The sequence below is a fragment of the Taudactylus pleione genome, unplaced genomic scaffold (genome assembly GCF_031769625.1).
Source record: "Taudactylus pleione unplaced genomic scaffold, aTauple2 ptg000331l, whole genome shotgun sequence".
Classification (NCBI taxonomy): Eukaryota; Metazoa; Chordata; class Amphibia; order Anura; family Myobatrachidae; genus Taudactylus; species Taudactylus pleione.
Window position 1 is genome coordinate 4,089,547 of NW_028284732.1, and position 72,089 is coordinate 4,161,635.

Consider the following 72,089-nt stretch of genomic DNA (forward strand, 5'->3'; position numbering starts at 1 on the left):
ATATCACTGAAGTGTGTCACGTAGGGAATGTCACTGAGGAGTATCACATAGAGAATGTCACTGAAAACGTTAAGAAGTGAATGTCACTGGAGATTGCCACTGGTGATGGATACACAGAGAACTATTGCTGGAGATAAATATATAGATTCACCGAAGACTGTCACTAGAGATCAATGCGCCTTACTGTGGATAAATATGCAGGTTGCCACTGAAGAATGTCACTGGAGGTAATGCCCAGAGTATCACCGAGGAAATGTCACTGGAGGTTATTGCACAGAGTATCACAGAGGAAATGTCACTAGAGGTTATTGCACAGAGTACAGAAGGGTCACAAATGGTCAGAACACAGGTTAGTACTGAAGTATCACTAATGATCAGTACACAGGTTTGTACTTAGAGTATAACACTAGACATCCAGATGCAGATGGCATTGGAGTATAACACAGGAGATCCAGAAGCAGAATAACACTGGAGTACAACAGTAGAAGTTAGCACACAGATAGTACTGTAGTTAACACTGGAGATCAGCTGAACTTAATCACTGGAGATCAGCACACGGATTAGTACTGGAGAAATCACTGGAGGTTATTCAGCGTGAAGCCTGGAACAATACTAGTAGCAAGCAGCTTTTAAGTGTAGACAAGAGTTGTACAGGTAACCTCCTGTTTCCTGGAGTCCTGCTTTATGTCCTAAGGTAGCTGTGCATTGGAGGAGTCAGCTGAGAACTGACAAGGCTACCACTGGATAAGAGACCGGTCAGGTGATACAGACAACATGGCTATGCCCATGAGCACCACTGCGGGAACTCCAATATGGAGGATCACGTGGAAGTCACCTGGGCCCTGGGGAGAATACTCACCCACCGCCGCACCTGACATCTGACCGCACTTGCTAGTCAGGGGAAGCCAGCTCTGCAGTAAGTAACAGCCGATCCCAGGCTGAATCCTGACAGACAGGTGATCGGGGTGATGTTTTTACCCAATCTGATAATGCAGCTTTAATATCTCAAACCAGAGAGGACATGGTATGGTATTTGTGGTCAGTGCCCCTTGTCAGGATTCAACTCACCCCCTTAGTGAATTCATGCAAGGATAATCTCTCAGAACTGTGTGGCACAAGCGTATAAGTCCAGCAAGTAGCCGTGTGTGTGTGTGTGTGTGTGTATATATATATATATATATATATATATATATATATATATATACATTCTCTCTCTCTCTCTCGTGCAGTGTGCAGTGCCAGTAGCCATCGAGTCTGTCATTTGGTGATGGCCACTGGCACTGCACTGTGTATACGATGAGTATCTATTGGATCAATGCTGTTCAATATGCTTGTGCTCAGTCATCCTGAAAGCACACTCTTTATGGATATGATTACATTTTTATGATGTCCTTTTTGACTTTATAAAACGTTTCCTTAGTATGGATGTGTTAGCTCTGGATTTTCTTTTTACATTAATGTATATGTGCCATTGTACTCCTACTATCGTTCACAGTTGTGATGCAAGTCTGCTAATGTGCAATATATATATATATATATATATATATATATATATATATATATTTACACACACACACTTTTTTTTATATCAACCAACCTTTTACAGAGGTGGCATGTCCAAAACTAGGAAGTAGCTGTTGTTTCTCCAGTTCCTTGTCACTGTGGAGAACTTTGAATGATTCCACAACTATCATATAACAGGAAAGCTTAATAGGTACTGTTGCTTAGGGTGGGGTATGTATATACATATATATATATATATATATATAATTGTTTAGCAAGAAATTATATAGAAAATTAAGTTATTGTTTTATGCAAAAAAATGCATTTACTATTATTATTTAAAATGTTTAAAGCATAATGAATGGTAAATCGCATTTCAATGTTTAGGGGATACATCCAGTTCATCTGTATAGTTCTATCTTTCATATACTGAATAGAAAATTAGGAATGTCTCCGATCTCTCACCTACATGCTACTAAGAGGAACTTTGATGATATCACTTAGAAAAAACACTTTGAATTTGATTAGCTACGCTCATGACATCTTCCCCTCCCTTCTTCCCTCTTGGCTATTGTTTCTCAACAACAAGGGCACAGATGGAACTCCAGTTGGTCTGTCTGCTGGCCTCATATCTGCAAGCTCTTCAAGAGCGAGGAGTCTTATATTTGAAGAGCTACTCCACATTCCTATCCCTGTGCAGCGACAGAGCCTTGCTTTATACTTCGGGATTTTTCTGGCATGCACCCCTCATACATTCTTTTTGAAAGTTCATTTTAATGAGTAATATCTTTCTAATACCATCCCCTTCACAGTTCCTCTATCTCTTTGAATTTGAACTCATTGATTCCTATTTTCAACAAAACATAAAACATAAGCAAATATATAGGCAAAATTACTAATTGTCTGGGAGAAAGGAAAATTTGAAGTGGGAATTTACAAGTGGCGGTGTGGTGAATGTACATGAATAACAGGATGTCGGTAAGCCCCTGACATTTTTATAGGTTTAAATTCATTTTAGTCCTAATTATATATGTTTTTAACACTATGGGCGGTATTCAATTAGTTTTGCATCCGCGATAAAGTTCTACCTGTCGGACTTTTCGCCTACATCACGTCTTTTGGCCGCGGAAACTTATCGTGCGCGTCCCCGCTATTTGCCGTATTCAATTCCAAAAGACGCAAAAACGGCGACACATGAAGTTAGAACAGGCGGAAAGTGGTGTCAGAATCAAGGAAATCAGCCTGAACCCCCCCAAAAGATGCAAAAACATTAGGGATCAGTGTAGTAGTGCCCAATTAGTCCTAAATAAACTGTTTGGGGTACATAAGTTGGTACAATAGCCTCTAATTAGCGTCTTTGCACAAGTGGTGAAGAATGGCATAAAGTAATATTTTTTGGAGAAAATAAGTAGTCCTGGCAAATTTGGGATACCTGAAAATAGGTGTAAGCATCTTTTAATGTCTCTAAAGTGAAGTTTTAATAAAAATTAAATTCCTCTGTTATAAAAGCACCTGCAATCCCCAAAACACTTGGCCCCTTCTTAGAGCACCCCCAGAACCTTATTTCGCTAGTTTTTGAAGTTGTCCCCTCACTTGGTTCTTTTTTGCCCCCAAAATGAAAGAACTTTTTTGGGGTGTTCTTAAGGTTTTTTTTTTATTAATTTTTTTGATGCAGTTGTCCTTTGGGGGGCTGCCCTAAGGGTTCTGATGATTTCCCCACCTTTGCACCCCAAAATAAAAAAAATGCACTTCTTTTCTCCTGCTATTCAGAGGCGACTCTTCGCCTATTACATTGCATTGAGTTTCCGCGTACACGAAAAGTATTTGGAATTGAATACAGATATAAGTTTCCGACTAGCAAAAAGTCGCAATCAGCGATACTTTTTCGCAGATCTTGGCTTTTCGCGTCTAATTGAATACGGCCATTTATATTAAAATACAAAATTATAGCACTTAATATGTATATTGCAAATAATGTTAAACGTCATGTAAGATTATGGGGTCTATTTTTCATAAAATTAAGCAAAAACTGCAGTTTCTACATGTATATATAATTTTATGTATTATAGCGCTATGTACTAAGACAGAGAAACTTTATGAAGGGATACCAATGAAAAAATACAACAGATAGAAAAGAAGTTTAAACCCCTCCACAAAATGGAGGATTTTAAAAATTTAGTGGATATGAAATAGAGGAAATTATTATACAACACAAAAAAAGGAAATATCTTAGAGATCATGAGGAAAAAGAATAGTATATGTAAAATGAAAAGAGACACCTAAAACCAACCACTGATCAGACGAGAGGTCCATACTGGGAAAAGAAAAATTTCAATGAATATCAAAGACGTCAATACAGAAAAAAAGAAAAAGAACCCCTCCTCAAACAACATCCAGAAACATCAGGGGACAAAAGGAATTATAAACCTTATAATTGGAGGAATTTCTCATACAGGAAACCGAATCCATATAAATTAATAAGACGATCTTATCAACAAGGTACCCAAGCAGCGAACACTCATCAAAGAAATTGAAGAAAAATAACAAAATATAGTGAAGAAAAGAACAAATAAAAGGAACTAGTCAGAAGAAATAGAAAATTAAGCCAATTTTGAGGAGGAAGCAGATTTTTTTAGATGGGATCTGGAGCACAGGAGAACTTCTGGACCAAATATGATCCACACACAAGAGAAGAAGAAACAGTCCAACATACAAAAGAGAGGTACACGAGGAGGAAAGAAGAAAAAGAGATCACCGCCATTAGCCTATGAAAAAGAAACCGTATTCAATATAAGTAAGAAAGAACTGTCTATAGCACAGGTTCTCAAACTCGGTCCTCAGGACCCCAAACAGTGCATGTTTTCCATGTTTCCTCACAGAATTACAAGTGAAATAATTAGCTCCACATGTGGATCTTTTACAATGTGTCAGTGAGTAATGAATACACCTGTGCACCAGTTAGGTGATCTGCAAAACGTGAACTGTGTGGGGTCCTGAGGACCGAGTTTGAAAACCACTGGTCTATAGAATAACTCCCTGCTACATGCTCCTTCCTCCCCATCTACCCCATCTGTGTCAAACCAGTTTGTCTTCCCCCACCTTTTTAGAATGTAAGCTCTCACGAGCAGGGCCATCTACCCTCTTGTGCTTCTTTTACTTTAGTGTCATTTACTTCTTACTCACCACTAGGGCACCTAACACTTGGTTGCTTATGCTCTGTTGCTTATCTGGGTGATATGGTCGCTAATGTAGCAATATATATTATCCATGTCCTGTATTGTATTGTTCTGTTAGTCGCTTGTCTACAATTTGTTTATGTACTTTGCAGGGCCGCCATCAGGGGGGGACTGCTGGGGACTTTAGTCCCGGGCCCAGGTACTCGGGGGGCCCGCCGGCCTGCCTGCCACTATCCCCCTAGCCCACGTTGGAATCGACAACTGACAGGCTGGTGACAGGCTCAGCCGGGGGCCCACTCCTATCATCATGCAGCAGCCCGCGTCCAGTGCTATGGACCCGACCATGCCCCACCCTCCGCGCTGCTGCTGCCACACAATAAAATGAGTAAGTGACTAATAAGTCACTTCTCATCCAGGCACCCTCCCGCTATCACTAGCGCACGGGGGGGGGGTTTCTAAGTACACAGAAACCCCCCCTGACCTACCAAATTTAATTTTTTTCAGAGATGGAGACAGCCTTGTCTCCATCTCTGCACCATCCTCGGGCACCACCCACGATCGCCGCTGCCTGTTCAGGTGTCAGCGCTTCCACGTCAGGTGGCTTTCATACCACCTGACGCGGAAGCGCTGCCAGCTGAATCGGCAGTGTGCTATGGTCACAGCCCTCCCAGAGGGAGCTAGACAGAGGGAGACATTGCCAGAGCTGGGCTCCGGCAGTATCTCCTTCTGTCTAGCTCCCTCTGCAGGGCGGGTCAGCCTGGGAGATTGGAGGAGCAGACGGTGGCAGGCACAGGAGTGGGGATACAGGTAAGTGTTTTTGTGTGTGTGTGTCTTTGTTGTTATTTATGTAAGGGGCACTGCTGGGGGGAGGCACTACTGGGGGCACTGGCACTGCTGGGGAGGGCATTATAAAATGGGGGACAACTACTGGGGCACTGGCACTGCGGGGAGGCCACAATATAAGGGGGGACCAATACTGGGGAAACTGGCACTATATAAGGGGCACTGCATAGGGGGGACCACTACGGGGGGCACTGTCACTGCTGGGGGGGTACTATATAAGGGGGGACCACTACTGGGGGAACTGGCACTATATAAGGGAGGACCACTACTGCGGGCACTGGCACTATATAAAGGGCACTGCATAGAGAGGACCACTACTGGGGGCACTGTATAGGGGGGACTACTACTGAGGGCACTGCATAGGGTTGACTACTACTGGGGGCACAATATAAGGGGCACTGCATAGGAGGACCACCACTTGGGGCACTGTATGGGGGACTATATAAGGGGCACTGCATAGGGAGGACTACTACTGCGGGCCTCCGTCGAGCCCACCTACTTGGGGGGTGTTCTGTATTTTAACTTGCCCTGGGCTCCAAATACCTTAGTTACGCCACATATACTGTAGTGTGTGTAGACATATATAATGGAAACCCCTCCCTGAGAATCCTGCGTTTGCCTCTGCACCTCATACATTAACAACTGGCCACGTTTGCTTAATAAAGTTTTTCTTCACTCATTGAAGCTGTCGCATCACGTCATGACGTAATGTCACACCACTGAAAGAGAGGAGCTGCAGCGGGCGGGTTGTGTGAGGATGCCTGAGGAATTGTCCGGAGCAGGCAGGCCGTGAGGCCGACCATCAGAAGAATGAAGGAGCAAACAAGGTTAGGTAAATTCATTGACACACTGACTGTGTGTCCTTTCTCACATAGGAATTTAGTATGCTTCAATATGTTAGGTATGTTCTACCCTCTGTAATACAGTATAATGGTCAGTCTTTGACAAAGATTTTTTATTGTGTATAAATAAGGTAGTGGGGAAGGGGGTGAGGGAAGGGGTTTGTAGGGGGGTGAGGGAAGGGGTTTGTAGGGGGGAAGGCAAGTTGAGGGGGGCCCTGAAAATTTTGACAGTCCCGGGCCCCAAAATTTCTGATGGCAGCCCTGGTACTTTGTAAGGCGCCGCGGAACACTTGTGGCGCCATATAAATAAATTATAATAATAATAATGTGCTAAAGAAGGGCTTGAAATTTGCCCCTCAGTCAGGATTAATTCAACTTGTACATTGATACCCACAAAGTTATTAGAAAAGTGTGTTTAAAGAAATATTTCATAAAAGATCCTGTTACAAAAGAAGCAATACTGTGTTCAAAAGAATATACACATACTAACTACAAACATCAACTTTCTATCCGACATACATTAAGGGACCCCATATAACTACCTTCCACTGCCTTGTCATAGAAGAAATTTCAAAGCTTCCTGACAAATTAAAGACTCCATTCAATTTCACAAAAAAAGAAAGACAAACATAAAAGAACTTAGAGATGATAAAACAATTGTAATAAAACCAGCGGACAAAGGAGGAGTGGTTATAATGGATGTGGAAAACTATAGAAGAGAGGCAACAAACCTACTCTCTATTACAAGTACATATATCAAGTTAAAATACTTTGTAAGGCGCTGCGGAACACTTGTGGCGCCATATAAATAAATGCTAATAATAATAATAATAATAAATAGAGACCCCACCAAAGACTTTACGAAAACCTTACAAGATCAGTTAAATGAAGGCTTTGATTTGGGAATACTAACGAGAAAAGAGTACGACTTTATCAATATAGAGCACCCGCGGATCCCAACGTTCTGTCATCTGATTTACAAGCAGTTACAGAATCCTCCAGGAAGACCCATAGTGTCGGGCATTGCGTCTCTTACGTCCAATCTATCCAAGTACGTGGATTTCTTTCTACAACCTCTAGTGTCTGTACAATAGAGTTTCCTAAAAGATACTATGTATATCTTACAAATTTTATAAACATTGGAGTGGAAGAAAACATACACACTTTGTACTAGTGACATAAATCACTCTATACGGTAATCAATCATCAAGACAGATGCAATGCAACGAGACATTATCTCTCTACAGCTACGGAAATTCCGTAGCCATATAAAAGAAGTGGAAATAACATCCTACCAGTCCAAAGTAACCATCATAGAAATTGGATAAAAAACATTCCAAAAAGACAATTAAAATGAATTAAAAGAAACTACTGAAGACACAACCTTTAAAAACCAGGCAATGGAAATGAAAATAGATTTTGTACAAAGAGGATACACAGTTGGAAAGAAAATAACTAATTAAATATAAACCAAAAAAATCAAGAACATTTTGGACCCGTCTCATTTATCATACAATTCAGTGGGAATTACAAAATAGTGGAAAACATTCTAAATCGACACTGGAATATACTCCTACTAGACGAAGAAGCTAAAAAAATCTTACCAGGAAAACCACGTATCATTTCTAAGAAAGCTAGCAGTCTAAAACAACATCTAACAAGAAACTATCTCCCAAATCAAACCACCAACTGTACACTAACAAAAGGCTTCCATTTTTGCAATAACTGCGTAGGTTGTAAAAACCAAGGGCCTGATTCAGACCCACTCGCGAGCGGCTGTCCGCTCGCAAGTGGGTCGATGGTCTGCACTGAGCATGCGCACGACGGAGGGAGCTCCGTCGTGCGCATGCGCCAGACACGACGAGCGAAGGACTTTCCTTCGCTCGTTGTGTCCGATCAAAGGGGGCGTGCTGTCAATGTTGATTGACAGCACGCCCCCTTTGGTGGGCGTGCCGGGGGCGTGCCTCCCTGACGGGGGCGTTCCCACGGGAACGCCTCCCATCAGAAGCCGGCCCACTGACATCACTAGTGATGTCAGTGGGAGTGATTTTGGCTCTGATAGAGCCAAAATCACTCCGGAGCTTGCGGTTGAAAACCTCAACCGCAGGCTCCGGCTCGCAATTTCGATGGTCGCGATGGTCACGACCATCGCGGCCATCAAAATGCACGCTCGTATATGCTGTGGGTGGTGACCCACAGCTATACGAGCGTCCAGGAGGACGCTCCATGAAAATGGAGCCCGGCCCTCATGCAGAGCGTGCGCTCTGCTCAGAGCGTACGGCTCTGAATGAGGGCCCAAATCTCCAATATTAAGAGCATACAAACATTCTCTTCCCACAAGACAGGGAAGGAATATCAAAGTAAAGATTTTTTGACGTGTATTAGCGAAGGAGCTATTTATCTGCTACAGTGTTCCTATGGCATCCAGTATGTGGGACAGACTAAGAGAAAAATAAAAGTAAGAGTAGCAGAACATTTCTACAATATTAAGAAAGGTCTTACAACCCACAGTCCTTCGGCTCATTTTTTAAACCACCATAATAAAAATCCAGGATGTTTAAATTTTCTAGGCATCCAAAAAATTACACCAAATTGGAGAGGAGAAGATATAGTAAATTTGCTGAAGAGAAACGAAACAAAATGGATCTTTCTTTTAGAAACACTAGAACCTCATGGTCTCAACATAGATATTGAGCTAAAAGCTTTTTTATAAACTTTATTTTTATACATGACATTTTAACATTCTAATAAATTATCTTTAATCCCATACATGATACTTCAAATTAAAGCATAATAATCATCAAATTAACTAATTTTAATACAAAAAATCCAGAACATGTGCTTGGTGCCAAACTCCGGTCCACTTCCGGTCCAGGATATCCGGTTTTTAAATGTATTTTCTTAATAAAGTATACTATATAAAGCCCCCAGGGAACACTACCCACCATCCTTGAAAAAGGACCAATTAGGTCCGAAACGCGTTGGTGAGTGGAAGAGAAGTGACTTGCTTGCTAAGAAGATCCACCGTTAAGTCCATGGAAACAGCCGGCATCTGACGTCATTGCACAGTGCCGGCACTCACCCGATGCTATCCGGAACTCACCAGGCTGAGGAAGAGAAGGCTTCCCAGGAAGCCACTGCCGTATGAGGTAGGGTAAGTTAGGGAGAGTGAATTTGTTCCATGGACTATTGACACCTGTGGTTTCCATTAGGGTATCACCGCTGCAACCACTATTCCTACTTGGTCAAAAAAGACAATAAACATTGAATTTATTGTATGATTATTATGCTATTAAAATTACATTTACAAGCGCTCATGCCTCACACATTTTAGTCAAATGCAGGTGTTAGCGCTTTGTCAATGGGTACTACGAGCTGACTCCTATGTTCCAGACTTTGGTTTAAGCCATACTCTGATGGTGTAACTCTCTTTATGCCTATGGAGGCATATTCACAGGAGAGGGATCTTCCGGTCATTCTCCCGCAGCCTCCAGCCAGCTCCAGAATATGACACTCTGCTCATGTGCAGTGTCAGATTCCCACGGAGGAGTCCTCCAAAACTCTGGGTATGTAACTTACAGAGACAGCAGTTATCACTACCACTGTCCCCGTGAGTTACACTTACTGTAAAATATATTTTCATACAACTGAGAAGATTAACATCCAAAGTACAGAGAAAGAAAATGGTGCGCCTATCAACCAGTCAATACAAAAAATCTTCCAAACTAGCAGCTCCAAACAAGCAGGATCTGCTACCTGCTAAATGAGAAAATCTGAATAAAATGGAGTAGGAGCGCTTGTTTGTGAAGAACACAAATAATACTATAAAATATATTTATTAAACAGATCGATAAATATAGATCAATAAAAAAAATAGATACAATAAATATCAATGACAGTGCTTTGAGATAAAACTTTCCAGCTCTTTATGTCAATACAAGATGTTGTCTTTCTGTGCACTAAGACAGTATTTGGTAACTGTATCAGTGCAGATAGTCCAAATATAGAAGGACGTCCTGTTAATTCCCAAATGTAAGTGAATAAGGGTATCTTCCACTGTGCAAATGTTAAATGGTTTGCCAAAGAGGTAAATTAGTTACCCTTGTAGGGAGCCGTATGATAAAGAGGCAAAATGCCTATGTAATTTACACACTTACCCCAGACACTATCTCTCGTGTGATCTGTGGGGTATAGCGCTCCACCTCCCAACAGCGGGACTGCAAACTCTGTGTGTAGAAGGTTTATATTACCGTCTCTGTCCTCAGTTGCCAGTGACCCGAAAACAGATGCTTGTGTTGTCTGTGAAAAGGTTGCGCTCCACCGCTTGTCAGTGGGAGCGTGAGCTCAGAGTACGTCACTGCCAAGTGTTCCGTCTCAGTTCCTGGCCACCTGTCAATCTGACTGGCCGAGGTGTGGAACAGATGGTATGGTCACGGCAGGCTTCTTGCCAGGGAGGTGTGTAGATGGTAACCACAGTCCCATAAGGGCCCGATTCTGTGGTGGACGCAAAGTCCGTGACATTGCATGTGTGGTGATGGATTAGAGACGGTGGATGCAGTGAGGATTTATTTGCAGAGTGAGAGCTAGGTAGTCAGCGTTTGGGGGAGGTAATGGGGGGTTGCTACGGGTGTGTCAGGATCATTTACTGGGCATTCCCAAGTGAGTGGCCATTTTCTGGCATTATGAGCAGCGTTGAGACACCCAAGCGGGACCTCGGAGAGGTAAGTTTTAGATAATATGAGTGCGGGGGCCCGTGTGCACTGCACACCCTGCACCCATTATAGATACGCCCCTGTCTACCACGACTGTTCATAAGAAGCTGTATGGAAAGGCAGGAGGAGAAGTAAAATAGATGGGAAAAATAGCCGCCCCCTTGCCCCTCCCTCTAGTTCCGACGCCCATGCATGTGACGTGTAGAGAAATCTTTATAGAATCGTTATGTTCATGTTAGGTGCCTAATGCAGGAAAACCACTTACACAAACCAATCTTAAATCTTTCGGTTGATATAGGTATGTTAAGGAAGCATGGGAAAAGAACCAGGATTGTCCTGGGAAAACTATGAAACGTTGAACCATACTTGCCAACTCTCCCTCATTGTCAAGGAGACTCTCTGAAATAGTAGCAATCTCCCTGTCTCCCTGAAGAGTCTAGCAATCTCCCTGATTGCGCCTTAACCCCATTATGAAGCTGTTCTATTAAAACAAAAATAAAAACCATATAAACATTCAAATGGGATACTTAGCATAATTTCCCTGCATAGTTTATAAGGCACAATTATCTCTATGGCTACCTAGGGTTTTCTGAAAAGTATCAGTGTATTTTAATGAACAAATAGATCTTACTGCTTTGGGTCTCGTTTACATTTGGATATAAATCAATTTTATGACACGCCTCTCAGATGTAGCAGTAAACGTCCACTTTGACACGCGCTCATAGGTGTTGTATTCACAATCTCCCTGAAATGCTTTTCCAATGGTAGGCAAGTACGCGTTGAACCCCAAATTCCATGCAGCAAACTGTGTTGGTTACAGACTCACAGTACATAATACAAAATAAATCATGTGATGCAGATTTATGGAACAAGCATTACTGTTATGACAATGTGCATTCTGGAGTGTTTTGTCCACTGCTCATTTCAGCAGTTCCTTTAAGAATTTAATTAATTGAGAAGAAAAAAAAAATCAGTTAACTGAATTTAATTGAGAGTTGCATACTCAATTTATCCAAAAATAAAAACATTATCCAAAATTTAAGAATGTTTATTGTGTGTACTCTTTATTTGTGAATCATGAGGTAAACATGTGGTGTCTGTCTATTCAGTTAGATTGCTTAGACAACCAATGCTCATACAGGGAGCACATTATACATCATGCTCTTCCTTTTAAACAATGACATAAATAAATAACAGGAGTGATTGTCCTCAAAGTTAGTGGAAAATAATGTCCACCATGGTGAAATAATTGCACTCTCACGCATTACACACGCACTTATCACCCACGTGTACGTTCATGCACTTAGAGGATAGGAGCATTGAGATCAGACATTCAGACACAATGGAACTGATTTACAGTTAAGGATAAATACATCTTCTGGATGCAAAATATACGCATGGGAAAACATTTTGGGCTATATAGAATTTACGAAGCGGCGGCTAATGTAAAATGTCTCGTCTCGGCAGGTGAGAGCTGAAAATTTATAGTGGCACTTACATTTAGTATAAAGCATGCCAGGCTTCCTAAATATAGCCCCTTGTGACAAAGATAGTCAAATAGAGTTAGAGAGAGAGAGAGAGATGATGAAGATGATGATGATGAACGCTGTGGAAGGCATATATAGCACAAGTGCGGATGTGCACAGAGGAGTCGTGGAAATGAGCTTGATATATCCTTGATCTGTGAGAGTGAGACATATAGAGGTCAGCAGTTGATAACTTACGGGTAGATGTATCAAACTTTCTAAAGAGTGGAGAAGTTGCTCTATAGCCAGTTTATACCTATACCTAGTTGCTCTATAGCCAGTTTATTATTATACCTATAATGTATCAAGTACATTCTATAAAATGATAGATAGAAGCTGATTTGTTGCAACTTCTCCAATCTTTTGAAAATTTGATACATTTCCCCCTCCATTACCAGACCTGACCTGAAACCTTGGTGAGTAGTAGTCAGGTGAGTTAAGTTACAGTTCAAGTTTGGAGACAGCTGATCAGACGTAAGCCAAAGAAGAGCTGATGATCTATGTGCAGGCTGTAGACTTCCTAGACAAAGCTGAGTGGAAGTTAAGTGACAGTTAAAAGGAGCCACAGAGACTTTGAATCCATTTGCAGGACTAATAGTTCTCCTATTCCAAAGCTGCTTAATAGGCCTAAGCTGTGAATAAAGTGTAACCTCACAGACCCTAACCTATGGAGTTAGGATATGGGACCGGTGACATGTTGACTAGACAAATACTAGTAAAGAGTGGTGACATTTGAGTGGGACAAATACCCTAAAAAGTGGAGAATGAGCGCCCGTATCAAGAAAATAAAATGGTCAAAGAGAGAGCATAAGAGGTAACGCTGCTACAATGGAATAAGACCCAGGGGAGGAGAGCATGAAGGCTGAAATCCTGGGGAATAACAAAAGCACAGTGTGGGTTTTTATTGTAACACATAAGTCTGTGCAGGATTTATTAAGTGTCCCTTAAAGAGAGATGTTCTGGGTCTACTATATAATTGTACTAACTGTGAGCTGTTTTGGCTATATCCCACCTTATACTTGTTCCAAATATTGCAAGTTACCACCCACACAACCCTGTGATACAGATAGTCTGATCAGGGCAAAGGTACCTTGAATAGATATGTAAAGGATACAATCTGATGTCCAATTGGGGCAACATAGTGAGCACTGTTATATATGGAAAAGCGACCGTCAACTCAGAATCTGACTCTACATGAATACCAATATGCTACTGTATGTATTTGAATCATAATGAAGTTCGGAATATTTTTTCCATATAAGGAAAAACAATTTACTATAAAATCTAATTTTTGGCTTGTTGTAACATAGGATTTGAAAGTGAGCATTCTATTACATTAGAGGTTTTGTGAGAGAGCTACTCTGGGTTTTCTGAATCTATCCCTTTAGCAGGAAAGCCAGTAATGACCACAAGTCATTACTATGTGTTCAGGCAATACCTGGAAGTGTTGGACAGGCCTGAATGAACCCTCATGCCCAGGTTTTTGGGCTTGGGCATGAGGGGGCCAGGTGATGCCAGTCCATCTGCTGCTGATGACATCTTTTTGCTCTTCTGCAGCAGATAGCCTTGTATTGCTGCCCTCCTAAATGGGTCCAGCAATGGAATGTTACTAGGTGACTGGCTGGAATCGGTATGATTTACCGCCGGACCCATGCCCTGCGGTTGGAATCCCGACAGCGGCACCCTGGCAGAGGAGGAAATCCTGATTGTCCCCAGGTAAGTATTCTCTAACCTATTTCTTCCCCCTAACCCTCCCTTAGGGGTGCCTAACCCTAAACTGCCCCCCCAGTGCCTAAACCTAATCCCACCCTCTAAGTGCCTAAACCTAACCCCCCCTTCCCCGCCGCCTAAATCTAAGTCCCCTGGGGGGTGCCTAACCCTAAATCCCCCCGGGGGTGCCTAATGCTAACCCCCTCTTCCCCTAGCCTAAACCTAACCTCCCGGGGGGGTGCCTAACCTTAAGTCCAAAACTAACCCCCCCCGCGCGGCTATCTGCGCTCGGCGCCCGGCATCCCTTCGATCGGGAGGCGGGCCGTCGGGCTCCCAGTGTATGTCTAATGACAGGCGTCGGCATATCGACGCCTGTCTTTAGACCCTTGCCGGGATATGACAGTTGGGAAGCCGGCTGTCGGGATTAGGTCCGCCGGCTTCCCGACTGCATACCGACTGGCTTAACTTTGGGACTATTGAGGGGCTAATGCGCAGATAACAGCTTATAGGATTTAGATGTATTACTGTATGTAATAAAAACTAAACCATATTGTACAAAGTTGACAAATTAGGTTCTGGTATAAAATGGTTCAGAATACATTTTATCAGCCTATTAATAGGAATTTGCTCTTATGTGCTATTACTGCTGTCTGGCTGCTTTTCACTGGACATTAGACCAAATAACATGGGGCGGGGGGGGGGGGAAGAGGGATGTATCAAGTCTTGGTGGGAGCTAAATTAGAGAAGTTGCCAAAACAACCAATCAGCTTCAGTCTTTTATCTAGCACAGCCTTTGAAATGACAATTAGATGATTGATTGCTTTGGCCAACTACTTTACTTTCCCTCTCTACAAGGCTTGATACAACTGCCCTATGGTGTTTATGGAACAGCTATAGTAAAGCTTTGATAAAATCTTATTGCAAGACAAAAATCAGAGTATAGTAACTTTGGCATAATGCTATTTACACGGACCAGAGGAAACAAGGAGATCCTGACTGGAAACTAATTGGAAGATTATTTTGCTCTATGAAAACTGAATTTGAGGGTTCATATGCTAAGAGTGGCACAATGGAGATACCGCCAACTACAGGAACAAGTGAAGCTCCATTATACAGTATTTATCAAGTGGACACGAAAAGGTGCACAAATGGTATGGCTCCCGTTAATGCTTGTGTATGGAATGGACACATCTCCACCATATAAGAGCTGGATATTTGTTCTTGGAATAGCCTCCAAGAACAACATTGGCTTATAAATGAAGAGAATCAAAAATTATGTGTGTACCACTACATACATAATATCTACATATAATTACTGGCAACCTACAGCTTACAACAACTAGGATCCAGGTCTGGACACAGGAGAACCCATTCTGGTTCCAACTGAGACTAGTCCTTTCCTGCTGATATGTGATATAAAAGTCAGTCATAAACACAAAACTGGTTAGATCTTACTATCTTTTGTCCAAAGATTGACTCATGCAAGTAGACACAGCCATGATATTAACAGCCATATCTATATGTTGACTATAAATACATAATTGCAGTAAACACTGAGCAATATCATTTTAATGCTGGAAACATGCAAGATGCTTGCAGATATTTGTACGTCTACATCGGGGTAATCTGTACTGTCTCCGGAAGGAAGTATAGACAGTGGCTTTCATAGCCACCTCTACAACCAAGCAAACAAAGGGATTACAGTCAGCAGGCAGATGAGGCCCTTTATCTCTGAACAGGCTGATAGCAGCAATTAAAAAGAGACACAAAAACCTTTTAATGTAGCTGTGTAGTAAGTGAAAAGCAATAAACATATGACCATTACCTATTTGCACAGCTCTGTATTTGAACAGCTGAAACAGGTCTGACCATCACATGCTCCAATGTAGTGTGGCACTTGTGTACTTGAGCAAAACATTTCATTTCTCAAGAGGCCCAATTACGTATGTTGATGAATAAACTGAAATTAACTTTATAAGTAGCATACTCTTGATTTACTATTCCTGAAATATAACAAGGGCATAATACGATGTATAACCTTGAACACAGGATGTAAATATATTCCAAGTTGATACAGTCAGTCATTGACTGAAGCAAAATCTGTTCTAGAAAACAACCACATAAACAAGGATAGATAGAAACCATTGCATGCATACAAGTACAAGGAAGGAATACAAAAATCATACCCACACACACCTGGCACAATCCATACATGACATGTAGACGCAATGAATTGTACACATCAATCTCACAATGAGGAGTGACTCAGTCACTTTTGTATACTTTTATATCTACAATTTATTCTGATGTTTTCTTCTAATGGTGAATAAGCTTTCACCACTTCTGTCACTGCCGATTTCAGACTCTTCCTGTGCTTTCTCTATAATGCTACTAAGTGTGCTTCCCAACTTGTCAGCAGGACATTAATACAGCGCTGACTATTTTATGTGTCAAATTCTTAAATATACATACTGTAGAACTTTCAATTTGAATTCATTGTTTTCTTATCATCATAACCAGTGAATTTATTAAAAAGCTTTTCCCATATTTAGGAATTTTATTTTTGTCTATGTACACTCCCTAACAATCTTCCTAAATACAGCTTTTGTTTTTCTTGTCTGTATATTTATATCCTGGAGCATTTTTTGTTATTTTCATTGCACTGAAATAGGACACAATTCTACTGTCTCTCACAATTGAATACAATTGTAACCAAAAACGGGTTGGGTATGGGAGACTGGCAGTCGGGATGCCGGCTGTCAAAAGTGGCATCCCGATGCTCAGAAAGCAGACAGGAGTTAGGTAAGTATGTTAACCTCCCCCTTCACACCTAACCCTCCTTTGCGCTGCATCCTAACCCCCCCCCCCCTTAGTGCCTAACCCCCCCCGGTGGTGCCTAACCATAGCCCACCCCAGGGGGTGCCTAAACCTAACCCTGCCTCCCCACCTTGCAGCTAACAGCTAACACGGCCCTGCTATACTTATGATCGGGATGCCGACTGTTGGGATTCCGTCGTCGGAATCTCCACTGATGTCAGGATTCCTGCGTCTGACTTTTGGCCGCAGTTCGGAATTCTGGCGCTGGGATTTCGGTACAAGTATAAGTTAGTGTCCTAGGGCTGCAAAAATAGACAACTTTGCCTGGTAGTGTAATAACATGGCCGACAATTATAGAAAGAAGCTGAACAATGAGGAATTAGAGTATTTGATAAACATGTCCCACCGTAACCCTAACCCTCCCTTAGGGGTGCTTAACCCTAACCTCGTCCTCTAGTGCCTAACCCCCCCTAAGTGCCTAAACCTAACCCCCCTGTCCCCGCAGCCTAAATTTAAGTCTCCCAGGGAGGGTGCCTAACCCTAACCTCTCCCCGGGGGTGCCTAACCCCTTCCCCTAGCCTAACCCTCCCGGGGGGGTGCCTAACCCTAAGTCCCCCCCGGGAGCCCCTAACCCTCCACCCTGCGGCTGTCCGCAGTCGCTGCCTGGCTTACCATCGTTCGGTATGCCGGGCATCGGGCTCTGGCGTAGGGATAATGATAGGCGTCGGGATTTTCATGCCTATCATTAGACCCCTGCTGGGATTAGACAGTCGGGAAGCCAGCGGTCGGCATTTCGACCGTCGGCTTCCTGACTGCATCCCGCATCACTAAGTATTGTTTATATTGATGTAATTGTAAATTAGATGTCAGTGGGCATTGTTGGGCCATTAAATAAAAGAACAATTTTATGAAAAGTTACCAAAGAATTAACACATTGGGTTATTTATTGATGGGTATATATATATAGTTGTGTGATAGTATATGTATGTATCATTGTGTTTCTGTTTTAGTGTATTTTACTCAATGGACTTGATTCAATGGTGGACGCAGACGTGGCTGCATCTTTTGGCGGTCGCCCATCTGCGACTTTATGCAAATGCCACTAAGTCCTTCCCTGCTGTACATCTGTGTGTATTAATGAACAAGGACTGAGACAACCACTGTCAGCGCCTGCAATATCGGCTGGTACTTTATCTCCATCCACTTTTTCTCTCCAAGGCTTAGTACATAGACCCCAGAATGTCCTATTGGCATGTTGATTTAAATTTTTTAATGTAAAACTTGTTTTTTATAAAAGTTCTCCTTGCTGGAAATCACCTTCAGTTTCATGCCTGTGTCCTTGTGCATTTACCAGGTCATGGAAGTTTTCTATGAGTTCTGATAACCTTAAAATAATTAAGTTAAAGAAGTTATAACATATTTAAAATAAAGTAATGTTAGCCGTTATATAAACTCCTGTAAGTTATATTTGTAAAAACAGCAAGGGCTGATGTCATCTCTTCACACTTCATAAGGTTACACTTGTGCATTATAAGAAATAATACACTGCCATCTGTACATTATTATGTATATTAGATATCGCAACAGAATTATTTATATTATCAAATAACTCCTCTATGATTTCTAAACTCCACATAATTTACAGTAGATAATTCATTATCCTTCTCTTAATGTCACTTGTTCATTACATGATCTCCATGAAAAAAAAAATAGTTGTTTTATTATTACACCTTGCAAACACAACAGTGAGAGACAAATACTTGACAATTAATTTTGGATCCTGAAAGAGACAAAAGACCAATGAAGCTCTCAACACTAATCAACACTTACTAACATAGTTCATGTTAATTACTTATTGATAGCAAACTAACAAGTCAACACGTTAATTCTTCCAATCAATATGGCTCTGTTCAGGACATGGTTAATTAACCTTTGTTGAAATTTACCATTGATGATTGTCACTGTCCAGACTTGGTAACAATGTTTTGGCTTCTTAGAGGCATGGATATATTGTGTGTTAAAAAGGAATCTTTATACAATGTATATGTAAGAACTAAGAAATATCTGGCCTAGACAGGGGGCCCCATTTAGAAACTGCACACTAGGTGCTCTAGCGTGTTGGCCGCTGGAGTAGTCTCCACCACCACCTAGCCTATTAATCATGAAGAAAGTGGCCAGTCCAAATATGGACAAGCAGGGCAGTCAGTTGAAGGATGGCATTAAGTGAATGCCAGCCAAAGGCAATGCATTGGAAAGAAGAATACTAGGCTATGCAATGGCAGAAAATAACAGAGGGGGAACCAGAGGCATTACATTTTCTATTGCTAAACGCCCCCACCACCCCCCCAAAAAAAATAAATACATATACAGGCATGATAGAAATCTTATATGGATATCTAAACTGGTTAATTACTATAAAAGCTTAATTACCCCCATGGGCCTAGTGGCCGACAACCTGGTTGTCTAGGGAGGGCTTACTAAACACCGATGGCCCAAGGCCATCTAGCAGTATGCTGGGAGAGGCTGCAGTGGGGAGCTTTGTTAGCTCTATTACTTCCCAATACTGCAGCACTCTCTGTTGGTCCTCAACTTCTTTCTTTTGACGCCTCTTTTTCTCTGAATCAAGCTGGGCATCTTCTTGCTTGACCATTGTGTATTCTGGTCTCTTCCATGGCTGCTGGAGCTTTTCATGGAACGTCCTCTTCTTTGTCCCTCCGACAGTGAATTCCCTCCACCACTCAGTGGCACCTGACGCTAGATGCCGCGTGCGGGTCGTCGCAGTAACCCCTGATTGGCTACTAGTAGGCAAGCCACTATTGGCTTGCAGCTGGCGTCAAATTTAAATGGCTGCCGCATTCCAAATCAAGGCTGCCAGACTGCGAGCTTCAATCAGCTTGTGCTGGCGCCAAGTTTCACCTGCCACTGCTGCCGCTGCTGTGCTTCCGGCACTGGGATCTGACATTTGATCCCAGTGCTGGTATCTGTACTGTCCTTGTTGGCGGCGCCCCCCTCTTCCGGGCCGGCCACGGCGCCCAGGGCATGTGCCCTGCTTGCCCCGCCCTAGAAATGCCTCTGTGGGGAACTCTGGTGAAGAGTGACAAGAGGGCACAACTAAGTAATACGCAAGACCAAGAGTTTTCAGTGTTAATGTGGAAAAAAATGAATACACAATTAGAAGAAGCAAAGTACAAGTTGTAGAAATACTACAATAGGCCGTTCTGATTTAAATACAAATCTAATAGGGGTTAAAAGCACAAAATAGCAAATCTGAGGGAACACAATAAAATAGAAGCTGTATGACATTTACATTATATTCATATCAGAATACAAGCAGGGATAAAGAATATTCCTTAAGCATCTATTGAAATGCATACTAGTGGTTAACCAAGAATGATTTACCAAGTGTGGTAAACAAGATATACAGTGTGCTGATCACCCAGCACAGCAGTAAATAACATGTGCCTGCTTGTTATTTACTGAAAGAGTGACAAAAGACAATGCAAATTAAAAACATGAATGACTGGCTTTTATGTTTGTATTGTTAGGTAAAGAACACAAATATACATGTAAATGTGTTGCAAAATAACCAATGAAAACATAAAGAAAGGCAAATAATGGTGGAAATAAATGTTATAGAAGATATACTTAAATGTTATTAAAGAAACTTGTGGAAACTGAATTAAATGTGCTATTTAAGAGTAGCACTTAGGTGCTAGTAACCATGTTTTCTCTTGCCATCAATGCCAAAATAATATATACAGTATCCTTCTACCTGGTTAAGAAGAAAAGCTTTAACCCCTACTGATATATTTGGCATACAGAATATCTCACTAAACTTGAAACTTTAAAACAATAAAACTAGCATATAACGTGTGCAATGAAAACATACACTGTATAGATGTCCCTCTTATTTCTGTTTTTATCTAGAAAAGAATCTGTACTATAGGTATAAGGCAGATTTGTATGCTAATGCCGCAACTAAATTCCTCTAGCAATGGCCAAACATATTTAGAGCTGGTGTAAGTATAACAAAACATATATTTTATTAAAAATAGCAATATAAATATCAAAGTGTTTTAATGCACTGTCAAAAACTACCACTCGTCTATAATATGGAATAATAACCCCCCAAATGGGAAATATAAGAGTATTAAAAAGTAACTGAAGAAAAGCACAACTGTTTTTGCAGGTTATGGAGCTCTGAAACATTTTGACATTTCTAATTTTCCAAAATATGTTTTGGTATGCTTGCTTCCTATTGCTTAATAATGTATTTTATTTTATAATAATAGGAATGAAAGCTACCATACAGTTGTGCAGTCTGACAGCTTTCTGTCTTTCACTGGTTGCTATCTGTGGTAGTGGCTGCAGCAGAGCCAGACGCGGTAGCAGTGTTGAGTGTTTTGGGGCTTATTCGGAATTGGATGGAAACTAGCTAGTTATGTCCATGCAAATAGATCTGTTTGAATTAGAATCAGCCCCATTGTGAGCACTGTAATGTCACATATATATATATATATATAAATATAAACAAACAAAAACGTGTAACATACATACATTTAAAGACGCATAATCACCCAGTGCAATGACCACAGCCTCCGGTAGACACTCGGTGAAGTCATCAGAGCGCGCGTCAGCGCCGACGTCCCGTCAGGCCGGGGGGACGTGGTTACAGATCAAGTGTGTACCCATCACCAAGGTAACAAGACATCCTGTTACACGTTTTTGTTTGTTCCTGACAAAATGATGAATATCATGAAACGTTGAACTTAGTCCTCGTTGCAGCGAGTGATTTCTTTCACACATTAACTTTGCTTTACAAATTTCTTTGGAGTGTCATCCTACCACCATTGCACATGTCATTTAGCTTTGGAAGAGCACCCAGAGTAACTATTTGTTGTCTAGTGGAGTGCTGGCTATTTTGGACTATATACATATATATGTATATATATATATATATATATATATATATATATATATATATATATATATATATATAATATTAAGACTGCATCTAAAAAAAATGGGGCTACATCTCAAAAGCTATTAGAGTTACGGATCTGAAATTTGGTATGGCTGGGTAGAACTGTCACTGGTTGCTGCATGCCAAATTTCAGGGCTAAAACATAAAAACTGAGGATTTGGGAGTAATCTAAAGCCCCAACTGTCACATTTTTCTGACATTCTCAATTAGGAACCCTTTTCTACTATAGTCTATGGGGGATTTTTTGGGAAGGCAAAACTCAGAGTAGGGGTGGAATTTAGACTTGGGGTTTGTTTTATTAGGTAACTATTGTGCCAGGGTACGTGGTAAATTAGAAAGTTACAGTTTTTAAACTATTACCTCAAGAATGCGCCATTATAGAGTTAGGACTTTTCAACTTGTTGCGCAGCCGCAATAGGAGCCTCCAGCAGGTGTAATAACTGTGGTTTCACTTGGGTGCACCAAGATGGGCGTCGTTTGCGGGTGGTAGCGGGGGCCAGGTCCGGGGGGAAGAAGCTGGTGTTAGCTGCAGCGGGAGCCGGCGGAAAGGCGTAGGGGGGTAGCGGGCGTCAGCTGCGGCTAGAACCCTGGGACAGTATCGGGCTTTAGCGGCAGCGATGCGGGCGGCAGTGCAGACGGTGGTTGTGCAGGCACTAGGACCCGGGGGAGGTCGTAGCACACATAATACAGGCTCAGATCTGGTAGATCCATGATACCTGCTTCTGTTTAATTTTTCTTTAAAAATGGAATGTGCCGACCCCCAGAAAACAACCAGCCCCGGGCTATGGAGCCCCAGTACTGGTTGTGCTAAATACAGGGGACAAACTATGTAGGGGTCCCCCGTATTAAGCACAACCAGCACCAGGCTTTTCAGAACCTGTCCTGGTTGCCAAAATACGGGGGACAAATAACGCAGGGGTCCCCCGTATTTAGCGCAACCAGCACAGGGCTCTGAGCTGGTCCTGGTTCTGGAAATACAGGGGAAAAAAATGCATAGGGCCCCCCTGTATTTCCCAGAACCAGCACCGGACTCCGTCTAGCGCGGGGGGGGGGGTGATGCCACAGCCAGGGGAGCCCTTTCACCGGGCCCCCCAGCCGCAGCATCACCCCTGACCGCTAGTCAGCCCAGGCCGGGGATCCACCTCCTCAGAGCACCCCAGGCCCAGGCTGATAGCCCTGGGGCTATCCTCAGCACCCCTGTGCAGTGGGTGCCTGGTTGAAAGTGTGGTGCATATGAAAATATAAATATTGTCTTTTGCTGAGGAACTACAGTTCCCAGCAAGCCTCCCCCGCATGCTGGTACTTGAGAACCACAAGTATCAGCATGTGGGGCATTACGGGCTTGCTGGTACTTTTAGTTTCACAGCAAAAGCAATATTAAAAAAAACACACAACACACAACACACCGTAGAAAAATAAAATTTTATTAAAACATACATGCACACACACATGTACTCACACATGCATACACATTATCTCACATACTCACTTATGTATCCCTGAAACCATTCTGTCCTCTTCTCCAATAGGTAATCCAATGGTGTATCTGTAATAAAAATTCCATACTTGAGTCCTGGGCGTGGACACTCGGGGGCCCGCCCGCTCCTACCCCCATGCCACCGCCTGCTCCGACGCCCATGCCACCGCATAGTAAAAATGAGTCACTGACTTACAGTGACAGGCCCAATAAAAGGGTCGCCCTCCCGCTCCGCCTACATACAGTTAGCTGCGGCTGAACACTCGGGGGGGCCTACCAGCTACTATCCCCTTACAAAAAAGTGAATTACAGGCCCGCTCCTATCAGAGCGCTGCGGCCGCCCACCACTACCCCAAGTGGTTAGGTGGGAGTAAAGGGTGCCCATCTCCATCTGCCAGCCAGGTGGTTCGACTTAGCTCAGGGGAGAGGGGAGACACCAACACTCTGCAACCACATGCAGCACACACATCCAGAACTGGCTGGCATCAGCATCTTCTGCCTCCGTCACTCCGTGGCCTGTAACAGCTGAGCAGCCCAGCACTGGTGTGGGGGCGGGGCCTGACTGCCTGATGACTCCTCGGATATTTATGCCAGTGATCTGAGGAGCTGGAAGCTGAGCTGGAACCGATCAGTCATCAGGAAGCTCCGCCCCCTCCCCAGTCAGTGCGATGTTCTGCTTCTCCAGGGAGTAGGCGGGACCCTGGCAGCCAGCATCAGACATGACAGCAGCAGAGAGGAGCCAACTGCCAGGGAGAAGAAACAGAAGAATGAAGATGGTCCTGGACGACTTTCTCTTTCAGAGTTGTTATAGGTAAGTGTTGGGAGAGGGGGGGTGAGAGGAAGAAAGGGGGGGCACAGTGTGGATGAGAAAAGGAAAGGGGGCACAATGTGGGTGACATGAGGGGAGGGGGAGCGCAGTGTGGGTGACATGATGGGAGGGGGAGCGCAGTGTGGGTGACATGAGGGGAGGGGGAGCGCAGTGTGGGTGACATGAGGGGAGGGGGAGCGCAGTGTGGATGGGATGAGGGAAGGGGGAGTGCAGTGTGGGTGACATGAGGGGAGGGGGAGCACAGTGTGGGTGACATGAGGGGAGGGGGAGCGCAGTGTGGGTGACATGAGGGGAGGGGGAGCGCAGTGTGGGTGACATGATGGAAGGAGTAGTGCAGTGTGGGTGACATGAGGGGAGGGGGAGCGCAGTGTGGGTGACATGATGGAAGGAGGAGTGCAGTGTGGGTGACATGAGGGAAGGAGGAGTACAGTGTGGGTGACATGAGGGGAGGGGGAGCGCAGTGTGGGTGACATGAGGGGAGGGGGAGCGCAGTGTGGATGGGATGAGGGAAGGGGGAGCGCAGTGTGGGTGACATGAGGGGAGGAGTAGTGCAGTGTGGGTGACATGAGGGGAGGGGGAGCGCAGTGTGGGTGACATGATGGAAGGAGGAGTGCAGTGTGGGTGACATGATGGAAGGAGGAGTGCAGTGTGGGTGACATGAGGGGTGGAGGAGCGCAATGTGGGTGACATGAGGGAAGGGGGAGCGCAGTGTGGGTGACATGAGGGGAGGGGGAGCACAGTGTGGGTGACATGAGGGGAGGGGGAGTGCAGTGTGGGTGACATGAGGGCAGGGGGAGCGCAGTGTGGATGGGATGAGGGAAGGGGGAGCGCAGTGTGGGTGACATGTGGGGAGGAGGAGCGCAGTGTGGATGGGATGAGGGAAGGGGGAGTGCAGTGTGGGTGACATGAGGGGAGGGAGAGCGCAGTGTGGGTGACATGAGGGGAGGGGGAGCGCAGTGTGGGTGACATGAGGGGAGGGGGAGCGCTGTGTGGGTGACATGAGGGGACAGGGAGCGCAGTGTGGGTGACATGAGGGAAGGGGGAGCGCAGTGTGGATGGGATGAAGGAAAGGGAAACAGTGTGAGACAGGAAGCACAGTGCAGAATAGGGAAAGGGAAGCACAATGCACAGTGGGATACAGAGAAGGGAGGCATAATACATAACATATAAAAAGCTTATTATGGCTTCTTTGCTTTTCAAATTAAGTTCGTCAGGAGTCAAGTAGCCAGCGATGTCAAACTACCATCCAGAAACAAGTGAGGATCCAGCGTTTGGCAAGCTGAGGATTGTCGCTGTCCCCTGAGGAGAACGCCTGGTGCAGAGGTTACCCCTCTGTGCCTGCCAAGATTGGCAGAGCATGTAAGGTCCCAGTGGGGCAACAATTCTTTATAACCACCCTTGATCGGGCCTTATTCCCTGGGAATAGAGTCAGGCGGTAGACTCACGGACATAGTAAGCGAGTGTTAGGCCTATGGTTAGGTAGACACTAAGCCAATGGGCAATATGGACACTAGGCCCATGAGCACAATTAGGTCTTTTAAAGAGCAGAAGAGCTCTTACTTCCTGGACCTCATTTTCAATTAGGGAGATGAGTTGTAGATCTTTAGGTACAGTTGCTTTATTGTTTTTTCCCATTTTTATTTTTTTTTGGGGGGAGGGGTTTAATGCTTAATAACTTACTTTATTATTTATTCTTCATATATTAATATATATATGTGCATATTTTTCTAAATCAATATATGTATATACTGTACATATACACACATTATATATATATATATATATATATATATATATATAATTTTATTTATGTTTTTAATATATGAGTAATAAATAATAAAGTCAAATGTAAAAGTGCCAGGGCCACTTGCTTGCCAAAGTCTAAAATTTGCCAGCTAGCCCTTGACTATTAAACCCCCCCCCCCCCCCCACCTGCTGCAGCACAATAGAGTGAGTCAAGTGACTGGGCCGCCCTCCCGCTCCATCTCCTACATACGCTGCAATAAAGTTTCTCTTGTCAGCCGACACTGCGACATCAAGTGGGGGGACTAGGGGGCCCTGTCTATTTTGCTAGTCCTGGGCCCCACAATTTCTGATGGCAACCCTGTACCTGAATGACAGCTCCCCCCGGGATTTCAGTACAGAAATCCCGGTGCGGATCGCCCATTGGCTGATAGAGGCTAACCTACCGCCTCTCAGCCAATGAGCTGTTCTCACCATTGACTTCAGTGGTGAGAACCGAGCGTGCCCTTTTCAAAAATGGCGCCTCAGCACCATTTTTGAAATTCAAAGATGGCCGCTGCGAGACAATCACGGCTCGCTACGTCACCGCTCCGCCCCCTTGGCTGGCTTAAATACAGCCAGTGCAAGCCCCGTCCAGTCAGTCCGTCGGCTGGGGATCTGGAGAGACCAGCTGAAGCATAAAGACGCCGGGAAGCCCTGGATGGGCGGCGGCCGCACAAAAGTCCCCCAGGACTTCTACGGCGTCTTCACCTGGAGCGCGGCAGCCATTTAAAACAGCTTGAAGGCTGCTGCCCCCTATGTGAAGGTGCGACATAAATTTTTTTTTAAATAAAATGTTTTATTTTAATATTTCTTTGCAGGGGTACTATAGGTGCCAGCAGGCCCTTAATGTCCCGCCTGCCGGTACTTGTAGTTCTCCAGGTACTAGTATGTGGGGATGTCTGCTGAGACCTGTAGTACTACTGCAAAAGACAATATTTATATTTTCATATGCACCACACAACACAATCAACCCAGCACCCACTGCCCAGGGCTGCTTGGGATAGCCCCGGGCTATCAGCCTGGGCCTGGGGTGCCCTGAGGAAGGGGACCCCTTTATTCGGGGGTCCCCAACTCCCTAAGGGATCCCCGGCCTGGGCTGACTAGCGGTCTCATATATATATATATATATATATATATTAGGGGTGAGCGGGTTCGGATTTCTGAAATCCGAACCCCCCCGAGCCCCCCCCGATCCGAGTCCGATCCGAATCAGGCTCGACTTTTCCCGCCTGACTCGGATCTGAAATCGAGGCAAAACGTCATCATCCCGCCTTCCGAGTCTCGCGGGTTTTGGATCCTATATAAGGTACCCACGTCGGCGCCATTTTCTCACTCGGCTGTGGACAGTGAAGAGGGAGGGTGGGAGTTAGGGCTGTGTAGTGTAGTGTAGTGTAGTGCTGCTGTTGTCCACTACTTCAAAGTCCATAGGGGCTGGCTGTGTTGTGCTGTGCTGCTGTTGTTAATAGGGGCTGTGTCCACTACTTCAAAGTCCATAGGGGCTGGCTGGACTGTGTTGTGCAGTCAGTTCTCCATAGGGGCTGTGTCCACTCCAAAGTCCTGTGCAGTGTCCCAGTCCTAAAGGAGTGCTGCAGTGTTGTCCAGGGGGTGCTCTGTCCATCAGGGGTGCTCCCCCCAAGTGCTAAAAAAATAATATATTTTCTGTGTTTGTGAATTGTGTGCGCAGTAGCCGCACGTGCATCAACAAAGTAGTGCCAAGCGTGCGCCTGTGTCATAAGTAAAGGGCCGGCTGGCTTGACCGTTAAGGGTGCTGTAACCCCCGAAAGTACACTCCAGTCCAAACCAAAAAAAAATTATTTTCTGTGTTTGTGAATTGTGTGCGCAGTAGCCGCACGTGCATCAACAAAGTAGTGCCAAGCGTGCGCCTGTGTCATAAGTAAAGGGCCGGCTGGCTTGACCGTTAAGGGTGCTGTAACCCCCGAAAGTACACTCCAGTCCAAACCAAAAAAAAAATTATTTTCTGTGTTTGTGAATTGTGTGCGCAGTAGCCGCACGTGCATCAACAAAGTAGTGCCAAGCGTGCGCCTGTGTCATAAGTAAAGGGCCGGCTGGCTTGACCGTTAAGGGTGCTGTAACCCCCGAAAGTACACTCCAGTCCAAACCAAAAAAAAAATTATTTTCTGTGTTTGTGAATTGTGTGCGCAGTAGCCGCACGTGCATCAACAAAGTAGTGCCAAGCGTGCGCCTGTGTCATAAGTAAAGGGCCGGCTGGCTTGACCGTTAAGGGTGCTGTAACCCCCGAAAGTACACTCCAGTCCAAACCAAAAAAAAAATTATTTTCTGTGTTTGTGAATTGTGTGCGCAGTAGCCGCACGTGCATCAACAAAGTAGTGCCAAGCGTGCGCCTGTGTCATAAGTAAAGGGCCGGCTGGCTTGACCGTTAAGGGTGCTGTAACCCCCGAAAGTACACTCCAGTCCAAACCAAAAAAAAAATTATTTTCTGTGTTTGTGAATTGTGTGCGCAGTAGCCGCACATGCATCAACAAAGTAGTGCCAAGCGTGTGCCTGTGTCATAAGTAAAGGGCCGGCTGGCTTGACCGTTAAGGGTGCTGTAACCCCCGAAAGTACACTCCAGTCCAAACCAAAAAAAAAATTATTTTCTGTGTTTGTGAATTGTGTGCGCAGTAGCCGCACGTGCATCAACAAAGTAGTGCCAAGCGTGCGCCTGTGTCATAAGTAAAGGGCCGGCTGGCTTGACCGTTAAGGGTGCTGTAACCCCCGAAGTACACTCCAGTCCAAACCAAAAAAAAAATTATTTTCTGTGTTTGTGAATTGTGTGCGCAGTAGCCGCACGTGCATCAACAAAGTAGTGCCAAGCGTGCGCCTGTGTCATAAGTAAAGGGCCGGCTGGCTTGACCGTTAAGGGTGCTGTAACCCCCGAAAGTACACTCCAGTCCAAACCAAAAAAAAAATTATTTTCTGTGTTTGTGAATTGTGTGCGCAGTAGCCGCACGTGCATCAACAAAGTAGTGCCAAGCGTGCGCCTGTGTCATAAGTAAAGGGCCGGCTGGCTTGACCGTTAAGGGTGCTGTAACCCCCGAAAGTACACTCCAGTCCAAACCAAAAAAAAAATTATTTTCTGTGTTTGTGAATTGTGTGCGCAGTAGCCGCACGTGCATCAACAAAGTAGTGCCAAGCGTGCGCCTGTGTCATAAGTAAAGGGCCGGCTGGCTTGACTGTTAAGGGTGCTGTAACCCCCGAAAGTACACTCCAGTCCAAACCAAAAAAAAAATTATTTTCTGTGTTTGTGAATTGTGTGCGCAGTAGCCGCACGTGCATCAACAAAGTAGTGCCAAGCGTGCGCCTGTGTCATAAGTAAAGGGCCGGCTGGCTTGACCGTTAAGGGTGCTGTAACCCCCGAAAGTACACTCCAGTCCAAACCAAAAAAAAAATTATTTTCTGTGTTTGTGAATTGTGTGCGCAGTAGCCGCACGTGCATCAACAAAGTAGTGCCAAGCGTGCGCCTGTGTCATAAGTAAAGGGCCGGCTGGCTTGACCGATAAGGGTGCTGTAACCCCCGAAAGTACACTCCAGTCCAAACCAAAAAAAAAATTATTTTCTGTGTTTGTGAATTGTGTGCGCAGTAGCCGCACGTGCATCAACAAAGTAGTGCCAAGCGTGCGCCTGTGTCATAAGTAAAGGGCCGGCTGGCTTGACCGTTAAGGGTGCTGTAACCCCCGAAAGTACACTCCAGTCCAAACCAAAAAAAAAATTATTTTCTGTGTTTGTGAATTGTGTGCGCAGTAGCCGCACGTGCATCAACAAAGTAGTGCCAAGCGTGCGCCTGTGTCATAAGTAAAGGGCCGGCTGGCTTGACCGTTAAGGGTGCTGTAACCCCCGAAAGTACACTCCAGTCCAAACCAAAAAAAAAATTATTTTCTGTGTTTGTGAATTGTGTGCGCAGTAGCCGCACGTGCATCAACAAAGTAGTGCCAAGCGTGCGCCTGTGTCATAAGTAAAGGGCCGGCTGGCTTGACCGTTAAGGGTGCTGTAACCCCCGAAAGTACACTCCAGTCCAAACCAAAAAAAAAATTATTTTCTGTGTTTGTGAATTGTGTGCGCAGTAGCCGCACGTGCATCAACAAAGTAGTGCCAAGCGTGCGCCTGTGTCATAAGTAAAGGGCCGGCTGGCTTGACCGTTAAGGGTGCTGTAACCCCCGAAAGTACACTCCAGTCCAAACCAAAAAAAAAATTATTTTCTGTGTTTGTGAATTGTGTGCGCAGTAGCCGCACGTGCATCAACAAAGTAGTGCCAAGCGTGCGCCTGTGTCATAAGTAAAGGGCCGGCTGGCTTGACCGTTAAGGGTGCTGTAACCCCCGAAAGTACACTCCAGTCCAAACCAAAAAAAAAATTATTTTCTGTGTTTGTGAATTGTGTGCGCAGTAGCCGCACGTGCATCAACAAAGTAGTGCCAAGCGTGCGCCTGTGTCATAAGTAAAGGGCCGGCTGGCTTGACCGTTAAGGGTGCTGTAACCCCCGAAAGTACACTCCAGTCCAAACCAAAAAAAAAATTATTTTCTGTGTTTGTGAATTGTGTGCGCAGTAGCCGCACGTGCATCAACAAAGTAGTGCCAAGCGTGCGCCTGTGTCATAAGTAAAGGGCCGGCTGGCTTGACCGTTAAGGGTGCTGTAACCCCCGAAAGTACACTCCAGTCCAAACCAAAAAAAAAATTATTTTCTGTGTTTGTGAATTGTGTGCGCAGTAGCCGCACGTGCATCAACAAAGTAGTGCCAAGCGTGCGCCTGTGTCATAAGTAAAGGGCCGGCTGGCTTGACCGTTAAGGGTGCTGTAACCCCCGAAAGTACACTCCAGTCCAAACCAAAAAAAAAATTATTTTCTGTGTTTGTGAATTGTGTGCGCAGTAGCCGCACGTGCATCAATAAAGTAGTGCCAAGCGTGCGCCTGTGTCATAAGTAAAGGGCCGGCTGGCTTGACCGTTAAGGGTGCTGTAACCCCCAAAAGTACACTCCAGTCCAAACCAAAAAAAAAATTATTTTCTGTGTTTGTGAATTGTGTGCGCAGTAGCCGCACGTGCATCAACAAAGTAGTGCCAAGCGTGCGCCTGTGTCATCATAAGTAAAGGGCCGGCTGGCTTGACCGTTAAAGGGTGCTGTAACCCCCGAAAGTACACTCCAGTCCAAACCAAAAAAAAAATTATTTTCTGTGTTTGTGAATTGTGTGCGCAGTAGCCGCACGTGCATCAACAAAGTAGTGCCAAGCGTGCGCCTGTGTCATAAGTAAAGGGCCGGCTGGCTTGACCGTTAAAGGGTGCTGTAACCCCCGAAAGTACAGTCCAGTCCAAACCAAAAAAAAAATTATTTTCTGTGTTTGTGAATTGTGTGCGCAGTAGCCGCACGTGCATCAACAAAGTAGTGCGAAGTATGCGCCTGTGTCATAAGTAAAGGGCCGGCTGGCTTGACCGTTAAAGGGTGCTGTAACCCCCGAAAGTACACTCCAGTCCAAACCAAAAAAAAAATTATTTTCTGTGTTTGTGAATTGTGTGCGCAGTAGCCGCACGTGCATCAACAAAGTAGTGCCAAGTGTGCGCCTGTGTCATAAGTAAAGGGCCGGCTGGCTTGACCGTTAAAGGGTGCTGTAACCCCCGAAAGTACACTCCAGTCCAATCCAAAAAAAAAATTATTTTCTGTGTTTGCGAATTGTGTGCGCAGTAGCCGCACGTGCATCAACAAAGTAGTGCCAAGCGTGCGCCTGTGTCATAAGTAAAGGGCCGGCTGGCTTGACCGTTAAGGGTGCTGTAACCCCCAAAAGTACACTCCAGTCCAAACCAAAAAAAAAATTATTTTCTGTGTTTGTGAATTGTGTGCGCAGTAGCCGCACGTGCATCAACAAAGTAGTGCCAAGCGTGCGCCTGTGTCATCATAAGTAAAGGGCCGGCTGGCTTGACCGTTAAAGGGTGCTGTAACCCCCGAAAGTACACTCCAGTCCAAACCAAAAAAAAAATTATTTTCTGTGTTTGTGAATTGTGTGCGCAGTAGCCGCACGTGCATCAACAAAGTAGTGCCAAGCGTGCGCCTGTGTCATAAGTAAAGGGCCGGCTGGCTTGACCGTTAAAGGGTGCTGTAACCCCCGAAAGTACACTCCAGTCCAAACCAAAAAAAAAATTATTTTCTGTGTTTGTGAATTGTGTGCGCAGTAGCCGCACGTGCATCAACAAAGTAGTGCGAAGTGTGCGCCTGTGTCATAAGTAAAGGGCCGGCTGGCTTGACCGTTAAAGGGTGCTGTAACCCCCGAAAGTACACTCCAGTCCAAACCAAAAAAAAAATTATTTTCTGTGTTTGTGAATTGTGTGCGCAGTAGCCGCACGTGCATCAACAAAGTAGTGCCAAGCGTGCGCCTGTGTCATAAGTAAAGGGCCGGCTGGCTTGACCGTTAAAGGGTGCTGTAACCCCCGAAAGTACAGTCCAGTCCAAACCAAAAAAAAAATTATTTTCTGTGTTTGTGAATTGTGTGCGCAGTAGCCGCACGTGCATCAACAAAGTAGTGCAAAGTGTGCGCCTGTGTCATAAGTAAAGGGCCGGCTGGCTTGACCGTTAAAGGGTGCTGTAACCCCCGAAAGTACACTCCAGTCCAAACCAAAAAAAAAATTATTTTCTGTGTTTGCGAATTGTGTGCGCAGTAGCCGCACGTGCATCAACAAAGTAGTGCCAAGCGTGCGCCTGTGTCATAAGTAAAGGGCCGGCTGGCTTGACCGTTAAAGGGTTCTGTAACCCCCAAAGTACACTCCAAACCCAAAAAATATATATTTTCTGTGTTTGTGACTTGTGTGCACTGTGGCTGCACGTGCATCAACAAAGGAGCAGCGCCAAGCGTGCGCCTGTGTCCCATAAGTGAAGAGCCGGCTGGCTCATTTCTTAAAGGGTGGTGTAACCCACAAAGTGCACTACTCTCCAGCAAAAATATATTCTGTGTTTGTGTGCGCTTTAGCCGCACGTATATTATATATCAATATAACATAAATGGAGGACCAAACTTTCTCCGATAAAAATAAAATAGGGAAAGATCAAGAACCACTTCCTCCTAGTGCTGTTGCTGCTGCTGAGAGTTGTTCATCATCCCAGAGAGGAAGTAGGAACATCACTACTTTTACTAAACTATTGACCCTCCAACAGTCCCTAGCGATGAGGATGAAGTACGACAGCTGTCATCCTGAAGCAAAACGTATAACTGAGGCCTTGACTGCTATGTTGGTGTTAGACGTGCATCCGGTATCCGACATTAGTGCAGTGGGATTTAGACAATTGATGGAGGTAGTGTGTCCTCGGTTCCAAATCCCGTCTAGATTCCACCTGCATCCTCAAAGCAGCAGCGACAAGCGTGCGTCTGTCTGTTAAAGGGTGTTGTAACTCTCAAAGTGCTCCAAAATAAAATGAAAATTTTTTTTTAATGTGTTTGTGACTTGTGTGCGATGTAGCCACACTTGCATCCTCAAAGCAGCAGCGACAAGCGTGCGTCTGTCTGTTAAAGGGTGGTGACACCCTCAAAGTGTGCTACACAAACAATTAAAATATTGTTCTTTTTTTTCTGTCTTTGTGAATTGTGTGGGCTGAAGCCGCACTTGCATCCTCAAAGCAGCAGCGGCAAGCGTGCGTCTGTCTGTTAAAGGGTGGTGTAACTCTCAAAGTGCTCCAAAAAATAAAAAACTATTTTTTTAATGTGTTTGCGACTTGTGTGCGATGTAGCCGCACTTGCATCCTCAAAGCAGCAGCGACAAGCGTGCATCTGTCTGTTAAAGGGTGGTGACACCCTCAAAGTGTGCTACACAAACAATAAAAATATTCTTCTTTTTTTTGTCTTTGTGAATTGTGTGGGCTGTAGCCGCACCTGCATCCTTAAAGCAGCAGCGACAAGCGTGCGTCTGTCTGTTAAAGGGTGGTGACACCCTCAAAGTGTGCTACACAAACAATTAAAATATTGTTCTTTTTTTTTTGGTCTTTGTGAAATGTGTGGGCTGTAGCCGCACCTGCATCCTTAAAGCAGCAGTGACAAGCGTGCGTCTGTCTGTTAAAGGGTGGTGTAACTCTCAAAGTGCTCCAAAAAATAAAAAACTATTTTTTTAATGTGTTTGTGACTTGTGTGCGATGTAGCCACACTTGCATCCTCAAAGCAGCAGCAACAAGCGTGCGTCTGTCTGTTAAAGGGTGGTGACACCCTCAAAGTGTGCTACACAAACAATAAAAATATTCTTCTTTTTTCTGTCTTTGTGAATTGTGTGGGCTGTAGCCGCACCTGCATCCTTAAAGCAGCAGCGACAAGCGTGCGTCTGTCTGTTAAAGGGTGGTGACACCCTCAAAGTGTGCTCCACAAACAATTAAAATATTGTTCTTTTTTTTTCGGTCTTTGTGAAATGTGTGGGCTGTAGCCGCACCTGCATCCTTAAAGCAGCAGCGACAAGCGTGCGTCTGTCTGTTAAAGGGTGGTGACACCCTCAAAGTGTGCTACACAAACAATAAAAATATTCTTCTTTTTTCTGTCTTTGTGAATTGTGTGGGCTGTAGCCGCACTTGCATCCTCAAAGCAGCAGCGACAAGCGTGCGTCTGTCTGTTAAAGGGTGGTGTAACCCTCAAAGTGTGCTCCACAAACAATAAAAATATTCTTTTTTTTTTCCTGTCTTTGTGAATTGTGTGGGCTGTAGCCGCACTTGAATCCTCAAAGCAGCAGCTACAAGCGTGCGTCTGTCTGTTAAAGGATTACATCGGTGACAGCATCCAAGTAGGCATGTCAGACAGTCCGTACTTGTACTGGCAGGAAAAAGAAGCAATTTGGAGGTCCCTGTACAAACTGGCTCTATTTTACCTGAGTTGCCCCCCCTCCAGTGTGTACTCCGAAAGAGTGTTTAGTGCAGCCGGGAACCTTGTCAGCGAAAGGCGTAGGAGGTTGCTTCCACAAAATGTGGAGAAGATGATGTTCATAAAATGAATGATCAACTCTTCCAGGAAGACCAGCCTCCAGAACGTACAGAGGGACCTGTGGTTCCAGCAGGGACGAATTAATACTCTGTGAGGATGAGGATGTACACACTGAAGAGGGTGAGGAATCGGTGGATGAGGAGGATGAGGATGACATCTTGCCTCCGTAGAGCCAGTTTGTGCAGGGACAGATTAATTGCCAGCTTGTTTTGTGGGGGCCCAAACGAACCAATCATTTCAGCCACAGTTGTGTGGCAGACCCTGGCGCTGAAATGATTGGTTTGTTAAAGTGTGCATGTCCTGTTTATACAACATAAGGGTGGGTGGGAGGGCCCAAGGACAATTCCATCTTGCACCTCTTTTTTTTCTTTGCATTATGTACAGTTTGGGGCCTAGTTTTTCAATGCCATCCTGTCTGCCACTGCAGTTTCACGCCTAGATGGGTCACATGTTTGTGCCGCCCACTCGTGTCGCTTAGCATAGTCATCCAGCTACCTCGGTGCAACCTTTTTGACATAAAAACACTATTGTGAGGTGTGAGGTATTCAGAATAGACTGGAAATGAGTGGAAATTAAGGTTATTGAGGTTAATAATAGCATAGGATCAGAAAAACCTACAAATTCTGTGATTTTAGCTGTTTTTATGCTTTTTTTCAAAAAAATACAGATCCAAAACACAAAACCCAGAACCCAAAACACGGAAGGGTGGTTTTGGCAAAACCAATCCAGATCCAAAACACGAAGAAAGATCCAGATCCAAAACCAAAACACAAAACACGAAAAGTGGCCGGTGCACACCCCTAATATATATATATATATATATACTAGGGGTGTGCACCGGCCACTTTTCGTGTTTTGTGTTTTGGTTTTGGATCTGGATCTTTCTTCGTGTTTTGGATCTGGATTGGTTTTGCCAAAACCACCCTTCCGTGTTTTGGGTTCTGGGTTTTGTGTTTTGGATCTGTATTTTTTTTTTAAAAAGCATAAAAACAGCTAAAATCACAGAATTTGTTGGTTTCTCTGCTCCTATGCTATTATTAACCTCAATAACCTTAATTTCCACTCATTTCCAGTCTATTCTGAACACCTCACACCTCACAATAGTGTTTTCATGTCCAAAAGGTTGCACCGAGGTAGCTGGATGACTATGCTAAGCGACACGAGTGGGCGGCACAAACACGTGACCCATCTAGGAGTGACACTGCAGTGGCAGACAGGATGGCAGTTAGAAAAACTAGGCCCCAAACTGTACATAATGCAAAGAAAAAAAAGAAGTGCAAGATGGAATTGTCCTTGGGCCCTCCCACCCACCCTTATGTTGTATAAACAGGACATGCACACTTTAACAAATCAATAATTTCAGCGCCAGGGTCTGCCACACAACTGTGGCTGAAATGATTGGTTCGTTTGGGCCCCCACAAAACAAGCTGGCAATTAATGTGTCCCTGCACAAACTGGCTCTACGGAGGCAAGATGTCATCCTCATCCTCCTCATCCACCGATTCCTCACCCTCTTCAGTGTGTACATCCTCATCCTCACAAAGTATTAACTCGTCCCCACTTGAATCCACCACCACAGGTCCCTCTGTACCTTCTGGAGGCTGGTCTCCCTGGAAGAGCTGATAATTCATTTTGATGAACATCATCTTCTCCACATTCTGTGGAAGCAACCTCCTATGCCTTTCGCTGACAAGGTTCCCGGCTGCACTAAACACTCTTTCGGAGTACACACTGGAGGGGGGGCAACTCAGGTAAAATAGAGCCAGCTTGTACAGGGGCCTCCAATTTGCCTCTTTTTCCTGCCAGTACAGGTATGGACTGTCTGACATGCCTACTTGGATGCTGTCACCGATGTAATCCTCCACCATTCTGTCAATGGTGACAGTATCATATGCAGTGACAGTAGACATGTCAGAAATTGTTGCCAGGTCCTTCAGTCCGGACCAGATGTCCAAACTTGGTCCTGCCTGCCCTGCATCACCGCCAGCGGGTTGCTTAGGATACCTAAGTTTTTTCCTGGCAGCCCCAGTTGCGGGAGAAAATGAAGAAGGAGCCGTTGACGTGTCACGTTCCGCTTCAGCTGACAGTGTGTTCACCAGCAGGTCTTTGCACCTCTGCAGGCTTGTGTCGGCCGGAAAGAGAGACACCACATAGGGTTTAAACCTAGGATCAAGCACGGTGGCCAAAATGTAGTGGTCTGATTTCAACAGATTGACCACCCTGGAATCCTGGCAAAGCGAATGAAGGGCTTCATCCACAAGTCCCACATGCCGAGCGGAATCGCTCCGTCTTAGCTCCTCCTTCACTTTCTCCAGCTGCTTCTGCAAAAGCCTGATGAGGGGAATGACCTGACTCAAGCTGGCTGTGTCTGAACTGACTTCACGTGTGGCAAGTTCGAAGGGCTGGAGAACCTTGCACAACACGGAAATCATTCTCCACTGCGCTTGAGTCAGGTGCATACCCCCTCCTTTGCCTATGTCATAGGTGGATGTATAGGCTTGTATGGCCTTTTGCTGCTCCTCCATCCTCTGAAGCATATAGAGGGTTGAGTTCCACCGCGTCACAACCTCTTGCTTCAGGTGATGGCGGGGCAGGTTCAAGAGTGTTTGCTGGTGCTCCAGTCTTCGGCACGCAGTCGCTGAATGGTGAAAGTGGCCAGAAATTTTTCGGGCCACCCAAAGCGTCTCCTGCACGCCCCTGTCGCTTTTCAGAAAATTCTGCACCACCAAGTTTATTGTGTGAGCAAAACATGGGACGTGCTGGAATTTGCCCAGATGTAATGCCCGCACAATATTGGTGGCGTTGTCAGATATCACAAATCCCCAGGAGAGTCTAAGTGGGGTAAGCCACTGGGCGATGATTTCCCTCAGTTTCTCTAAGAGGTTGTCGGCGGTGTGCCTCTTACTGAAACCGGTGATACACAGCGTAGCCTGCCTTGTAACGAGCTGGCGTTTCTGAGATGCTGCTACTGGTGACGCTGCTGCTGTTGCTGCGTAAGGTGATACATCTACCCAGTGGGCTGTCACAGTCATATAGTCCTTAGTCTGCCCTGTTCCACTTGTCCACATGTCCGTGGTTAAGTGGACATTGTGTACAATGGCATTTTTCAGGACACTGAGGACACTTTTTCTGACGTTTCTGTACAGTCTCGGTATCGCCTGCCTAGTGAAGTGGAATCTAGACGGGATTTGGAACCGGGGACACACTACCTCCATCAATTGTCTAAATCCCACTGCACTAATGGCGGATACCGGACGCACGTCTAACACCAACATAGCAGTCAAGGCCTCAGTTATACGTTTTGCTTCAGGATGACTGCTGTCGTACTTCATCCTCCTCGCTAAGGACTGTTGGAGGGTCAATTGTTTAGTAAAAGTAGTGGTGTTCCTACTTCCTCTCTGGGATGATGAACGACTCCCAGCAGCAGCAACAGCAGCAGCGGCAGCAGTAGGCGTAGCAATGCAGGATCCTCCAGAGGAATCCCGGATAGGAGAGTCAGTCATGCCAGTGACATGGCCTGCAGGACTACTTCCGATCCTGACTAAGGAGGAAATTGACGAGGAGGGAGTTGACGGTGTGGTTTGCAGGCGTTTGGATACAACAGGACAACGGGATTTAGGTGTCCCTGGACTGCTTACGGTCTTAGCCAAAGTTTCTGAACTTGACAGTAACTTTTTATGAACGCGCTGCAGGTGCCGTATAAGGGAGGATGTTCCTAGGTGGTTGACGTCCCTACCCCTACTTAGTTCACCTTTACATATGGTACATATGGCAAGACAGTTGTTGTCCGGATTTGGATAGAAATATTGCCAGACCAAAGAGGTGGAATGTTTGGTCTTCTGCCCAGGCATGACCGTGATGGGCTTTTTCATCCCACGGACAACAACTGTCTCCCCCGGAGCCTGATTTAAACAAACCACATCACCATCAGAATCCTCCTCGCCAACTTCCTCCTCAGCGCCAGCTACACCAGTATCCTCATCCTGTTGTACTTCAACAGTGACATCTTCAATTTGCATATCAGCAAGTGGACTGTGGGTGCTCCTTTCAGCACTTGCAGGGGGCGTGCAAATGGTGGAAAGAGCCACCTCTTCCCGTCCAGTGCTGGGAAGGTCAGGCATCGCAACCACCACCACACTTGGACTCTCCTTGGGGATTTGTGATATCTTCTTAGAAAGCACAGTTCTTCGCTGTGCTTTTGCCAGCTTAACTCTTTTGATTTTTTTAGTGGGAGGAGGGCTTCCATCGTCATGTGAAGCTGAACCACTAGTCATGAACATACTAGGGATCGACCTTAGCCGTTCCTTGCCACTCCGTGTCGTAAATGGCATATTGGCAAGTTTACGTTTCTCTTCAGCTGATTTAAATGTCTTTTTCAAGGTCATTTTCCTGAACTTTGCCATTTGGGATTGTATGTGCCCTCTACTATGACATTGGGCATCGGCCTTGGCAGACGACGTTGATGGCATGTTATCGTCTATGTCATGACTAGTGGCAGCAGCTTCAGCACTAGGAGGAAGTGGTTCTTGATCTTTCTCTATTTTATTTTTATCGGAGAAAGTTTGGTCCTCCATTTATGTTATATCGATTTGATATATACGTGCGGCTAAACAAAGAAAATAATTTTTTTTTTGGTTTGGACTGGAGTGTACTTTGTGGGTTACAGCACCCTTTAACGGTCAAGCCAGCCGGCCCTTTACTTATGACACAGGCGCACGCTTGGCACTACTTTGTTGATGCACGTGCGGCTACTGCGCACACAATTCACAAACACAGAAAATAATTTTTTTTTTGGTTTGGACTGGAGTGTACTTTGGGGGTTACAGCACCCTTTAACGGTCAAGCCAGCCGGCCCTTTACTTATGACACAGGCGCACGCTTGGCACTACTTTGTTGATGCACGTGCGGCTACTGCGCACACAATTCACAAACACAGAAAATAATTTTTTTTTGGTTTGGACTGGAGTGTACTTTCGGGGGTTACAGCACCCTTTAACGGTCAAGCCAGCCGGCCCTTTACTTATGACACAGGCGCACGCTTGGCACTACTTTGTTGATGCACGTGCGGCTACTGCGCACACAATTCACAAACACAGAAAATAATTTTTTTTTTGGTTTGGACTGGAGTGTACTTTCGGGGGTTACAGCACCCTTAACGGTCAAGCCAGCCAGCCCTTTACTTATGACACAGGCGCACGCTTGGCACTACTTTGTTGATGCACGTGCGGCTACTGCGCACACAATTCACAAACACAGAAAATAATTTTTTTTTTGGTTTGGACTGGAGTGTACTTTCGGGGGTTACAGCACCCTTAACGGTCAAGCCAGCCGGCCCTTTACTTATGACACAGGCGCACGCTTGGCACTACTTTGTTGATGCACGTGCGGCTACTGCGCACACAATTCACAAACACAGAAAATAATTTTTTTTTGGTTTGGACTGGAGTGTACTTTCGGGGGTTACAGCACCCTTTAACGGTCAAGCCAGCCGGCCCTTTACTTATGACACAGGCGCACGCTTGGCACTACTTTATTGATGCACGTGCGGCTACTGCGCACACAATTCACAAACACAGAAAATATATTATTTTTTTAGCACTTGGGGGGAGCACCCCTGATGGACAGAGCACCCCCTGGACAACACTACAGCACTCCTTTAGGACTGGGACACTGCACAGGACTTTGGAGTGGACACAGCCCCTATGGAGAACTGACTGCACAACACAGTCCAGCCAGCCCCTATGGACTTTGAAGTAGTGGACACAGCCCCTATTAACAACAGCAGCACAGCACAACACAGCCAGCCCCTATGGACTTTGAAGTAGTGGACAACAGCAGCACTACACTACACTACACTACACAGCCCTAACTCCCACCCTCCCTCTTCACTGTCCACAGCCGAGTGAGAAAATGGCGCCGACGCGGGTACCTTATATAGGATCCAAAACCCGCGAGACTCGGAAGGCGGGATGATGACGTTTTGCCTCGATTTCAGATCCGAGTCAGGCGGGAAAAGTCGAGCCTGATTCGGATCGGACTCGGATCAGGGGGGCTCGGGGGGGTTCGGATTTCAGAAATCCGAACCCGCTCACCCCTAATATATACAGTTCCACGATCCGGCACTCACAAGGGGTATGCTGATAACTGTGCTGGGTGCCCTCCACAGAAAGTCCGTAAAGAGACCTGCTGAAATATACCAGTCCACTGGCGGCACTCCAGACTAAATAAGTCAATGAGTCATCTTTAAATCTTCTTGACTCATTGATTTTTTTAGTCTGGAGTGCCGCCAGTGGACTGGTATATATATATATATATATATATATATATATATAGAGGCATGAAGTCGCGGCACTCAGGGTACTTGAAAATGAACAAATTTAATGCGACATCACAAATGGCAACGTTTCTGTGCCAACACCGGCACTGTCCTCAGGCTAACAAACAGCAGACAATGTCTTACCTTAAGTAGCATATATACTATACTAGATACTGATACTAGAATAATGGCTAGTTATAAAAGAGGGCGCAATCTCAGAGACTTTTTAGTTAAATCTAATGTACATAACACACTGTCCCAAAAGCCTAGTCATTTCCTAACTGGCAAGAAAGGTTGTATCAAATGTACGTGTACCACCTGTGGTTTTTTAATCCCTGGTGATACTTTTTGTCATCCACATTCTGGTAAAAAATATTCTATCAAGTTTAGACTTACGTGTAACTCTAAATTTATCATCTACCAGATTATTTGCCCTTGCGGGCTTTCGTATATTGGCAAAACCGAACGTTCCTTTAAGGAACGTATGGCTGCACACAGATCTGCCATTCGAGCAGCTCTCCTGAGTGGCAACAGTGAGCAACCAGTGGCACGTCATTTTGGTCAAGTACCACATCCACTTTCCACTTTGCGATACCGGATGATCGACCACGTCCCTCAATCTTTGAGGGGCGGCGATCGCGGCTTGAAACTCCTTCAAATGGAAAGTCGCTGGATTTTTCGTTTAGGGACTCTTGCTCCCAAGGGACTTAACGAGCATCTAGGCTTACAATATTTTATTTGATCATTGGCTTTTATTGGGACATTTACATTTAGTTAATATTGCGCTTCTTAGTTTTTTATGTCATTTTCTCTTATTAATATTGATGTATTTATATGCTCTTTTACATATATGCTTTTCACCCATTTATGAAGATCTGCTTAGTGATTGTCTAGTCTCTAATGTGCGCTGTACAGTCATGAGTGACATATCTTATTGAAATACTTATTTAGGTTATATAGTCTGTTTCGCCTTGCAGTGTATATATTATTTTCAGTTACTTGGTATTCCATTCATTTTGCTATGTACAGCAGACCAGTAGCATTCTGTTTTGTTTTGTTGTTATGTTTCTTAGGTGATGGGCACATGATGTTGTGAGTGATTACGTCACTCTCAAGCGCCGCTGGTCCGGGTGAGCGGTCCCGCTTCCGGTTTGGGCGCCTGCATGCTGCACGGGTGCTACTTAAGGTAAGACATTGTCTGGTGTTAGTTAGCCTGAGGACAGTGCCGGTGTTGGCACGGAAACGTTGCCATTTGTGATGTCGCATTAAATTTGTTCATTTTCAAGTACCCTGAGTGCCGCGACTTCATGCCTATACCTACGTCCTCCTCACGGGCACCGGGCCAAGTAAATTGACACCAGGGAGAGCCGGACCTATGGTGACTATATATATATATATATATATATATATATTTTAATTATTATTATTTGTTATTTATTAGCAGTTATTTATAGCATGCATTTTTTTATGACTCTAAAGGCACAAATCCACTAGACGATTAAATTGAGTGATTGAACGATAACGATATTGTTATTGTTCAATAATCGTTTGCAAATCGTTTAAAAAAATGTCTAAAACGACCAACGAGGCGCGTTCCCGCTGGTCGTTTAGACATCTATCATCGGGAAAATATGCTGTACAACCTGACGATAACGTCAGTGTAGGCACATCACAGACTGACAAACGACTGCACGATTACAATGTCGTAATCATGCAGTCGTTTTCATGTCTTTAAGTGGATGTGTGCCTTTAGGGGTAAATTTACTGAGAGTTTTTAGAAGTGGAGATGTTGCCCATGCAACCAATCAGATTCTAGCTATTGTCTTCTAGAAGGTGCTAGTTAAATGTTAAGTAGAATCTGATTGGTTGCTATGGGCAACATATCCACTTCTAAAAACTCTCACTTTAGTAAATTTACCCCTTAGGGGTAAATGTAATAGGCTGCAACGGTGAGTCCCGTGCGAGACTGCCTGATGTTTTAAAATAGCAGCCTTTTAGTAGGCAAAACCAGGTTGATTTCACCCGTTAAAAGACTGCTACTTTAAAACATTGGGCAGTCTTTCACGGGACTCGCCGATGTCTCAAAGCCGCAGCATATTACATTTACCCCCTAATATTGCTCAGTGATACTGATCGGGATATTTAAAGTTATTTAAATGTATTTCATTCATGTGTCATATACTACAGAAAGTTACATGTTGTTATAATGTAATGTTCTCTTTAATATCTGTAAAACCGGCAACTCTGGTAAGAGTATGAATTATAAGCACTGGCTTTGAGTAAACAACACACTTTCATCCTTAGTGCCCATATTTGCAATATTGAAAGTAGAATTGCTTATGTCAAATAGTACAGTTGCACATATTTGCACATTGTGACATTACATGGCCTGAGAATGTGCAATGGACTGTTATTCACACAGTGTCATCTCCATGTAACACAAATGACATCATCTGCTCCATCAGATGGAAACATCACTCTGAGTTCACAAGTTCTCATCTTCTGGTTTCATATAATAAATGCAAGAGATATATAAATAAGATACAAATATTACTATATATTTCAGTAGAAAAGCATATATGTTACTGAAATGTACTGGAGGCAGCCATTTTATGGGCTAAACCAACATTCAATTGCCAGTACCATGCTGGAGTCTTCAGAGAAGTCATTTTAGTTACAAATAGAGATGACACCATTATCATGTGCATTGTAATCCCAAACTTGAAGAACAATGCTGGTAAAAGAAAAGAACAGAGAAGAACATTGGCACAGAGTTTTATATTATGAGTCTGTAGAGCAGAAAATTAAGTATCCAACTCAATGAGAATTGCAGCGGTGGATGCTTAAGTACCACAGCAAATCAAGATTGCTCCAGTGTGGGGACAGCTGCTCCGAAATAAGGCTGTCCCTGCAACTAGTATCACTGTTACCGAAGTGGCATTGTTACTTAGTCCTCCCGAGCCGGCCTTCTGCGCATGCGTGACCTGAGGTGCTCCAGCCAATCAGCTCCAATGTGTCCTCTGTTTGAAAGATTACAGTTGGGAGCTGATTGGCTTGAGCACCATTTCTCATACACAATGAGTTTTGATAAAACTTGTTGAAAAATGGGCCCCTTAGGGGGTGGGGTTCATGAAAGCTTAGAGAGAGATAAAGAGTACCAACCAATCAGCTCCTAACTGCCATTGGATGGTACTTTCTCACAAATTTTTATCTCTCTCCAAGCTTTCATGAATAGCCCCTTTTATCTTTCACAATTTTATCTATCTCCAAGCTTTCATGAATAGCCTCCTAAGGGGCCCATTTATCATACGCAACGAGTATATGTGTGCTGAATATGTGTGCGCTATATAAATAACTGATAATAAATAAATAAAGGTCTCCAAAACTGTACTTGCATCATATTACGTACTACTGTACAGTATTTAGAAGGATAACAAAATTAAACTACTAAGTAGAAATGGAGGGGGATCTTGACACCCACCCATCAGCCAAGGTCACTGTCACTGATCACACAAGGTCATTCCTCGTGTGTTGACTTACCTTTCTACTAAGATGTATAAATTCTAGAATGACTGAACAATGTCAGTTTTATTAACTACAGCAGAGATGGAAGTGATAAAAAAGAATTGAAACCAACATATATCTCCTTGTGGTATTATCGAAAATTACAGCTTTTAATCTCTCTGCTATTACCGAAGGTCCTGTAACTTATCACAGGGTGACTCAGCCATTGCAGAAAAATGGTTTAGGCTGAGGCTTTGGAGTGGAGCAATAAAATTTGGCATAGATGTAATGGAATGGTGGGCTGGTGGAATAGCACCCTTAAGGCAGTCATACGTCTGGCTGTCCTGTGCACCTGTCTGTTGTGTTTATCTATTTATCTGCAACTGTATAGTATCTCTCTGATTATAGAAATTATTGATTGATTGCTTGTTGTGCTTTGATCTGCACACTCTTTTCTTTACCTTAAATAGGTTTTACTATTTCACAGGAAACATTTTTCACAGATGTTTTTTTATAAACAGATAAAAACACACATACCCGCACGCACGCACGCACGCACGCACGCACATATATGACAATAGTATTGTGGGGGGAGGAGTACACAGCTTCTCTACTTGCATGATTGATAGTACAATTCCTTATGGTTTGTTGTAAATAGAGAAGGCTGACCTACTGCAGCATGTGGTTCTCCTGGGCTTTTTCTGTGACCCATAGGGGTAAATTTACTAAGATTCGAGTCTGATCAAGTTTTTTTTTTTAAAACTCGATTAGCATCGCTGAAACTCGGGTGATTTTAGGCTCCTGAAACTCACAAATTTACTAAGAAGCCGAGTTTAGCTGAGAGTGATTTGGCAGATGGGGAAGCAGATCAAGATTTCTCCCCCGAGTAGCAAGTTTAGATAAGATTACTCACCCGAGATTGCAGTGTTTCTCTCTGCAAAACTCTCCCGAGCAAGCAGCCTGCACATATCAGTGAGATATGTGAAGGTTGCTTGTGTGTTGTACCTGTAAAACAAGGGTTAAATGTAAAAAACAAATGATGTGGGGTCCCCCCCAAAAGACATAACCAGCCCCGGACTGCTCAGCCAGTCCTGGTTCTTAAAATTATGGGGGAAAAAAAGTGTAGGGTTCCCCCGTAATTAGGAACTATCAACTGGCTGCAGGGCCAGTCCTGGTTTTAAATATAGGGGGGAAAAATGCGTATTTAAAATATTTAAAACCAGCACCAGACCCAAACCGACCGGGGTGTGATGCCATAGCCAGGAGGTCCTAACAGTCCAGTCTCCACGGCAAAAGCATTCACACCTCAAGCCTGTCAGCCCAAGCCGGGGATCTCAGGGGAGGGGGGGCTATATTTTAAATATATTTAAAACTAGGACTGGCCCTGCAGCCAGGTGCTGGTTCCTAAATTACAGGGGAACCCTACTAGTTTTTTCCCCTTCATTTTAGGAACCAGGACTGGTTGAGCAGCCAGGGGCTGGTTATGCTTTTGGGGGGAGAACCCTACATTATTTAAAAAAAATAAATTAGATTAGGTATACAGGCAGAAACATACACAAATCACATTGATCTGTGTATATTTCCGCCAACCTCACAGCTCAGGAGGTGGACTGTTTTAAACTTCAATTTCACAGTGAGTTTGCTACAATCTCACCCGATATTGTAATCTTGATTCTTGGTAAATTCCAGAGTTGCATCTTTTTCATGAAAAGTACTTCCGAGTTTGCCCGATGGTGAGTTGATTCGAGTTTGCAATCTCACCCGAGTTTTACAGTGAAAAGAGAGAAATCTCTCCGAAACGCATCCGAGTTTATCTTTAGTAAATTTGCGAGTTGAAAAAAATGGCTAAACTCACACGAGATTGTCATCTCGACCAAACTCGAATCTTAGTAAATTTACCCCTTATTTTCTCTAGCAACCTCTGTTGACTCCAAAGAATAAAAACTTTATTGTCCAATTGTTCAGGCCCTGATTCAGAGGATGACGTAATACTAGAGTTTGTGGATTGGGGCAATGTTTTTTGTACTGCGCATGAGCCGAGATTGATTACTGGCGGTGTTCGGCATGTCAGTGAACATTTTTGGGAGGTAATGGGGTGGTGGAGACTCAATAGCAGGCATGTCACGGCCATGACGGGGGCGTGTCTGTGCAGGCAGTTGCAGAGGCTCTGGCAGCTTACTACCAATGGACATTGATTGCTCAAAGGATCGATGGTGCAAGTGATGGAGAAGCAGCCTACTGGGCAAGTCTGTACAAAACCTAGTAGCTGCAGCAATAGTATAGTTTTGCAGAGCCACTGCATATGGAATTGCAGTTGTGACGGCCTCCGGGATTTCCGTGCACCTCTATCAGGGCCTGATTCAGAGATGGAGACAATGGCGATGTTTGCGCAGTTGAGCGATTATCGTGATCCGTGCATGTGGAAAGTTTAATTATCAATGGCGGTAGCAGCCAGGATTTGGCCACAGTGTGATTGACAGTCAGTGAGAGCATTTGGGGGTGGTAAAGGGGGAAATGGCGACAAAAATGTAGGCATTTAGCGACCACTTTAAGATGTGTCACAGAGTGTGACTGTAATCCCGTATGATGTAAACTAAAAATGGCTCCAGCGTCTCGGTTCTGGCGGCCATGCTGAGTAACCATACTCAGAACTCCCATATACGACTGATCTGCGATCAATGCTGTGTCTTGGATTCGCGAAGCCACTGGAGGGTGTCTCAATACAAAACCCAGTGATTGCTACATTTGCATATTTTCGCACAACCGCTGCATGCACGCATTAGCGTCCATCTCTGAATCAGGCCCTCAGTCTGCAAATATGAGGCCTACATATATATATATATACTGAACCCAATTTTAGAAATACTTGGACAGCATTGCTAAACAGGACCTTAAGAAGTATTTTTGTACCTAACAACAGTCCAGATATTTACAGGAGAATCCTGATTTTTAATATGTGAAATAATTGAATCTGGTTATTTGTGGATTGTGTACATTGTCAAATTGTCCTAATTATGTGATAAGGTTGTGATGTAAACATTTATCATTTTAATATTCCATCTCGTCAGTGATGATATTCATCACTGACCTACTGTGTACTGTGAACTCATTGGGTAAGTTTTAATCCAATAATTAACATTAATTCCATTAATTTTACTTAAATAATGGTGTCATTTTGTATCCAAATGAAATGTAATTGTAAGAAATGACACCTCACAGTCCATAAACATCCCTTCGTAAGAAATTCTAAAATTTCTTCTTAAAATCTTTATGCAATGATCCTGGTAAAATATTTCAATATTATCAATAAACAATTTAAAAATACTAAAAAATAGTGACAGGTATACTGGCGCTTTGAAATAAGAAATAGTACTCCCCTGTAATAGGATGATCTTTCTTTCACAAAGGATTCAATCATAACATAAAAAAGAGAAAAAACACAACTAATTGTGTAATCCTGTTACATAACAGATAATAATAAAATATAGTTCAGATAAAAGAATGTTCTGTCTTAGTCTTTAAACACATTTCCTCCACCTTGATAAATTAGTGAGGTTGCCCCCAATACATTTAACTCTTAGCTTAATGTTAATATGTAGGCATATCAGAAGTTTCTTTTACAACAGGAAAAATGAGAGATATGGTAAGAACTTACCCTTGTCATCTCTTTTTCTTCGAAGTCCATAGGGTCCACAGGGTTGACCTTGGGGGTATAGGTTGGGAACCAAAATCTGGGCACCATGCAGTTAAAACTTTTATCTCCCAGGATGCACTGGGTCCACTCTCCCTATAACCCCGCCCCCAAGCCAGAGGCACCTTAGTTTGTAAGCAGCCAAAGGCCGGAGGACTAAAAAAAGAGAGAAGACTGGAACACTCAAAAACCATACTCAGAGAAGGAGACGGGAAGCCGGTAACCAGTAACACAGCCCATATGAAGCCAGGTGCGTCAGGGCGGGTGCCCTGTGGACCCTATGGACTTCGAAGAAAGAGAGATAACAAGGGTAAGTTCTTACCATATCTCTCACTTTCTTCTTCAGCGTCCATAAAGGGTCCACAGGGTTGACCTTGGGGATGTCCCAAAGCAGTCCTTATAAGGGTGGGGACACTCCTGTGATGAGAGGAGAATCCGTCGCCCAAAGAAAGCATCCTGAGAGGCAAAGGAATCCAATGCATAGATCCTTAGAAAGGTGTGTACAGAAGACCACGTGGCTACCTTGTAAGGCAGAACAGCCGAGGTGCCAAAGCGAGCCGCCCACGAGGGGCCCACAGCCCGAGTAGAAGAAGCATCAACAGAAGCCGAAAGGCCTTCCTATGTGTAGGCCCCTGAGATAGACATACGAAGCCATCTAGCTAATGTCTGTCATAGACTACAAAGAAGGAGACTGATTTCCTGAAGAAACTTGAACAGACTACAAAAATCCGGAGAGGCCAGGCCACAGTCAATGAGGCCACCCTAGCTGAGTGGACTGGAGACTGAAATGTAGGTACAATAAGTTCCTGACTAATATAGAACTTAAAAAACACTTTAGGAAGAAACACAGGGCAAGTGCGACTCACAACCCTGTCTTGTTGAAATATCCAGAAGAGGGAGCCACATGAGAACGCTCCCAATTCCGCCACTCTCCTGGCAGATGTAAACGTCATAAGAAAGAGAGTCTAAGCCATAAACCACGTAAAGACTATCAATACTAGTGGTTCAAATGTGTCACGGTCAGGGTATTTCAGCAGGGCGCTAGGCGGGTGTTACCTGTAAGGTCGTTGTGGCGCGGGCTGTCTGGTGGTGGAGCTGGTGTCTGGTGGGGGGCTTTGGCTGCGCGCGTTGTTGTGTGGGCCTGTTGTCACTCTGCCTCATTGGTAAGGCCTGGCAGCGTCTCCGTTCCGACAGGCATGGGTGCAACCATTTTACCTTCTGGCCATGTGATGCGGCTGGCCAATCCTGGTGAGTCACATGTTCCCTCCGGCCAGTAACAGCACGGCATGGGGTATTTAGGAGGGTTCAGTGCCTTCCTTCTTTGCTAGTGCAACGTGTATCTCAGCCTAGCTGAGAGTGAGTTCTCTGTGCTTATCCTGTTCCTGTGTATTGCTGTCTGCCAGTCTGCCTGTCAGCTCCTAGCTTCCGCTGGACTACCCTGCTTCCTCCACCACCCTTGCCCATACCTGAGTGCCTGAGCCTGCTGACATCCTGCTCATTTGCCTTAGTTCACTACCTGCATACCTGGCTTATTATTTCCTGCATCACTACCTGCATACCTGGTTGATTATTCCAGTCTCACTACCTGCACACCTGGACAGTTCTAATTGTTTCTACTTGGACATTAACCCATTACTCCCACCACAGAACTCTAGTGCATGTTTATATATACCTGAACTTTTATTTACTGCCATATGTTATGTCTACTCAAGCACGTATTAAAAAACCTAGTTTTATATTCAAACCCGCTTCTGTGATCACTCCTGCTACCACCCCGGGTCCACAAACAACCCAGAACATAAGAAAATGGAACCCGCAGGATGACACAAAGAACCACAGCCCAATCCCAAGGAGCCCCTAGGGGGGATAAAGGGAGGTAGAATGTAGAAAACACCTTGAAGGAGGGTATGTATACCTGAGAGTGGAGCAATTGTACATCCGAACCATACTGACAGTGCAGAGACCCGCACTTTCAGGAAGGCCAGGCGGAGGGCGAGACCCAAGCCAGAACTTCTGGAAATTCGAACACCTGATCATCGTAACTACAGGTACGATACCATAAGAATTATGTACGCCACATTCCGTGGTAGAGCCCAGCAAAAGCTGGCCCACACGCTCTAAACATCCCGATGAAGACAGAGCCAGAGAAGCCTTAGGACCACAGTAGGGACGCAGTCAAAGACAAACGATCCAGGTCCAAGGAAAGGCAAGGACCCTTAGACAACAGGTCCAGACATTGAAGCAGCAGGAACGGAGTGTCGATGGGGAAACTCTGAAAATCTAAGTACCAGTGACATCTGGGGCAATCTGGAGCCACCAGCAGGAAAGTACCTCCGTCTCGTTTTAAACTTCTGAGAAAGAAGGGAGACCAGAGGAAACAGTTACACAAAGTGGAAGGTCCCCTTTACTGACAAAGCGTCACTGAAGGTAGCTTCAGTACCTCTAGTTCGGGATCCTAACACTGGCAGTGTGCGATAGAGTCAGAAGGCCATGAGGACCACCTCTGGGAGGCCCCCTCTGGTCACTAGGAGTTGAAACCTCTCTTGGAGAAGAGACCAGTCCCCGGGATGAAAGTCGCGACGGCTGAGGAAGTCCGCTTCCCAATGGAGAACTCTCGGAATGAACACTGCAGAGAAGGCCGCGAGGAGACCCTTGGACTATGTCAGAATATGTGACATTCTTGTCATCGCTGCCCAACTACGAGTGTCTACTAGATGTAAGCCACTGTTGTGACATCATCAGACTTAACCTTTACAGGTTTACCGTGAAGTATGTGTTAGGCTAGACCAAGGGCCCAAGACAGCTTAACGTTCCAATAAGTTCATTGGCAGGGCAGAATCGCCAGACATCCAACTGCCCCAGATGGAGTGCGGACTGGTCACTGCGCCTTAGAGACTGACGTCCATTGTAAGGATTACCCTAGATGAGATGGCCATAGCCACCCAGATAGAAACAGACCCACCTCCGGAGAGAGCATCATCGGCTGAACCGTGATCCGATGGAGAAACCCATTCCATCTTGAGAGGAATAGTTTGTGCAAAGGCCTGGAATGGAATTGAGCATATTCCACCCTTACGAAGGTAGGCACCCTGGATTCTAGAACCTGTATTACAGAGTGTAATGACACTTGTCGATTGTGGAGACATCCGCGGACTCTTAGATGAAGAGTGGAGATCTCATCTGACGTCAGAAGGATTCTCCGATTCTGAGAATCCAGCAGGGCTCCCAGATGAATCATACCCTGTGAGGGATACAGGGAGGGTTTTTTCCCAGTTGGTTAACCATTTGTTCTTGTGAAGGAAAGTAATGGTTAACTTTGAAATGGCTTCAAAGTGCATTGGTGATCCTGCTAAGAGCAGGAGGCCATCCAGATACTGGAGCAGTCGTATACACTGAACAGGTGGGCTGTCATAAAATCCATAAATCTGGTAAACCCCAGTGGGGCTGTGGACAGTCCAAAGGGCAGAGGCCAAAAATTTTAAGTGTTGCTGTGGCACAGCAAACCTGAGCTAACGCTGATGAGAGGGCTCTATGGGTACCCGTAGGTACATGTCCTGAATATTCAGCGATACTATAAAGTCCCCAGGTTCCAAATGTCGGATGATGGAGCATAGGGGTTTCCTCCTGAGCCCAAGCACCTTTAGGAACTGGTTCAGGGATTTGAGACAGAGGATAGGCCAATGAGGACCATTCGGCCACTGCACCAGAAAGAAAGTAGAATAACCAGTCCCTCGCTGAGATAGTGGGGCTGGCATAAATAGCTCTGCTTACCGCAAGGCCTGTATAGCCTTCTGGATTTGAAGGCCCTGTTCGGGTCTGAAGAAGGGCCTATGTAACAAAACAGGTGAGGAGGCCATCTGAGCAATGAGAGGGCGTACCCGTGAGAGACTACAACACCTACCCATGCATCCGTGGTGACTTGACTGGGCGAACTGAAAAAGTCGGTATCTCACTCTGGAATCCCCCAGATGAAGACCTGTCCCGTCAGGCTGAAGGTTTACCCTTAGGTTTAGAAGCAGGGTGTCTGGATGTATAGGTCTGCTCGGTATCGGTATAATGGCCCCTGTGGATGCCGACAGCCTAGGAAAACACCAGGCCTTTAGGCTGACCCTGAGGACGAAAAGACTTAACAGATTTAGTCCGAGGCTCTGTATAGCTGAAGGCGGAAATCTTGCCGTTAGTGATACTGCCAATGTTGCTACAATCTTGTAAAGGTTAGGACCAAACAAGATCTTCCCAATATATGGTATCTGCACCTCTGCTTTCCAAGAGCGCAGCCATAGGGTATGGCGGCGGATACAGTCGCAGCCGAAACCATGAAGGTTAGGAGACTGGCATCCAACGTAGTTACTCCCACATATGAAAACTGCATATTTTATGTGAGCAACAAAAGACATTTGATCCCAAGAAGTGTTGGAGGGAAAAAGCTCTACAAATGCATCAGCCCAGTATGCAATAGCATTAGCCAACCATGCGATAGCCATGGTAGGACGGGCAACAGCCCCTGAAAACGAGTATAATGATTTCAGGCAAAGTTACCACCTACGGATCCTTAGAATCCATCCTGGCAGGAATGGGAGGCGTAGTAACGCTCATAATCAGACGAGTAACATGAAAAACCACCCCAGGAGGTGATTCCCATTACTTGTGATGACCCTCAGGGAATGGGAAACATGAGGCCAAACGCTTTTGTGATACCTCTTAGCTGGCGATAGCCAGACTCCCGCCATGAGATCCACCCGCTGGTCAGAGACGGGGAACACAGCCGAAGACACGTTAATGCGTAAACTGAGGGTGTTTGATTTACTGTAGGTGCAGGTTCGACATTCTCTATAACTAGGATGGACCTGACTGGCAGCACCAAAGCAGGGATAATAACAATACATGATGTAGGCTCCCCCTCGTGTGAGAGGGAAGTAGCCCGATACATCATCCAGTTAATCCTATGTTAGACGACAGAGGAAACTGGGAAGTAACCACAGGGTGTTTATTACACCATTTCGTAGAAATGACATCCACCTAGGGTGGTAATTCCTGCAAGGGGAATCACAGACTGTTGTGGTACCAGAGGGAATTGCATGTACTGTGAAAAACCCCGGTAGGGAGCGATAGTCTGTGTGTCACAGGAGTAAACCGTAAGAAACTGCGAGATACCCTGAGACAAAAAGGCAGTATGTTGAAGTAACCCCAAGTGAGTTACAACAATGGGGGCCGCCAGGCGATCCGCAATGAAGGCCAGGATCCTGAGAAACAAACTGCCCAAGGCGGTTGTGTAAGGGGCCCGGCACCACATGGAGCTGCATACATAACCCTTTCTGAGTCAAATCCTCTGCACTAATACCTGCAGTCCAGGACTTGCAGGATAGTATAAATGGGTGCAGTATCGTGCTCTATCTCCTGGTCAGACCTATCTGACTAACCACCTTCACGGAAATATTAAGCAGCGCTATACTGGTCCTGACTGACGTTAAGATTAGTTGCAGGGACCCATTTCAAATGAGCGGATCATCGCAAGCGGTGACCCGCGACCTTACCTGTCCCCATCGATCCGGCAGCCGTCCTGGGCGCCCACAGAGTTCTGCTAGTACAGACTCTGGGTCCCGCCGAGATCCCCAGATCTGTACTGGCATCCGTGCGCCGGCGGGGTGATGGAGCGGCAGCTTGAACATACTATGGACAGTCCGATGCTGCCACTCTGAAGAGTTCAGAAGTAAATAAATAAACCTGTAACTCATAAAATAAAGCTATGGGGCTGCTAATCAGCCCCCCTGCGATAAGGGTGACTCGACTCTGGCCAGGCACCAACTTAAAACTAAGGTGCCTCTGGCTTGGGGGTTGTTGGGAGAGTGGACCCAGTGCAACCTGGGATCTAAAAGCTTTAACTGCTTGGTGCCCGGATTTTGGTTCCCAACCTATACCCCCAAGGTCAACCCTGTGGACCCCCTATGGACCCTGAAGAAGAAAAGACCATCACCATAAGGTATAAATTGATTTCGGGATTGCCCGCCACACATATCACTCACAGGTTACAATAGTGCACATCAATTGGTATCTTTTTGCAAAATGAAAGTGGTATCAAATTATTTATAGAGTTTTATACCTGTATTTTTATTCTGTTTTATAAATCCAAATGTATTCATCAAATATGACTGCCTGGTGAGAGCAAGTATTAATATAATTTCTTCCCTGGTCTTTCCTGTTTTTTGTATATGTTCATATGAATTGGTGATTCATTGTTGTTGACCATTTTGCTGCTCGGGAGTGTGAGCCGGATTTTTGTAAATCTATATTTTGGTAAATATTTATTTAGACATACACTCTTAACTTAGTAGGTTGTTAAACAAGTATAAGTTCCCAGGGCCGTAGAGACTTACTTGCCTATTCTTCAGAAAGTTGCGGGAGGCTCACGATTTTTGGGGCAACCCTGGAAGAGTAGACATATCTCTCGCATCCCGCCCACTTCCTAGTGAAGTGGGCAGGAAGGGAAGATTTTACTGGAAATTAGGGGCAGTGCTAAAATGACGTGAATCGCATAATTTAGCCCTGCTCACTACTAGCAGACCCGCGAATCGCGGCCTTTTTCTGCTGTTGACCTAAAACGTATACAGTATGGCCCCGCCCCCCGAAGATGTCAACAGAATCTCCTCTCTGGGTAAGAGATTTAAAATATGGGCAAGTATGTGTACAGAGTGGTACCAGGCCTGGATACTGTCGAGGGGCATAGCCTAATCATACGTGGCCATGTTCCCTGAAAAGAAATGGCCGTGGTGGCTATTTACCGGTGTTTTGTGCAGGACTGAGACACCCGACACGGGACCTTGGAGAGGTAAGTATTAAATAATATGGGTGCAGGGTTTGCAGTGCGGGCTTCCCCTGGAGCCAGAGGCCCGTGTGCACTGCACACCCTGCACTCAATATAGAAACCCCTGGCACAATCAGTGCACATTCCACCAACACATCGTGGGAAAAGGCAGAGGAAACTGCAGCCTCCCTGGACCCATCACAGCCCAGCACAAAGCAGCGTGAGAGAGGATGCTGCTACTGCCAGGTAAGAAAGGGTGGTGGTGGTGGGGGGGGCAGCAGGCCCGGTCCCCCATCAGGTGCCTCCAACAAGCCCAGGCCGGGGTAATTAGTATCCCTCCCCGGGTGTTTACAGGGAATATAACACAACTATTTAATAGATCCTTTGGGTCTATTAGCAAATATAACCCCTATGCCATTGATAAAAGGTAAATTGTTATAATAATTTATTTATAAGCTGAAAAAAGTTCTGCGGTGTGGTCTCTCTTGGTAGTGTCAGTATATGGGGACTACAACCTATTAACTTGAAGCTATTGGTCTCGATTAGCAGAATAGCGGCAGTGACAATGTACAGCGGATTGACACTGGGTGAAATTAAATTGTCTCACTAGATAACAGTCAATACACTGGGACAAAATGTATAAGGTGTTAAATGTGTCATGCAGTTGTTTGGTGCTGGTGCCAGTTAATCCACACGTGGTACAGTAACCAGGTGTTAGGTTTTTGAATTACAACAAGTAGCATAAGCCACAGGGATTTAACAAGTATACAAATAGTAGTATTGGTACAGCCTGGAGCACCAGGGTATCGATGGGCATTATAGGCGTTAAAGTAGTAAAAACACAGGCGGATAATAGCACTATGCTCCTCTAATGTAGCTCTGGTGTACTCCAGTGGCGGAACTCCCGGAGACAATGGAGTCATTTGCCGCTGCGGGCGCCAGCCCTGAAGGGGGCACCTGGCTCCATTGTCATCCGGGCTGGCCACTGCTGAGGAGCTACATGGAGAAGGAGCTCCGCTGATTGGCACTCCACCTCCAGTGGCGTAACTACGGCGACCGCACCCCCTGCACCCTCCATTTGCCGGGCGCCCGCTGAGTTTGTTACCAGCGGGCACCTGGCTCCTTCTCTCCCCTTCCATCGGCGCCAGCGGCAGCCAGAGCTCACTCCTGCAGTGCACTATGGGAATGGCGTCCTGACGTCACTCCCATAGTTCCGAGGAGCGGGCGCCGGGGACGGAAGGCAGCAGCACTGGAGAGGGGATTAAGGTAAGTATTTATTTAAAATTTTGTTGAGTGTGTGTGCGCGTGGCGGGGGGGTGCTCACTACAGGGGCTTACTACACGGGGCATTACTGGGGGTGTGCTCACTACAGGCGCTTACTACAGGGGGCATTACTGGGGGTGTGCTCACTACAGGGGCTTACTACAGGGGGCATTACTGGGGGGATGCTCACTACAGGGGCTTACAGCAGGGGACATTACTGGGGGGGTGCCTACTACAGGGGCTTACTACAGCGGGCATTACTGGGGGGGTGCTCACTACAGGGGCTTCTACGGGGGACATACTGGGGGTGTGCTCACTACAGGGGCTTACTACAGGGGGCATTACTGGAGGGGGTGCTCACTACAGGGGCTTACTACAGGGGGCATTACTGGGGGGTGCTCACTACTGGGGGCTTACTACTGGGGGCACTATGGGGGCTTACTACTGGGGGCCCTACAGGGGCCTTACTACTGGGGGCATTACAGGGGGCTTACTACTGGGGGCATTACAGGGGGCTTACTACTGGGGGATTTACAGGGGGCTTACTACTGGGGGCACTATAGGGGGCATTACTGGGGGGGCACTACAGGGGGCTTTCTACTGGGGCACTATGGGGGCTTACTACTGGGGGCCCTACTGGGGGCACTACAGGGGGCTTACTACTGGGGGCACTATTGGGAGCACTACAATTGGGGGCACTACAGGGGCCCTTACTACTGGGGGCACTTCAAGGGACATTACTACTGGGGCACTGCAGGGAGCATTACAACTGGGGGCACTACAAGGGCATTACAACTGGGGGCACTGCATAGGGAGACAACTACTGGAGGTACCGCATAGGGGGACCATTACTGGGGGGCACTACATAGGTGGTCACTGCATAGGGGGACCTCTACAGAGGGCACTGCACAGGGGACCACTACTGGGGGAACTGCATAGGGGGGTGGCGGCAGCTGGGGCTGGCATAGGTGTTGGGGGGTTGGTTAACTTTAATTGCGGGGGGGCACCAACATTTATCTTGTCTCCGAGCACCTGGGATGAAGTTACGCCACTAGTGTACTCAGGGGTCCACCGCCCTTCCTCTCCCCTCACTCTCCTCTGCCCTCTCTTCCCCTCCTCTCTCTTCCCCTCTCCATCTTATCTAAGTGGCAGACTGTCAGAGCTGTGCAGCTTTATAGCAATAGACTGCACAGCCCCTGCACCGCACAGAGGAGGAAGTGTAATGTTCAGTGTTTTAGCTTAAAGACCGCACATGCGGTGCAGGGGCTGTGCAGCCTATTACTATAAAGCTGCACAGCCCTGACAGTCTGCGGCCACTGCTCCTTTGAAATGTTTTTTTTTGGGGGGGGGTGAGCCTCCCCTTTGCCCCTCCCGTTCTGATGCTCATGGGTGTGCTTGTGGTACTCTGTGGGCTCTGCAGGGACATTATATCTGTGGGAGTCTCAGCGGCGTCCATTTACTAGGAGCACCGGATAAGAAAGACGCGCGAACAAGGGGCGTATGCGCAGTAGCGAATGTTGGAGGTGAGGCCGCCTGCTGAGCTCTGGCAGGTCCGATAGTTACCTGTTGCACTGAGGATGGAGGCGGCACCAGAGCAACAGTATCATGGTCTTTATATGTTATGTCATCATCATTAGCATGTTCTTATTATTTCTAGAAGATTCAACATACTGTACATGACACTTTCTATACTGAGTAATGTAATACGAGAAATGTAAAAAAACACTCAGTATATAGCATTGTGGAAAGACACTGCATACTCCAGGACTCACAAATACTGCTGCTGTGTAACATGTTGTTGTGATGACAAGCCCCCCGCCCACACACATATTACATGCACACTTTTCCAGGAAAGGGTTACAGCATGACTGGATGACTACTCTTGCTAACAGTTCCAATGGGTACATTAATACTTTATTAGAGCAGTGTGTGGTGGATCTATCTCCTGTCTGCTAAATGGTGCAGAAAGTCTCATTGTGCCAAGGGAGAGTGCTGCATGCTTCCTGAGTGAACCAGTCAACACCATCTGCCAACAGGTCTAATCCCTCCATATTCAGTCCTAAGTGTCTCCCTCCCACCCCTTTCTATGGTACAGTGTCCAGCACTTTCCTGTGACCAGTAAAACTAGAGATTACTTTGGGCTGTTCATAATTCACTTACTAAATTTGCTTTTTACAATATTATTTATTTTATCTTAGTACGTCCTTGTGACTTGGCCTAATTAATGTGGGTTAAGTCATCAAGAACAAACTGGAATTGAAGTGGTATTTTTATTGGAAAACTGAATACATTTTTAATTATAAACTTTACAGAATGCTTAGTAACGTATACAAACAAAAACAGCGCATATCAAATATTGCAGCTAAATCCTGATACATAGATGTGAAATGTCAACTATTAGACAGATATGGATGGCCGCATAGCGATCAGTCAGTGTGTCAAATTATTAACAAATGAATCAAGATTCAAAGTACTAGTAAATTTAGTATATACAGTATAAGCTGTGAGATGAGGATAATTCATTGTGACTCTCTCTTGACAAAGGTTCAATCTGCTATTTGGCAGTGAGCTACACAAAAGATTACACTAAACTTCAATATAATAAATACATTAAATGAAATCATGCAAATTATGGAACTTAGGGAATACAGTAGTGGTAATTTACAACGTACATATCACCTGCTGCACAATATACAATTAGTTTAGGACCTGCTGTGGACCTGTTATTTGCATGTGGAGGAGCAGTTTGCACAGACTGAGGGCCTGATTCAGAGGTAGATGCAGTGTCGATGTAAGACGCAATGTAGAAGATTTCAGCGACTGTGGCAGTTCAACTTCCAACATGGCACATCAGGAAACAAATGTTTTTATTAATCAAAAGGCATGAGGGAGTTGGAGTATGTATGTAGTTGAAGGCAGGGAAAGGAAGGTTTGATTCGTAGTAAATTTAATTTAAGTTTTGGATTCTGAAGTAAATTTATGAGGGAGGATTGGAGGTATTTACAAAAAATAATTTAATCATTCACATCAGTCCTTGCCCCAGTTGAGCTCTTTGGTGGTTCCACATTTTGAAAAAAAACATTAAAGGGGCATGCAGCAGATGCTGTCTGTGGCCATAACAATTTCTGGACATTTTTGGCACTCAGCAACCGCATGTGGAAAACTTCAGCGGCTGTGGCAGTTGAATTACCAACATGGCACATCTAGGAAAGAGAATGGCACTGCAGTGGCAGACAGGATGGAGGTTTAATAAACTATAACAATAATGTTTGTCATCTACACATAAAGAGAGCATAATGCAAGGGAAAGAGGTGCAAGATGGAATTGTCCTTGGGCCCTCCCACAGACAGGAGCAATGCCAGTGTTGCACCTGCCCATTTCGATTATTGAACGGGTGGATGAACTATTAATGTGGCAGCACACACAAAATGGAAGCTCTGAACAAGAAGGGGGCAGAGGGATTTAAAATTCTTGTACTAAACATTTCATCATTGTGCTTCTTGGATTATGTACCATCACAAAATAGCCTCTCCGTTTTGTGCTTGAGTTGCATCTGACTAAACATGGCTGTTATGATCAAGGAAAAGTAAGCCAACCAGGTTGGTATCTACAAAACAAGGTTGAAAATGGCATAAAAGTATTTTGCAAGTATACCTATTTGTGATTTTAGTTGAAATAAATACAGTATGAAACAAAAAAAAAAAGTAAGCATCAGAACAGCGGCACAAATGCATGGCATAAAGGCACAGTGCTTATATGGATACACTGGGGTACGGCTTGCAGCATCACAGTGCTTATATGGATACACTGGGGTACAGAAGCATACACTGGGGTACAACCTGCAGCATCACAGTATTTGTATAGATACACTGGGGGGTATGCAATCGGGAAGCCGACTGCCTAAATACCGGCAGCTGGCTTCCCGACTGTCATTTCCCGGCAAGGGTGAAATGCCGGGCGTCTAGATGTAGACGCCGGCATTTCCCCGACGCCGGGAGACCGGCACCCGGCATCCCGATCGTAGTGATGCCGGGTGCCGCGAGCGGACAGCCGCGGGGGGGACGGTTAGGTTTAGGGCTCCCGGGGGGGACTTAGGGTTAGGCACCCCCCCGGGAGGGTTAGGCTAGGGGGAGGGAGGGTTAGGGTTAGGCACCCCCGTGGGGGACTTAGGGTTAGGCACCCCCCCGGGGGACTTAGGTTTAGGCAGCGGGGAAGGGGGTGGTTAGGGTTAGGCACTTAGAGGGGGGATTAGGGTTAGGCACTTGGGGGGAAGTTAGGGTTAGGCACCCCTAAGGAGGGTTAGGGTTAGGGGGGTTAGGTTAGTAGATACTCACCTCTCCACGATCGGGATTTCCAGCGCTGTCGGGCTTCCGCTGCTTCGAACTCTGCTCATGTTGGGCTGCCGCTGCGGCCGGCGGTATTTCATACCCATTCCCACTGGGGTACATATCAGTGTATACTGATTAACCTCAGTTTAAATATATACAAATGTTTTTTCCAGCATACACTGGGGTACAGCTTGCTGCATCACAGTACTTATATGGAATCTGGATACACTGGGGTATGGCCAGCAGCGTCACAGTACTTATATGGATACACTGGGGTACGGAAGCATACACTGGGTTATGGCCAGCAGCGTCACAGTTATTTGGATACACTGGGGGAGGTACGGCCTGCAGCATCACAGTGCTTATATGGATAGACTGGAGTACAAGCCCAGGACAGCACACCCCTGGATGGACAGCACACTGGATGGAAAGCACACCCCTTGATGGACAGCACAGCCCTGGATGGACATCACACTGGATGGGCAGCAAAGCCCTGGATGGACAGCACAGCCCTGGATGGACAGCACACTGGATGGACAGCATACCCTTTGATGGACGGCACAGTATACCCCCTGGATGGACAATACAGCCCCCTGGATGGAGCACAGCACACCCCTGGTAATGGACAACACGCCCCCTGGATGAAGCACAGCACTCTCCTGGTGATGGACAACACAGACCCCTGGACAGAGCACAGCACATCCCTGGTGATAGACAACAAACCCCCCCTGGACAGAGCACAGCACACTCCTGGTGATGGACATCACAGCCCCTTGGACGGAGCACAGCACACCCCTGCACACCCCACAGACAGCACAGCCCAGGACTCAGCAAGGAAATAGCGCCGATTACCATGGGGAGGAACTTATAGACTATCCAAAACCCATGAGAATCCGACGCGGGTTTGATGATGTTTTGCCTTGTTTTTGGATCCGAGTCAGGCGGGAAACCCCGAGCTGGACTCTGATCCAACTTGGAATAGCAATGTTCGGGCTAATGGGAAGACTTTAAATATACTGTTACTAGGAATCAGGTCCTCCAAAATGCAATATGGAACTGCAAAATGGGTCTCATTAAAGGTATAGGACGAGACCCAATCTCTGCCAGCTCTGAGCTCCAAACTCCAAGCCCCGTAAAACTTGCCCTACAACAACTAGTTTCCACATTGCTTCACAAGACTAGGCGCACCGCAATCAGTGCTTTGTTGCCAGGCAAATGCTGCTATACTACTCCATAAATGTGCACTTTACCAGAACTGTACTGCTTGTTAAACAGACTTTTCTTAGGGCACTGCTTTCGCTGCAGTGACCCCTAGATGTACAGGATGAAACCCAATCACCAGCATGAACAGCTGTTTGTGCCAGCCATAGGGCTTTGCACCCTTTAATATATTTCTAGACCCCTAAGTCCTGACACCCAGTAGTAATCTCGGGACCGCGGCTCTGCTGCTCTTCTTTGGGCCCCTAGCTACAATATTTCTGCAGCCTCAGGGAGTTTGACCACATGAACATAAACATATAGCATGTGCGTGTGTCTATGTGGCTCTCTCTGGTTTTGTGTCCATGTTCAGCAAAAGCCAATGTTGTGCATACAGGCTAGGAGGAGTATGACCATGGAGACCATTTTGAAGCTATTGGTCTGTAAAGTTACTTAGCAAAGCCCTTGATGTGGCTCAACTGGTGTCACAGATGGGTTTGGAGTCATAGGCATATTTATAATGGTTACACACCCTGCACCCATAGTATACTTACCTTGTGCAGGCAAGTGGGTCCCTCTTCCTCCGGAGCTCCATCTTCCCAGTGACATGTTCAGGAAGATGGCTCCGTGCAGTAAAAGAAAAGACTCTGACACTAAATTTCACTGGGAAGATGGCACCGTGGAAGAGGAGGGACCCGCTTGCCAGCATAAGGGAAGACATGGGGTATGGGTGGGTGTTGCTCAGAAGAGAGGGCCCGCTTCACATGGGTCCCCTCAGGCATTAATACTGTTAGAGAGGAATGCAGTGCGCAGCCTCTGTTCCTGGACCCAGAGCTGGCGTGCACTAGCACTGACCTTTGACATGCCCTATTGCACATGTGCAGCTACATTGTGTGTCTTTCTCCTGTGGTGTCCTGCATGGATGGATGTGTCACCACCGCTTAACATAGCAAGCATCCCAATGGCACTACTATATGCTACAAGTGCTCCCAATGCATTACGCACCTGGTGCACCACATTACCCATTATATCCAATACGCTCCAGGCTGCAACTGGCAATATCTCTGCTGCCTGTACCTGCTAAATAACCCTGTGTCATATGCTACTGGTTTCTACTTGGTTAATAAACCGATTACCTGGTTAAGCCAATCTGCTGTGTGGACTCACCTCCATATGCACAGCTGCTGCGCACTTACCACACTCAGGCCCTGATTCAGAGCCGGACGCTCTGACAGAGCGCTCGCTCTGAATCAGGGCCGTCCCTCCTTCATTTTGGAGCAGCCTCCTGGCCGCTCGCATAGCTGTGGATGACCATCGCGACCATCGGGCTTGCGACGAGACCCTGCGGTAGGGTCTCGCTGCCGCAAGCCCTGGAGTGCTTTTGGCTATCAGAGCCAAAAGCACTCCCACTGACATCACTAGTGGGAACGCCTCCATTTGGGCAGCCATGCCCCTGGCACGCCCACCAAAGGGGGCGTGCTGTCAATCACCATCGACAGCATGCCCCCTTTGGTGCGAGACCCATAACGACGGCTTGGCCGTCGTTATTCGGGTCTCGTACATGCGCACGACGGAGCCGCCTCCGTCGTGCGCATGCGCACTTGGGCACCATCGACCCGCTTGCGAGCGCTCAGCGCTCGCTAGCGGGTCTAAATCAGGCCCTCAGCATGTTAGTCAAACTCTGCTAGTATGTTACGGGCTCAGCACACTAACATGCCCAGCACCAATGTACACAACTCAGACTGCCAACGCTCCTAGACACTGCGGTGTGAAGATTGGTGATACCAAAAATAAAGTCTACAACAACACAGAATAAGAGGATCTGAGTGAGTACGGAAATTCTCTTATTCACCTGTATATAAGTGTACAGTGCAGGGACCAGCATGAGCTTTACACAATTAGCAAGTTCAGATAATTATCCCACATGTAAATTAGTTATGGAGATGAAATTAAAGCCCATAAAACCATAGCTTTTATTCATGTAAACTAGAGCTAGAGCACTGTTGGAATTAGTGCATAGCGATGTATGCAGACCAATGGAAGTGGAATCCATGAGTGGGAATTGATACATCATGATACTACTAGTAGAATGTAGAATATTTACTTACTAACAAACAAATATGAAGTTACAGGCATGATCAAAGAATACAAGTCTTGTGGAAAATCAGATATTGTGATGTAGGGCACAGGTCTTCTAACCCAATGAAAGATGCAAGCTTGATCGCAAATCCGTAACTCCTATCATAATAGGATATTGCAAATAAAGCAAAGATTTACAGACTGACTTCAGTAACCAAAGACTTATAAGGTCAAGAGATGTAGGGGTAAATTTACTATATGTCGATTTGGCATTTTGAGTGATTTGAGGTGCGATTTTCATTCTATTTGGCTTCAATTCTGCTTTTGGGTATTTACTAAAGGCCAAATCGCATGTAAAATTGGACTTCAAATCGAATTCGGACACAATTCGCCCTCAAATCGACCATAAGAAAAACATTGGTACTTTTACATAGCCTAACACACAAAACCCTTATTTACTATCATTCGATTTGAAATTGACCTCAAAATCGGACTTCAAATTGAACTTCAAATACCCAATACAATAGACCTGCTTCATGCTTTTGATTGGAGCTTGAGCAGGTGGGATTGACACAGATACATGCAGACATCAGTGAGATGCCTGCATGTATATGGCTGTAAAAAGCAAAGAAAGTGTTAAAATTAGAAAAAAATTGACGTGAGGTCGCCCCCTAAATCATAACGAGCCCCGGACTACTGAAACCCAGATCTGGTTGACTAAGTACAGGGAAAAAATTACGTAGGGTCTCCCTGTACTTAGGGCCTGATTCAGACCCGGTTGCAAGCGCTGAGCGCTCGCAACCGGGTTGATGGTGGCCCAGAGCGCATGCACACGACGGAGGCAGCTCCGTCGTGTGCATGCGCGAGACCCGGATAGCGACGGGCAATCCGTCACTCCTGGTCTCGTACCAAAGGGGGCGTGCTGTCGATGTTGAGTAATAGCACGCCCCCTTTGGTGGGCGGGCCGGGGGGTGGCTGCCCAGACGGAGGCGTTCCCATGAGAACGCCTACCGCCTGGGGATGGCCCCACTGACATCACAAGTGATGTCAGTGGGAGAGCTTTCGGCTCTGTTTGAGCCGAAAGCTTTCTGGGGCTTGCGGCCACGAGACCCTACCACAAGGGTCTCATCGCAAGCCTGATGGTCGCGATGGTCTTGACCATCGCGACCATCATCATGGCTGCTCGCTATAGCTGTGGGTGGTCATCCACAGCTATGTGAGCGGCCAGTAGGCCGTTCTTAAAAAAAAAAGACCGGCCCTGATTCAGAGCGAGCGCTCTGTCAGAGCGTCCGGCTCTGAATCAGGGCCTGAGTACAAAAAAGCACTGAACTATGGGAAGCAGGGTTGGTCCTGGATTTACAGGGAAAAAATTGCATAGGGTTCCCCTATAAGATCCAGAACCAGTCCTGGACCCTTTTTAACGGGGGACTGATGCCAAAGCCAGGGGAGCCCTATCACTGGGCCCCCCAGCAGCAGCATCAGCCCTGATCGATAGTCAGCCCAGGCCAGGGATCCCTGGGGAGTTGGAGAGGACATCACCGGAGCCCCGAACTCCTGTCCCTGGAGTCAGGTAGGTTTGTTATTTTTTTACTTTTTTTTTACAGTGTATCAGTGTGTGGTCTATTTAGACCACACAGCTGATCACTGGGGCTGGCTCCAGGCTCTGCTCTCCCCGTCAGAGCGGAGCAGGAGTCCGGTAACCGGGGGAGACCCTGGATAATGCCACCTCCATGTGGCGTAATTATCACAGGGCTTTCCCCGGTATTTTTATAACAATTTATTTTTAGTAGCTTTGGCCAGATCACATTTCCCATTACAATTATGGGAAAAGTGATCTGCTTACTAAAAATAAGTGATACTTAGGGGTTGGAGTAGAATTTTATGAATTCTACTCCAAATACCCTTTAGTAACTGTAGGTGAAACTAAAATAATATGAAATGGGTGTGAAAACACCCCTTTTCACTTTATTTTAGTAAAAATAATGTTAATAAATAGAGCCCATAGGGATTTAATTACGAAGTGTTTGGTTGTAAAATCTGGCACTTCTGACCGTATTTATGCCTGATATTTAAAAAGGCAATGATTTTACTAGCAAGACACAGAGGAGACTGGGAATAAATATACCAGTAAAGTGGAGATGCAATTGGAGCCTTATGGCCAGCGGCAGCCCAGCCAGTGCGCTCCTATCACTTAGGCATTAGACATAAGGCATTAATCCCTCAGCCCCGGTCCTTCTTTCTTTGCAATGTGACCAGGGAGTGCAGCTGTCAGAAGTGTGTCAGGAGCTTATGGGGCAGTTATTATCTGGGAGTAGTAACAACAATACAGAAAATATAACAATACAGAAAAAGATTGGTGTACCTTTAATGACAAAGATACCATAACTTGTATCAGGGAGTTATAATAAAATGAAGACAGGTATTATCTTGTAGAATTGATGGTAAGTTGGGAGGGAGAGCATATTTTTTTCACCTGGGCCCACCACTTGTTTGTTCTGCTACTGGCATGGTTCGCATAAAGGTGGAGGCGGGTGCTAACGAAACTGGATCACAACCTCTATATACCCCTGCCTATACCTTCTAAAATCCTTCCTATAAACCTCTAAGAATAACGCTATTTTGCGTACGCAGTCTGACCGCAAATAAAGACAGGAGTGGAATCTGTGGTTCCAAAGCACAAGTATTATTCAGGTAAAAGTTCAGTCAGTTACACGCAATTGATACATACACAATTTAGGCGGAAAAGGAAATAATACAGACCCAAGTACAGTATACATACGCTGCGCCTCCGGACCCAGAGATAGGCCTCAGAATAGAGACCCTCAGTTCATACAGCCTTCAGCATGGACTAAAAAACCAGTATTCGGGCACACATATTTATCCCCCACAGACTAAAACAGGACAATGGGGAAGTTTCTTGCTGATGTCATTGGTTCCCAGAGGAGAAGCATATTTTACAGCACATTTAACAGGCTGGTTCAAATAGACTCTCCCTGCCTCTAACAGCAGGGGAATCTTTCTAGTAATGCCCTCTGTAACATTCTAACATTTAAACATTTTTGTTGCTTGTAAGTTCTGCGATCCATAACTTGAGTTTGCATGATGCGATCTCTCCACCGATAACACCAGAATGCTGCAAAAAGCGTACGCATCAGAACAAAACCAAACACAACTTGCTTATCATGTATAATACCTTAATTATCAAATACCTTTATTTCTCAGCATTTAAACTACCTAAACCAACTTAAATCATACATTTTGATGCTTATTGAACCTTATGAGTGAATATGAAATGTGTGGGTATTCAGGGTTTAATAAAAAGACATATTTAATGTGTGTATGAAGATGAGTGCATTTGTCTCTAACATTTTCTAGATAGTTCTACATGTCCTGTCAACAGGCCCTCCCACCTTTCCTGTGTTCAAAGGAAAGATACCTCTGTCGGTCTCTTGTGTGAAAATGCAAAATATCCCAACTACAAGAGACAGACCCAAGGTGACACTCCAGCCCCCGAAATCATGTCATTGCAGGAAGCCTGCTTATTTTTATTCTAGCCAGACCACCCGTTGTGGGCAAACACTATGCAGGAAGCTTATCTACACAAGCCAGTTGTCACCTGGCCACTTGCTTAATGCAATACTGTAAAGCCATTTCTGGAATATATCCCTTATAATACGTAAAGTAATGAAATAGGCTTTTAGTGAATCGCCGCAACCTATGATGATGGTCACAGATGCATTCGCATGATGCTAATGGTATTATCGCCACATGTACTAAAATGTGAGTTTATCTAAAATGGCGCTTAGGCGGCCATTTCGCAAAATGGCGTTTTGCAGCCAGTCGCAAGATGGTGTCGCTGCGATTCAATTTTAAACTGATCTTGTCTCAGCCAATAATCCAGCTTCGACAGTGCTAAAAACTTAAAACACAACATATGACAACAGCTCAGATTGTTATTGAGAAAGGAGTGAAGAGGTTTACTAACCCATTAGATAATACTAGCTGGGATACCCGGCATTACTTAGGTTGAAGAATGGACATGGAATTCCATGTGCAGCCTTCATTTACAGGACTGAAATCAGTATAGCTTACGATATCACTGCAGTTTCCAAAATCACTGCAGAACAGAAATAATTTCCAAGCAGAAATCTCTACAGACCAACAGTGGAGAGCATGACATATAAAAATGTGATTGGAGGAAATGAGTAACTGTCAGTGCAGGTGCAGTGTGACAGTTAATCCTGCTTTTCCATTGGAGCTCTGCCCCCCTCCCCACACACACTAGTATATATCAGCCTATGCCTTCAGATCAGTGCAGTTTTCGGCATTGGAAGACATAGTGAGCAAACTTGATAAACAAAAATTTCAAATCAGAGACTCCTCAGCCTACTTTTTGGGCACCATGTAGACCTCCATGGCCCTGACAAACTTCAAACATAGCCAAAAACTTAATCCTGGTCAAACTACACCACCATGCCAAATTTAGATGAGCTAGGTACAAAACTCCGGCCATGCATAAAGGACAGACACAAAAATACACTTTCTTGCTTATTATATAGATGTTTCTTACAGTGGAGAGAGTGTAACTGCAGTTGCTGAGTTTTACTCACTTATGTCACAGCTCACCTGTGACATCTCAGTGTTCCTTCCTTGTACCTGTGCTGTATTTAATCTGCTCCACCAGATAGATGAAAGCTGTAAGTGTTACTTTTACCCCTTCTCCATAACCTGTATGATTTAGCACTTTCCTACATTTTTCTTTGATTGAGATAAGATAAGTAATCTCTGCTCGAGATGTTAATGTGAATGCACATCCGAGGCAATCAATTTAATCTGTGTTAGACTTGTTCCGGAACTTTCTGAAGCATCGATCAGGCCCCAAAGCTTGTTTAAACAAGATAAGGCGGTGGACCAGGATAAATGAGTGAATTCTCTGCTGATAGCTGTGTACACAGGACCAAACTCCCATCAGACACTACTTAATGCATTAAATATCTTGTATGTTAGGGCTACGCAGCCAAAAACAGAGAAAGATATTAATCACCGGAAGAGGTCATTCTGTACACAATGTTTAACCAACAAAAACATTAGTACATGTAAAAAAATAAAAAAAATCCCCATCAAAATGTCATTAAGAATAAAAGTGCAAATTAAAAACAAAGTTGGGAGGAATTGAGCCTTGTTACAATAAGTACATTGTAGTGGTATGGAATAGTGCTATAGGGCCAAGTCAGAATTGTACGCAAACCTGTGCAGAACGGTTCCTGGGTTGTCGCGTGCAGTGCTCCCTAAGCCGCAGCATGATTGACAGGCTGCAGCCGTTTAGGGGCGGGGCTAGGGCGAGGACGGCGATGGGACATCTTAGAAGTCATAACACCGCCATAAATTAATTTTTAGATTAAGCTTTTCTTTTAAGGGTCTCATGGCCCAAGATACCAATAGTGGGCTGTTTGTGGTCCTGGAGTATTCTGATCCGCTCAGCCTAGATATATTTTTCACAAAACAATGTGAAATTATTTCCTCTTGACAATTACTATGGAAACATTTTTTTTGTAAGTTCTTTATTTAAGGTTTTATATTAATACAGCAACAATATATAACAAGTTATGTGACCATTGTGGAAGAAGTAGAAATATCATTCATTTATCATTTTGATCCATTTGTTATCCAATTGCATAGCAGTTATAATAAGCATTACAGAGATGTTGTAATCAATGCTTTGACCTTCCTTTTCGTTGTTATCGTAAATCAGAAAATGTATTGTAGTTTGAGATACTCTTGAGCCCAAGTTGAATTACTGGGTAAAAGAATAGAAGAGAAAATGGGGTCAATGGTAGCTAGGGCAGTATTGTTCAGGGGAGGGAAAGGTTAAATAGAGGGGAGGAGAGAGTTGAGATGAACCACAGAAATCACCAATAGTCACGTTTCCTGGTAGTGATACTGAATGGTAGGAGTACCAGAGCCTCCGCACTTTTAGAAATGTCATGTTGTTCTGCATGCCACTGACGTATTCCATATTAAAGAATAACCAGGTTTGGTTCAGAATCTCCCCCCAAAACTGACAATCAAGTCAGGTTTACTCAGTATGTGAGTAATGATGTGTGGCGTTACCCATCGGGACAAAGCACCGCAATGCATCCAATGCAATATTGTTACTAGTAGTGTGCCTGGATCATTCTCTACACCCTCCGAGCTCACACTGCATGTAGGGACAGACGTCGTGATGTCTCTCTCCCACAGTGTTGAGAGAGGAGCTGTTGGCGACCAGTGTAGCTAATCATACCGTAATCATACTTTTGCAATGTCAGCAGAAGCTTAGAGATTGGCGGCTAGGTGAGTGCTGTGACTAACCCTATAGTAGGGGTCTTTACTGTGTGGCATAATGTGTAAGGTGTATTACTGCGTGGCATAATGTGTAAGGGGCATAGTTGTGTGGCATAATGTGTAAGGGACACGACTGCGTGGTATAATGTGTAAGGTGCACTACTGTGTGGCATGATGTGTAAGGGGCAGGGACGTGCAGTCCGGGTAACCTCCTTTGTCAGACTGCAGAGTTTTGACTATAAAAATTATTAGAATAATGCAGAAAAGATATTTATAACCTATAAATATTTTCTTTGTATTATTCTGATCATTTTTATATGCAAAACTCACCAAAATTGCAGCACTCTCTGGAAATACAGTGAGAGATGAGAGATGAGGCTGTAAGAGCTCAGCCTCACCTCTGATAGCTCAGATACTACCTGGAGCCAGGGGCTGGGCCACAAATCAGCCAATAAAACACAGGTAATGGAGACATGTCTCACTGCGAGGGGGTGTGCCTGAGCTCTGACGGACACCTCTGACGATCAGGTGACCAGTACAAGCATTGGAGCTCAGCAGCAGCACTGATGAGGGAAGGAAATTGAAATATGCAGACAGAGGAAATGCACAAAGGAGAAAAAAGTGAGTAGGGTCCGCTGCTAGGGGGGATCTGTGTGTGTGGGGGAAAATTTTTGTGCTAGGGGGAGATATTCTGTGCTAGTGGGAGATATTTGTGAGGGGGATCTGTGCTACGGGAATCTGTGTGCAGGGGGAGATCTGTGCAAGTGTGACTGGTTCATATATATGTGTGTAAATCAGGCTCTGATACTAGCCAGTGCTTCCCCATCCATTGACCTCACCGCACATACCTGGTAAGGGGCACTACTGTGTGGCATAATATGTAAGGGGCACAACTGTGTGCCATAATGTGTAAGGGGCATTACTGTGCCATAATGTGTAAGGGGCTCTATCTACTGTGTGGTGTAATGTGAATAAGGTACAAAACTCAAAACTGTTTGGTGTAATGTGAATAAGGGGCACTACTGTGCGGTTTAATGTGAATAAATTTGCACTATTGTGTGTTGTTATTTGAATAGGGGGTACTATTGTGTGGCCACACCCCTTTCCGGTGAGATCACACACCTTTTTTGATCACTCCCTGTCCATATTTAAAATATGGGGGGGTGACAATGCTCTTTCTGGCACAGGGCACCAAAATGTTACAGCTTTGGAGCAGAGTATCATTGTTGTTAACATAAGCAGGGCCATAACTAGGGGTGTGCAAATGGTTCAGAACTCTGTGGGCGGCACTATCACCAGTCCACAGAGATTGCTTCTGGCTGGCAGGATGCCTGGAATAGCTCCCTGCAGCCAGGATTACTGCTGCGGCTCTGTCAGAGCGTCATTTAGACACTCCAGACAGGCACCTTGCAGATTGTGCAGCTGATCTGGAG